This window comes from Dipteris shenzhenensis, chromosome 24, assembly GCF_047967505.1.
Source record: "Dipteris shenzhenensis isolate YYH24624 ecotype China chromosome 24, Dip_SZ_1.0, whole genome shotgun sequence".
In the NCBI taxonomy this organism is placed as follows: domain Eukaryota; kingdom Viridiplantae; phylum Streptophyta; class Polypodiopsida; order Gleicheniales; family Dipteridaceae; genus Dipteris; species Dipteris shenzhenensis.
This window is the reverse complement of record NC_141619.1, coordinates 32,734,460-32,806,548: the sequence shown is the minus strand read 5'-3', so window position 1 is coordinate 32,806,548 and position 72,089 is coordinate 32,734,460. Positions and strand designations below refer to the sequence as shown.

General features: G+C 41.7%; 1 protein-coding gene and 1 pseudogene across 5 annotated transcripts; one reads left to right on the top strand and one right to left on the bottom strand.

Annotated features, from left to right (window-relative positions):
• The first annotated feature begins 12,075 nt into the window (after positions 1-12,075).
• Positions 12,076-13,708, top strand: LOC147886506 (uncharacterized; annotated as a pseudogene).
• Positions 13,709-36,001: 22,293 nt separating this feature from the next.
• Positions 36,002-46,804, bottom strand: SUT2 (sucrose transporter 2). Of its 5 annotated transcripts, XM_087395100.1 has the most exons (14): positions 46,396-46,651; positions 45,813-45,878; positions 45,539-45,637; positions 45,338-45,402; positions 45,158-45,242; positions 44,937-44,970; positions 44,747-44,846; positions 44,490-44,565; positions 44,037-44,369; positions 41,523-41,666; positions 41,204-41,437; positions 40,997-41,060; positions 36,595-36,638; positions 36,002-36,493 (listed from the first exon to the last, which is right to left on the bottom strand). In XM_087395100.1, the coding sequence occupies exons 3-14, from the start codon at positions 45,566-45,568 to the stop codon at positions 36,320-36,322; spliced, it is 1,383 nt and encodes a 460-aa protein (XP_087251226.1). In that variant the 5' UTR covers positions 45,569-45,637; positions 45,813-45,878; positions 46,396-46,651; the 3' UTR covers positions 36,002-36,319. The 5 variants fall into 5 exon arrangements, with proteins under 5 accessions (XP_087251226.1, XP_087251227.1, XP_087251229.1 ...); XM_087395101.1 differs by lacking the exon at positions 46,396-46,651 and having other exon boundaries at positions 45,539-45,683; XM_087395103.1 differs by lacking the exon at positions 46,396-46,651 and having other exon boundaries at positions 45,338-45,377; positions 45,539-45,683.
• Positions 46,805-72,089: the final 25,285 nt, after the last annotated feature.

Genomic DNA, 72,089 nt, shown 5'->3' with positions numbered 1-72,089 from the left:
ATAAAGCTTGGCTAGAAAGAGCACGGAGGATGCTTCACTGGTTTTCAATATCTATTTCAGATGCCATGGTTATGCAAATTATGAACTGCAAGTCTCCCAAGAATGCATGGGATATCTTGACACGATATTATGGCACAACTACAAGTGCCAGGAAAATTCAGCTGACGAAAAAGTTCAACAATATGTCAAGGCGAGGTAGAACAATACAAGAGTACGTGACTGAAATCAAAACCATAACCGATCAATTAGCTTCTATTGATGCTTCTATGGATGATGATGACATGGTTGCAGTCACTTTGAATGGACTTGGTCTTGAATATAAGTCTTCTGACACTTCCATTTTGATAAGGCCAGATATGCCAAATTTCAATGAACTGGTTGCTCTTTTAATACATGAAGAAGTGAAGCTTGGGCTGAATATTGGTGCTAGTAGCTCCAAAAATAGAGATGTTTTTTACTCTAATCAGAGAGGTAGAGGTGGTAGAGGCAAGAGTGCCTCTCATGGTAGAGGTGATGTCAGATATAAATCACAAGCTCAAGCCCATAATTGGAGCAATCAAAATCAGCCTCATAGAGGAGGAGGATCTCTTCGAGGCAAGGGGAGATCTAGATCACGAGGTAGAGGGGCTTAGCAGCCACCTCACCATGTGGATCAACCCAATAAGGATAAGGTATGCCGTTACTTTGGGAAGATTGGCCATATTGCCAAGGGTTGCTTCAAGAAGCAAGCGAATCAGAGAGGAAAGATAAATCAACAAGGTCATTTCGTTTCTTCAAGTCATACACATGACACACCCGCAAACCAATTGTTTGCTATGACGTATGTACAAGATCATAAGCCTACTGATGGTGGCTTTGAGGATGTATGGTACATAGATTCAGGAGCATCTAACCATATGACACCACATGGTGAGTGGTTTGAACAGATGACTCCTGGATTGCATGGATCTATTTGCACTGGTGATGATACTCAGCATGACATTACTCATACGAGTGTTGTACCTTTGGCTATGCATGATGGTCAGACTAAGAAATTGATTGATGTGTTACATGTGCCTTCTATCACGAAGAATTTGTTATCTGTTGGACAAATGGCTGAGCAAAACTTACAGGTGCGGTTTAATAAGCATGGTTGTTTTATTGAAGAATTTGATAATGGCTGTAAACTTATTGCAAAAGGGAAAAGACAAGGAAGAATGTTCATTTTAAATGCAGGCATACTGGAATTGAAGGCTGCCTTGTTCACCCATGGTACGGGTGTTGTTCAAGACTTGAAGATTTGACACAAACGCATTGGTCATATTAATATTCAGAAGCTGAAAAATATGCAGCATAAAGAAATTGTTGTTGGCCTACCAAAGTTTAAGTATAATGCTTTGAAGCATGTATGTCCTGCATGCCAATTTGGAAAGCAATCCAGGTTGCCATTTACTAGGCATATGCGAGAAAGTAATAGACTCTTGCAATTGATTCACACTGATGTCTGGGATCGATGGGAGGTTCATCATATTATGTCACATTTATTGATGATTTCAACCGGTATACATGGTTGTATTTTTTAAAATATAAGGATGAGGTCCTGCTTGCCTTCAAGCATTTCAAGCAACATGTTGAAAAGGAGTTTGGGTCATATCACATGCTTAAGATCAGATAATGGAGGTGAATATCTGTCAAATGAATTTGATGACTTCTTGACCTATCATGGGATTAGATGGGAGCTTACATGACCATATACACCACAATAAAATGGACTGACTGAACATAAGAATGGGATGATTGGTTCGTTTGGTAGAGCCATGTTAAATGAAGAGAACTTACCTGATTATTATTGAGCAGAAGCACTTGCAATTGTAGTGTGTGCTGAATCGCACTCCTACTGCTGGCATTCATATGCACACCATATGAGAAATTGTATCGACAGAAGCCTGATGTCAGTCATTTAAAAGTGTTTGGCAGCTTGGCATATGTGCATATACCGGATGAGAAGAGGAGAAAATTAGATTCAAAGGCTGAAAAATGTGTGTTTATAGGCTATGCTCAAGACCAGAAAGGTTATAAGTGTTACAATCCCTCTACTAGGAAGATTTTTATCAACCGTGATGTTATTTTTTACGAGATGGAATCTTGGTATGACAAACCTGATAAAGTGATTCCACATCAAGCCTCGGATGCTCAATTAAATAATAAAAATCAGCCACATACTACTTCTATGTCAGGACCTGCAGCCAATGGTGATTCCACTATGAGTCCTTGGTCAGACAGGTTACGTTCTTCCACCACTGAAACCTCTATGTCAGTGAGGGGGAGAGATAAAGGGAAGAACAAGGTGAATGAGATTGTTTCAGTGCCAAAGATTGAGGTTGATCTATGCCCCCTGGACCATCTAATTCAGGGTATGATTCTTCTGGTGACGACAATTTAGATAGTGAATTGGGCATTCCTTCTATTTCCACACCAGGTTCAACCCAAGGTCGATTTGTTTAGTGGGTGAGTCTTAGAATGTGTTTATGTGTCTAAGAGTTTTTGTGTGTGTGTGTGTGGTGATCATCAAATTGACCTAAGGTCGATTTAAAAGCTTGGCCATTGTGTTCAACATCCTATGCTATCACTTCTCAAATCGACCCAAGGTCCATTTGATGAGTGTGTGGGTGAGTATTAAAATGTGTTTATGTGTGTGTGTAATGTCTAAGAGATTGTGTGTGTGTGTGTGTGTGTGTGTGTGTGTGTGTGTGTGTGTGTGTGTGTGTGTGACTGTGATCATCAAATTGACCTAAGGTCGATTTAAAAGCTTGGTCATTGTGTTCAACATCCTATGCTACCACTCCTCAAATCTACCCAAGGTCGATTTGATGAGTGTGTGGGTGATTCTTAGAATGTGTTTATGTGTCTAAGAGTTTGTGTGTGTGTGTGTGTGTGTGTGTGTGTGTGTGTGTGCGCGCGCGTGCATGTGCACGTGTGTGTGTGTGTGTGTGTGTGTGTGTGTGTGTGTGTGTGTGTGTGTGTGTCTGTGTGTGTGTGTGTGATCATCAAATTGACCTAAGGTCAATTTAAAAGCTTGGCCATTGTGTTCAACATCCTATGCTATCACTTCTCAAATCGACCCAAGGTCGATTTGATGAGTGGGTGGGTGAGTCTTAGAATGTGTTTATGTGTGTGTGTAATGTCTAAGAGTTTTTGTGTGTATGTGTGTGTGTGACTGTGATCATCAAATTGACCTAAGGTCGATTTAAAAGCTTGGCCATTGTGTTCAACATCCTATCATATCACTTCTCAAATCAACCCAAGGTCGATTTGATGTGTGTGGGTGAGTCTCAGAATGTGTTTATGTGTGTATATAATGTCTAAGAGTTTTTGTGTGTGTGTGTGTGTGTGTGTGTGTGTGAGAGAGAGAGAGAGAGAGAGAGAGAGAGAGAGAGAGAGAGAGACTGATTCATCACCAACATCCATGAAGTGTAAATCGACCTAACATCAATTTGAAAACTCAAAACATAATATGATTCTGTTTGTGTGTGTGAGTGATTAGCAAATACTAAGCATGGCCTTTGTGTTCAATAGCCAATGCTACCACTTCTCAAATCGACCCAAGGTCGATTTGAAGTGTCTGTGGGTGTGCTTTAGAACCTATTGGGGTGTGTGTGTGTGTGTGTGGGTAGGTGTGGGTGTGCCTTAGAACTTGTTGGTATAGGTGTGTGTGTGTGGGTAGGTGTGTGTGTGTATGTGTGATCGTAAATACAAGAAGTACAAATTAACCTAAGGTCAATTTGAAAACTCAAAACATAACATGAATCTATTTTTGTTTGTGTGAGTGATCATCAAATCGATTTTCAAGCTTGGCCAACACACAGAGAGAGAGAGAGAGAGAGAGAGAGAGAGAGAGAGAGAGAGAGAGAGAGAGAGAGAGAGAGAGAGAGAGATGCTGAAGTAAAAATCGACCTAAGTTCAATTTGCAAATTGACCTTGCGACAATTTCAAAAGTATGAACACGTGATCTTCATATATCAAACACATATATTAGTCAAATTCACTTGCTATGAACTATAAATCGACCCAAGGTCGATTTGAAACCTCAACTAGAGAGTATTGAGGGGACCCCTTCTGCTCTAAATATGGAGCACACACACACACAGAGGGGAGGGGGGGGCATGGGGGGGGGTAGATAGAGAGATTTAAAAATTAAATTGTCAATTATAGGCATGGCAAAATATGAGCCAGAATGCAAAGTTGTTCTACTAAGGACAGATTGAAGGTAGCAGAGAGGACAATTATTCAGTTGATCCAAATGGTTCTTGCCACTTTCAACCATTGGGGAATGGGGTGAGCAGTATCAGTTTCTATTGATGTTTGTTACACGGATGTTGATATTAAGCTTCCGTACCCTAACATGGGTGCATCCAATGACACTTGTTGGTAATAATGTGCAATGGCACTCAAATGCAATGCAACCCTTATCAGAGGCAACCTTAGGCACTGGTATACATATGCTAGATGTTGTACTTGAGAAACTCACACAACCTTTAGGTTCGTGACCATGTACGTACTCTCATTAGGATTTGATTATGTACATACTGTGTCTTGTCATAATTGGCTAGCTTCAATGGCTGATTTTTTTAAATCTTTCTTGTTTAAGAAACTATGCAAGGAGAGGAAGAGAATATGAAAAGTAGAGATGATTGGATGGAGAGAAAAGTATTCTTATGGTCACAACATTTGGAAACAAAGTTGGGGGAGGGTCACATACTTCTTGTGCATCCATATGAAGCAATCGATTCTAAAGAGTAAGGGGGTGATCACCTAGGGATAGCCACTTCTCAAGCATCTATGCTAGATGGAACCAATAATCAGTCTTTTGTAGAGGATGGTCTTCCGGTGAAGTTGCTAAAATGGCCAATTGAACGACTTACATTCAAGGATGGGAGTAAGTTGTTACTAAGAGATGTGACTAAAAATGAGGACAATGGAGGGGTTAATGTACAAGAATTTTTCAAAGTCAATGTTTAGCCGGTTATGGAACACAATATTCAAACAATTTAGTCTATAAAAAACAAGTACATTCTCCAAGTGTGACATTTTGCTCTACACTTAAGATGCTACTACTCTAGAGACGAGCACATAGTTTGCAACAAAAGTCTTGCAGAAGCCTATATTATGCATGGAGGTTGTATTTGGGGTTGGACCCAAAGCATAATCTTTGCATCATTCATGATAAGATGGATCAAATGAAGACTTGCATTTCAAGGCTACAATCTATACCAAAATCATTGAATCGTATAATGCAACTTCTTGTAGCCTTAACAGGGATGCTCACTCATGGGCATGGGTAATTGGCATATGGAAACTTCTCTTTGCAGTATTGGAAGAATGACCCTAATTTCACTATTGGTTCATTGTCATTATGTTTGAAAAACCTTGAGAGGCTAGACAAGCAAATGTATGGTGATATTTCTAATAAGCATGGTACTAGAAGGCAAGATTTATTCTCTGCATTGATGTCAAGGGATGCATTAGATTACCACATTTGGGAAGGTGGACTTTCAAAAGGAGAACAGAATAAATATGACATTGAGGCCACAACAAGTTCATGGGGGACTTCTTCGAGTAGAGAGTATAAGAAACTTCCTCGAGTATTGCTCTTACAGGTAGGCAACTGTGGTTTTGAGAATAAAAATAGATACTTGTTTGCATTCTTATCGTTACTTGTTGCACATGGAGTCTTTCAAACGATCCAACTAGGGTTCTTGATGGTGGGACACACACATGAGGATATCGATGAATTGTTTAGTAGATTCTCAGAGAAACTAAGAACCACTTGTACTTTCATATTTCCTCATTTGATGTGCTCCTTTAATGAATTTCAAAACTCTCGTCCATCTCCGTTTATAATTCAAGAGGTTCCTAATTTCAAAAGATTTATAAAGGGATGCTTGTGCGAAGGAAAATAATAATTAGTGGGTCATTCAAAACCATTGCAATTTGGTTCTTTCATGCATGATGGTGATCCAATGTTCCAGTATATGATGCATCCAAAATCAGGTCAATGGAAGCCACTAGAAGGTATTCAATTATGGAAACGTGATGCAACAGGTAGAGCAATGTTATCATAAGGAATTCCTAATGTTGTTCCTCTAAGCATATACTTGAATGATAAAGATGTCATAATTTTGGGATTCAAGAAGCATGTGGAGTATTGGAGGTCTCATCTTGGTAACAACATAGGTGGGGATTCATACTCAAGGTGGATAGCACCTGTAATTCAATATTGGGAGACATTGATTTCTAGCATGGAGAAGCCCACTCTATAGCATGAGGAACTTAGTCATGACTTCTGACCAAAGAGCCAATGAAAAGATAGCATGGATGATGATGGAGAGGATATAGAAGATGCTGAGACTACTATGGGTTTGGAAAACCTAGAGGACCATTACTATGGACCTACATGTAAGAATCCAAGAGAAGAGAGATCTAGTAATTGTATGAAGGTGTTTGTGCAGTTCTGGAGTCCAATCCATAGAGGAAGATGCGATGCAGTACGATATGCAAATTGCTGGAAAAAAAAATGGGGGATGAGGACCATTGGGAGCATGTGGATTCAATAGTATGGACTTGGAGCACTGTAAAAGTACCAAATAAAAGAAGTAAGGTCAAAATACCATGGAATGCCATCTTGAAACCACAAGAGAATCTTCAAATGGCAGAGAACAAGAGTAGGAAGTATGGTATGAGTATTGATGATTTCTTGGATGATTTGTGAAAGATAAATTCTATTTGAGCAAAAGGCTAAAGACAATTTGTAATGATTGGATGATCTATACTTTCATTAATATTCAAATTAATCAATCCACTTTCATGAACGTTTGTTAGACTTAACCTTTGCATTCTACTTTTTTGTACTTATTCATTAGAACTTGGTCTCGTTTTGAGAGAAAATTTTCTACTGATATTATGTTTAAAAAAATAATGATTAATTAGCTTAATTGAAAAAATTATCTTAATTAATAATAATTATTTTAATTATCTTGATTTTAAAAATTAATATACAATAAACTTTCTAATCAACTACATCAATGAAAATGCCTAGAGCAATATACACATTGTGTATGTAGCACATCATGAACATGGAAACTAATCATAAGAGGTTTCAAAAAAGTTAGTAGCATCGAAACCAAATCGACCTCAGCTCATTTGAATGCACACAAATGCCTTCAGCCCAATTCGGTTGTAAACATTCCAAAATCATGAGAAAACATGCAAAAAGCCACTAACATAAAAGAAAACATATGAGGCAATCTCCAATGAACAAAGAATATCTAAAAGTACACATTTTCTTGCCCTTAACCAATTTGGAGAGTTCCATTTTCATGAGATTTTCCCACTTTTTCCTAATATGGTCTTTATTAGGGATAAGGTTTGGTTTTAGTCATGTGGGGAAAAAGTTCTCCATGAGACGTCTGCTGGGTGTAAGTGCCACGTACAAAACATCGGCTCTAAAAGAAAAAAAAAACCATATTAGGGTTAGGGTTCAATTTTAGCCCTATCCATCATATTAGTGCATAATATTGACAAAATTGCACATATTACACAATGTTGCCATCACATATCCTCTATACCTTTCGCTTAACATTAAATTCATGAAGTTGGTATCTTCCCTTGATATATGTCTACATCAAATCTTAAATAGGTACTAATCATTATATCACCAGACCCCCTTAATGGGAACGTAGTTCCTTTCTATCAAACTAAAATCTAACATTTTCTCTACAATCACAATTTTGCAATGTAATGTATCCAATTTGCAATACTTCCCCAATGAAATACTCTCTAATATTAATGTGCTTGGTTTTGGAATGGTATACTAGATTCTTTGCCAAATCCTATGCTGATTGGTTGTCACAAATAGTGTTGTTAGCTCTACATCATCAAAAAAATACTGTCTTTTGATAACATAGATACTCTTGACATAAGGGCTTTATATTCTATTCTGGTTGAAGGAAAAAAAATTGGTTGTTTATTGGGATAGCTAGAGATATTGCTCTTTTGGTAAGGAAAATCGCATAATTTTATGTGAATGTTGTACTATCATACTCTCCTACATAATTATTATCACAATATCCACAACATTGTGTATCATTGCCTCTATATTCTATTCCAAAAGGCTTTGTTTGTTTGAGTTTTGTTTGATGTATGATGTATCCAAGGATTATTTTGTTGATTCCTAGTGTACCTACTTGGGATTTGACACGTATTGTGCTAGTGTACAATAGCATATTAATATATGACCTAGGAACTATTAGATATCTAATTGAATTAATGAGTTATCTGTAATAACTTCCGTTGAATGTCGGCTTGTTACTTGGCCAACACTAGAGCGTTTTATGAAACTCTAAAATCTTACAAACCATGTGGCACATTTTAAGCCGTTTGAAAACTAGCCTATTATTGGCTACTTACAATAACCTATATACTTAATAGGGGGCCCATATACTTAGCAGTTGACCAAGCATTTTAGTTCTCTTTATTTGTGAGCTCCAAAATTCTATTCCAATGGTTTTAATGGTAATCTCCTATGCTTGAACTATGGTAGAGCATAAGGGGAGATTTAGACTAAAAAGAGTCCTCATAAGGAATGAATTAGGAAAATGGATCATGCTTAAAGGGGGCACCATCAACCCTTAAAAAAGAGCACCCCTAGCCTTTGGAGGTCCCCACACTTTGCCAACAAAATGTGTTCCCACTCTTCTATGAGGGTCCCCAATCCCCAAAAACTATCCTGCCTATAGCTACAAAAAATCCAAAATTCTCAAAAGTGCTCAAATAAGCAATAACCCATTTCAAATCGGCCCCCAAACCATTCGTATGAACTTACACCATTTCGAATCCCAAAACCATACATTTTGCATATCCAAATCCCCAAATCATTATTTTTCTATATCCATAATGATCCTTTACTCCATCTTATCATGTCGTCATGCAAAATATGGACGTGCATTCTCCACATATGAAAGGTTAGATCTTGGACAAGGGCGACGTAAAAATGTATGAGAGGGAGGAGCAAACCATGGTAGTCTAAAAAGTGCTAGCTTTTGGTGCTATGAACAGAGAAGTGCCTTCTACAAGCTAGATTCTTGTTGGTGTAAATGTTTGGATTGTGATATTATAATCAAATCCAAAATTTCCATTTTCCATGGATTACTACATGGAATAAGTTGTACGCCAATTCATATGGATTGTCAGAATTGGGATTAGTTGATGCAATGTTAGAGATGAGGTAATTCTAGAAGTAGGATAATTTGGCATTCGCATTTGGAGTACCATGCACCCTATCCATGGAATTATGTCGCTCATATGGATTGCAATTGAAGCAAGGTTTTAGAAGAGGGTACTTCTAGAGGTATGATAATTTTCCATTATCATTGGAGTATCATGCACCCTATCCAATATGGAACGTGCTAATTCTTTCCAAGCAATACAATTAGTTGCTCATTGGAGAACTTGGTTTGTTGAAAGAGGCCTTAAGAAGATAACAAAAGGAAAACAACCTTATGGAATCTTAGCAAGAGGTTAGTTGTTAAGCGATTCAAAATCATTTGCATGTAAGGAGTAGACACTTTTTTGGTTGCACATGAAAAAAAATCCCATACTTGCACTTCAATAGAGTTATATTTATGAGTTAGATTACCACCTAAGGTCCCAAATTTTGAGAAAGTTGTAGTCTATGGAAGAAAATCATGGATGGAACTTAGCTTGCTCAGTAATGGACTTTAACAAAGTTGGCTTAGAGACGTCTCTCTTTTGTTTGGTTTTGGATGGAAGCTTACTAGCTTGCAATAGTTTGTTTATGTTGTTTGCTCATTACTACTTCTAGTAGATTGGTGACTATGGGCTCAACAAGAGCATAGTCATTTTGGTGAATAGGCTCCTAGTTAGCTTCACTCATGTTATTGAGATTGGATGGGTTTCTTGGTGAAGAGACTTTTGGACATTTAGATACTCATATTATTAAGATTTTATGGGATCAACAAGAGACACATTGTGATATGATGTGTATACCCTTGAAGGAAGAAGTGTCTTGTTCCTACTATGCCTGATGGAGTTTATGGTTATCAATCTTGTGAGTAACTGCCATGAGATGGAAGCTGCCCTGTGTGTTGTGACTAAAGAGGACAAATTTAGGAATGTTCTTGGATACATCTAGATAGATCTTCCTGTCGTATTAGCAGACATACAAATTTCACCCCATGAAAGTTTCCTCCATGTTGCGGCTCACAAATATTGTGATAAATTCAGACCTCATAAAATTGTAACTCTTAAGCCTTAAGGGATTTTAAAATTTTTGGAAGCCTAAATGGCTGCTTATGTTGGGATGCTAATTTTTTTCTTGATTGTTGTCTCTTAGAAACTCCTTTCTTCCCTTGTCTCTTTTTCTCTCTCACAATGAACTTTCAAACATAACGTGAACACTCACTCTCTCACAATCTTCCTTTGTGGTCCACCTTATCCTAGCATACTAGGTACAAGAGCTATGGAGTACAATCTTGCCAAAAGAAACCAATTCATTAGGAAAAAAGGGAACTCATTTTGGGGCCCTGTAAGAAATCCGTAGTTTCTTATTTTTCTTTGCTCTAAAATCTATAAAAATGAACTGGCATTAAATGCTCCTATCATATTCTCTCTTTAAAGTGGCTTCCGTGTCATCCTGACTCATGCCAGCAGTAGATTTTCATGTCAGAATCCCATAATTAACGATTAAGAATCTTTGTTGTTCAAAAATTTCAACCTTCGCATGACAAGATAAACATGGACTTATTGCACTAAATATGGACTTATCATTGTTGACTTATGTAGGCTGCAAGATTTCATGGTCAAAAACTCATAACTAACCTTTAAGAACCTTTGTTTTTTAAAATTTTAAACATCCCCGCCGTGAAAGATTAACATGGATTTATCATGGCAAGTCCATTGCTAACACTTTGCTTTATAAAAGTTGACAAGGGTGTGAAGCAACGAGACAACGTTGCTCAAAAAAATGGCAACATGCGACCACGCCACTAAAGAACAATCCAGCAAGAAGAGACTTCACCACATCCACATTGATTTAGAAGAAGAGTATGCACCTATGCAAAAACGATGGAAGGGTCCACAAGTAGGTGCAATGCAAAGAGAGAACATGAGGATAGAAGGCTTACAGCATATGGTGTGATGGAATCTTCCAATCCCCGACAATACTACTGAAGTTTACGGGTGCTGGCAATAAGGGCCTACTTGGATATGTCAAAGCTCAATCTGCGGCCATGGAAGTGTACAAAGGCTTTTACCAAGAAGAGATGGGAATGAAATTGTAACAGGTAGCAGACAGCTCTAAATTGAAAGAGCAGCTACAGAAAGAAACTGAAGAACACATGATGACAAAGAAAATGTTGAGGAAAGCTAGAAGAAAAGCCACACCCATAGGAGATAGACTTAGAAATAGAAAAAATCGGAACCTTGTGAATTTAAAAGCTGGCGGCAAAGGATGTAAGCGTAGAGTTCAGGAAGCAAGGTAAGTCTTCTTTTGCTTTTGCAATTTTGAATGCAGCACAAAGACAATGATTACTCTATGATAATAGCAATTGAGCTTGAAAAAACTCTTTTGTTTGTCCTTGTTGTAGGAAAAATCTTGAGCCTCATAAATAAAATGTTGATCCTAATGCCCCTCCAATAAAACAAATGAAAGGTTTACTGTCAACTACAATTGCGAAAAGTATGCTAGAGGAGAACAAATTTAAAATAATCAAACACAATGTTGTGCAATAGTTTGTAGATACAAACAAAGTTGATGTGCACATAATCCAAGGGGCACTTGATGAGAGCGGGGTGAGCAGGAAAGGTTACACTTTCATTTTCAATACAGTATCAACAACCTTGCAAGATCAGAGGATAAAACATATGCTGTTACCGAAGCTTGCAAAAGTGTGGAAGTTAAAAGGCCTACTCAACCAACAAGTAGATGATTATATCGAAAATTGTATGCATATTGAAGGAGTGTACAAAAGTGACAAGGGGACCATTGTATATACCTCTTTTAACAACATTTTTGTCGATCTTCAACACATGCAAAGGAGAATGGTTGAGTTTTATGATATGACATTTGAAGAGTGCCAGGGGCTCCTGAAATTTGTTATAAAGCTAGAAAAATGTGAAATTATCAAGGAGATAAAGATTGAACGAGTGACCATCACTATAATGAATAGAGATCTTGATCCCTTGATTACAATAGCAGACTCAAAACACTTCAGTGTGCAATCAGAAAAGCACATTTGGTGGCTAGGCACATTTGAGGTAAGCACACACTTGGATTGAAAGTGGTTTTCTTAGAAGTTTAATGTATTTATTAATGTATGATTCTTTAATTGTATTTTCATTGGGCAGGTTCAGACAGAGGACCACAAAACTCTTGATTGGGTATTCCAACACACAGAAATACCAGCAATTATTAAAGATCAAGTTCAAGGAGGGTATCAGCATGTTGGCAACAAAGGTGATTTCCAGGTTGATTGGCATATGGCAGGTGACCTCAAGACCCTCAAGTGTATGTTCAACATAAGCAAAGGAGATAATTCAAAATCTCCATGCCTTTACTGTAGGGAGCCAGCATATGTTATGGATCCAAAATGATGGAGGAAGGCACCTAACAGAGATAAGGTTGATCCCAATTTCAAAGCCATTCTTGATATCCCTTTGTGTAATGTACATATATGCACATTACATGCTTTATGTCGAATCATCGAGAAGCTGGTATTTTTGTATATTGGTTTTGCCTGGAAGCTTCATCCTAAAAAGTGTAGGAAGGATGCATTTCAAGCAATCGAGAAAGTATTGTCGGACATTGGCCTCCATGGAGGAGATGTTCATATCACAACAGATCTAAAAAAATCAAAAAATGGAACGGAAGTTCCCATCAAGCCATCTATTGGTGGAGTGAAGGCTAGAAGATTTTTATCATAGCCACAGGGCAAGAGAAAACCAAGCAAACAATCATGCTATGTTTCAAGAGTACAATATGGCATTTGGAGGCACGTACACAATGCAATTAAAGATCATGAAGCAGATAGAATTACACGAGCTGTTAAAACAAAAGTATGGAAATCCTTAGACAAGCTTTTCATACTTTACGACAAACAAACTTGGACCAAGAATGATCACCATGCATTGGAGGAGGAGCTGAAGACTTTTAGAAAGTCAAAGAAAGAAGCTTGGACAACTTGCAACATAACACATTAAATGGTAATAAATTTTCATTCTTTTCTTACTTGCATTTTCTTATGTTATCTCTTAACAACAGAATGTGACTTCTTGTTTATTGTAGATGCAGCATATAATCTACAACCATCTTCCATATTTTATAAAAAAATATGGATGCCCTGCAATTTGGTCAACTCAAGGAATGGAGAAGTCTCTTTACACAGCACGAAATGCATTTTTTTGACATACACAACATTTTAGAGGAGCAGAGAAGGCAAATATCCTCAAAGAAGTTTTCTAGTGGTTCTATCGATGTATGCTACAAAGGTTGCAATGTAAGGAAAAAGTGGCGACATCAAAAATCAAACTAGCATTCAAGATGGACCAAAAAGAAAGAAGGCAAATCTTGGATAACTCAACTGCTGCACAGAGACACGCAGAATGGAGACAATCAAAGACTTTTGTGAACCATAGGTGGATAGATAGAGCTTAGGAACTTTGTAAATTTTACAATGTACAGCTCAGTAGAGCAAAGTAGTGACTATATTATGTAAAATTTGCAAACTCAATACGTGTACACTTAAGTTCCTAGAGTAAATCAGTGGCTATATGAAATTCAAAACAAATACTGTCAAAAGCAAAGATATAATATGATTCTAAATCAGTTGCTACACTTTGCAAGAGTTTGAAACCTTACTAACAAAACTAACTTTCTCTAGCTAAGACTGAAGGCCCTCTTTCCAACTTTAATTGCTAGCATCGTTTGAAATCTCATCAACAGGATTGTCTTGCACCTTTGCCTTTTCATATTCTGCCTACTGCCTCTCTTGCTGTTCAATTGGATTGCTTCTTCAGATTGAATGGCTTTATGCACTAAAGCTGGCTCTCTAAACCTGAGAAGATGGTGTTTTCCATGAACATCTAAGTTCCGAGGGCTTGTAATTCCATGTGCAAGGGCATGGGCAGTGTAAGCAAGATAATATCCTGCCCTAGAGTAGTTTTTGCTAGGATAGTAACCAAAAATATTGTAAGTAGAGATTTTTTCCAAAAGAATGATCTTGTCCTTCTGCTGGTTGATTTGATCACCTCCCAAGAACTCTGATAAAGACTTGAAGAACCAAACAATTGTCTCACCATCATTTCTTAAATGCCAGTGATATTAACAATTTTGCAGAAGAGAGCCTCTTAATATATTGAGAGACGCCGGCAAGCTGGCCAAGACATCTCTCCCTAGTTCCACTAGACCTCACAAGGAAGGAATCATCTTCAACATAAAACTGCATAAACCATTAAAGGTAACATGAGAACAGAAATATCAAAAGACAAGATCACTCAAATGAAAATGAGAGTAGAGCTACCAAAAAACAAGATTACTCACCTTCATACTCTCATCTGCCTCTAGATCCTTGTCCTTCCAAAGGAAGATGCTTCTCTCAATGATATCTTCTGGTACTTTGTTTTGCTCCTCCCTTTTTCCAATCTTGTCAAAGTTAAAATCTCTTTGAATCTTCATGAATGTCTCATCATTGATGTCATAGTCTCCCATATATTTCTGAGCTTCCTCAAAGCACGTGGATAGACATTCCTATGAGTTGAAGTTGTCTTCCATGCTATGGAAAGGGTCACCCTCCTCAACGATCTTAGAATCCAAATGGCAGGATTGAGAAATCAATGCCAAAAGTTCATAGATTATTTTATCTTGACAATGATCTCATTATACACTCTTAATCTCCTCTATCCACCCTATTGCCATAGAGTCGTAATAAATGATAAACACCAAGTATAGGACTGACATGCAAATGCCAAGATATCGTATTCGATATATAACTCCCTTATTAAATTACAAAGACATTACCTCAAAGGGAAATGAATTTATAATGCTCCAAGGCATGAGTGCAAAAATTCTCAATGAGAGTTATAGTTGGCTCCTCGTAAAAGTTTTGATACAAATTTTACTATCCACCATCAACATAATGCCATGCTTGTAGTGCTAGTCCATTATAAGCACCACGAATCATAGAAGTTTCCTCACTTTCCTTGATAAGTAATTCTTATTAGGAGGAAGCAGTAGACCATGATTATCTAAGTGAGTATAGCTTGAATAACTCTCAAGCTCAATGGTGGGTAAAGATAGTATACAAATCAAATTGCTTGAATGTCATGAAGATGAATATACTCCATATCTCCAATTTGGAAAGTGGGAAGCAATGGCACGGCAAGCCACAACTTTTGATGTCAAGGTACTCAATACTTACCGGCCCATTAAGTGTGTCTATCCTTAGTGCCACAAGGTTGAGCGTAGTAGCTTCATCTCTCTCCTTGACAAGGTCTATCACCTCCTCTTCATCCTCGTTCTCTGATACTTCCACCTCCTCTTGGAGTTACTCTTGATCCCAAGGCCTCTCATCTGCTTCCTCATCCTCTTGTGTCTCCAAGCCCACCTTAAGGTCAACATGATGGTAGCTTAGGTGCAATACAAACCCCAAACATTCCTCCAGAAGTTTGCACTTTCTATTGTGCATGTTGCACTATGCCTTAACATGCTTTTTCAAAATCTCATATCTCTTATGAGTGGAAGTCCTGAACTTATTATCTATCAACAAATCCTTGATGTGGATGTCATACTTATTTCCAATACAAATCCTGCCCTCCCTTGTGAGCTTTTGAAAAATGTGCGTTGTTCATCCAAAAATTTAATGTGTTGGTTAACCAAATGTGAATAATCTAGCTCCTTGTTAAACATTTCATAGAAAATATGGAAATCATGCTGGGCATTGCACTTATGAAGGAAATAAAAAAGAAGTTCATCACATGATTTTGTTTCTTCTCTTGCCTTGGAACCTTTCGGGGCATGTGATGATGTCCTTTCCTTGGGGGTACTTGATACTCTTAAGCCCCTTTTCCTTTTTGCTGCATCATTTAAAACTCTTAATCAATATCTACTTGTGTCTAGACATCAATAAAAAGAAAATCAAATTACATAAAATGAGAGTCTACCAGGTTTAGGATCCTCCATGAGGATAACATCAGAACTAAAGTTCACAGTTCTCTTAGAGGAAATCCTGATCTTATCTTGTGATTCTAATAAAGCAAAAATATTTTAAAAGAGGGAAAACTTACATGATGAGTTGAAGACAAATAGAAATTCAACTTGATATGAGACATTATTTTGAGCAAATTTTTTGAAGTGATGCTTCAGATTATGCTCAACATGTGCTCAAGAAAGTGATTTGGCCTATTGGGGGCTTGCTCAATAGTAGTAAATCACATTGTTAAGCTCATTTCTTAATAATTTTGTCAAGTGATATTTTAAAATCTTGAGCAAATTCTAGAGGATCAATCAACAAGTTGGGTTTTAAAAAAAGTATACCTAGAATAGGTTGGTTCATGACCCCAAAATCAAAACTTGTTACCTTCATCTCCTTCTGGAAGCTCTTACCCTTGTCTATAAGATCACAAAGGAAAAGTATTTCAATGGCATGAATAACCAAAAAAGGAGAGGAACATGACTACTTATGTCCTTGAAACATAAACTGGCACAATGTAATAGCAGAGAGAGTTCTTATGAGGGCAAAAATGTATGTAGCTCAAACCAATGCAAACATATGCTTACAAAAGACCATATTCAAGATGTGTGTCCAAGAAAGCGATTTTGACTATTGGACAGTGCTCCAACAATCAAAATCACTTTCTTAAGCATATTTCAACATTTCTTTGTATCCACATTTCATAGAGGCCCCACACTTCTTAAGGACACATGACATTGAACGACACACATTGAATGATGAACATACCAAGTCTAGGTTGGTCCTTCACCACAACCCCAGCAGTCAACTCCATTGTATTTTCTTGTTTCCCTTTACCCTTATCTTTTTGATCTGGCAAGAAAATATATTCAAAAGCATAGTATCTACATTGCTTTACAATACATAGTATCTACATTCAGTCAAAATTAAACCACCAAAGCAACATGACTTTTGACAAAAAGAGTGATGATTCTACCTGGTATAGGATTTTGGTTGGACACAATTTGGGAGGTGAAATCTAGCCTCCTTTTTTGGGATACTCTTCCTGGATCCCTTTGATCTAAAAGGAAATATTTTTAATTTTAGACTATTGAGCCTAAGAAATTATTCAACCCAAGGGTACTCAAGCACTTTGTCAGGATTGTGCTTAAGAAAGAGATTTGAGGGAGTGGAGGCTTGGCCAACAGGTCAAATCGCTTTCTTAAGCACAATTTCAAGATTGTGCTTTGAGAAAGTGATTTGGCCTGTTGGCCAGGCCTCCACTCCCTCAAATTTCTTTCTTAGGCACAATCCCATGATTGTGCTTACAAAATGATTTGGCCTATTGCCAGGCATTAAAAAAATAAATTTGTATAAGATGGTATTGGAGTTAATGTACTCATGTTGGTCTATTAGTCGTGTTACCTACTGTGCAAATCTCTATCTTAGGCACACTTGTGCACAAAGTTTTTTTTGGGGATATTCTTTGGAGTCTTTAAGTGTATTTGGAAATTGCAACACGTTGGGAAAATCTGGAGACATAGCTCTAGTGTGCTCAACAAAGCAATTTGGGAACTTGGGCATCCCCCCAACACTCAAAATCACTCTCTTGGGCACATGTATGAAGTTTGCTCCAAGGGTAGTTTGTTTTGAAGTAGGCTTAGGGAGATAAGGAAGACACAAAAGGCCATGGGATATGCAATACCAAAGGCTTGTGAGGGAGATCTGTAGTGACAATCAGTTAGGTTATAGACGGCATAGGTCTGCATTGTTGGCCCTCCAAGAGGCAACTGAAGATTGGATGTTATAAATCTTCTAGGATTGCATGATTGTTGATGCACATAGCCATAGGGTCACCTTGATGGTGAAGGATGTTGAGACACTTAAGAGAGTTTGTTATAGATACGACAAACTCGTTCGTCCTTGCGATTGGGTGGACCTCAAAATGAGGGATATTGAAACCAAAGGATGTTGGTATGAATATAGTGGAGGTAACACACAACAAGGATACAAGGGGCAAGGCTGCTTATGAGGAGGTCATGATAGAGCAGACGGATGCTACCAATAAGCAATTCATCCAAGAGATTGCCCTAAGGGACATTAAAAATAATGAAAGGATAATGCAGTTGGGATCAAATATTATCCTCAAGTTTCAAGATGCCACTTATGTGAGACATATAACACTAACCCAAGACTATTTGGGAGCTTTAATGTCATGGGGCGAATGGGTGAGGTGACAGATACAATTCTTTTTTTGGTTCTCAAATAATTGATCTGCATGCTTAGGTGATGAATATGGTTGAGTTTCTTGATTAATTAATGATATGGACTCAGTTGCTTATACAATGCACTGATAATAATATTTTTACTAGCATCATGTACAGAGGAGGGTTAAAAGAGCGGCAACAACTTGAGGTTCATGTACTTGATCCTTGCATATCTCCCTTACTAAGAAATCCAAAGGTTCCTACGACTGATCTTGTTAAGTGGTTCAAACACTGTGACTTCACCTTGATCACTCTCATCTTATTACCACCCTCCTCAGTAAGTGAATAATACATTTCACTTCATTTCTTCTATCATTTTTTATTGTAATGTTGATTGATGTATCTATCTTTTTTTTACAACAACCATTGGAGCCTAGTGTGTATTGATCTTCAACAAAAACAAGCCTTTCATATGAATTCTCTCTATGAAACACATAAGGACCTTGATCTGTATGTTTCCTTTATTTAATATAGCCCTATATAAATAAAGCTCTAAGTCGTTACTTCACCATTTCTAACAATAGGATTTTATCTTGCATAGGCATAAAAAGGTTATTGGATGTCTTGCATCATTATCCTCCAAATGTGGACCTACTTGATAGTGTTGAGATTTTTGACTAAAAGGTAAGGACATTTGTGGACGTTCAATGATGTTTTTGGCCTCCTCAACTATATAAACCATATCCTAATGTTGCTAAGTTTGTGCAGGCACCACAACAGGATGATCCCCATTCATGTGGGTGGAGGACAATGATCCATGCCAAGTATTTATTAGATACTTACTTTGCAGATCCGCCACCAGATAGGGTAAGTATATAAATCTATATATTCATAATGACTCTTGTACAAATGTCATCATGAAACAATTATAATCTAATCTTTTTTATTATTTTTCTTGATTGTAGGTTTCAAAGGATAGCTTTACATCATTCAATGTCGATGGATATAGATCCATGGTCATAGAAAAGCTATCAACTTATGCTCATAAAGTATCCCAAGGGAGATGTAGAGTGAGATCTAGGGCTAGTGCTTCCGAAAGCAAGGAGCCTATTGTTGTTGAAGGGAAGGAGCAGTGGGCTGAGGACAATCCCAAAGTGGAAGAGAAGCTTTCTAGTGAGGATCCAGTGACAGCCTGATGAGTAGCCTCAGCCTTCACAATAGCTTGATGAGAAGCCTTAGCCTTCGTAGCAGCTTGATGAGCAACCTCATCCTTCATAGTAGCCTAATGACCAGCTGCCATAGCCTGATCATCAGCTTGATGAGTAGCCTCATCCTGATCAGCAGCCTCCTTCTCAGCAACCTTCGTTTTTTATCATTCTTCATTTCTTTATGTAGTTCTCTTGATTTTTTTGACTCTAATTTATGATGTGCTTTTTAGGTGTATTATCTTTTACCCCCTCCCTTCTCTAAGTTTCTTGACCTAGCATATTTCTCCTTGTGATAAATTTAATAGTGTTCTATGTCCACTCTTTGGTAAGTTTAAAACACTCGTTAAGCTCTTTGCTATTTGACCCCTGAGTTGGTATCTAACCCTGTTTTTTAATCCTCTATAATTGATTTTCTAATTTAGCTCCCTTTTGTCATTTTACTAATGACAAGGGTTACCCTAAAACATGCCAAAAAGACCCCTAACGTTATGTGACTATGTACCTCTAAACCAAACCCCCCCTCCCTCTTCCTTATCCCCAAGACACACACTCATAATTATTAGCCTTTGCACATGCCCTTGCTCACCGCTCATGCTTGACTATCTAACCTACCACCTCTTCTTGGCCACCGCCCCACTTTCGCTCGTCATTTGCTTGGCACCAAGCGCACTTTCTTCCTTATCTTTTGCCCCTCTACTTCTTCTCCCTCATCGATCTCACAACAGCTCCACTCTCACCTCTCCTCCATTGCTGCACTTAACCCCTTTTCCTTCTGCATCAACTTTTTGCTCGGGTGTTCCTCCTCAACTACACTTAGCTCTTGCCCTTCCTCATTATCCCTTTGCTCTAGCTCGTTTCTCTCTAGCTCCAACTATGCCAAGCTTTATCACTCCCCTTGGGTTGCTGCTGCTCTATTCTGTTTTACCTACTTAGATTGTGTGTGCCCTCATCCTTGATAGATTTGAATAGCACCCTTGCAAAAACTCGAGTCATTGGCAACTTCAAGCACTCAGGTTGATAGACTTCCCGCTTTGTGTAGATACTAGAACTCGTACTTATGCTATTGAGGGCCTATGACCTTCTCCCAAGCCATCACCTTCTTGTTGTTCTTGTTGCTTATCAGATTTTCACTGCAAGCATTTCCCTTACCTAAGAGTATAGTCCCGCACGTAACCGGATTTGTTTTAAAAACTTCACATGTTTTGCTACGAAGATACATTACATTAATAGCATTGGCTAGCAAGCAGCCTAACTGTTTTTTCTTCATTGCAACCCCGCTGGCTATCCTGACTACTTATCTCTTCTCTAGGCCTGGTCTTTACCACATTGTTTCACCTTATTGTGCTCTAAAAGTAGTTTTTGTCTGTCTGATGCACAGACTCGATACCTCTCTTAACTGTTCTTTCTCCTTATGTGCTCGCTCCTTAGCCTGTTAGGCTTGCTCTTTGGTTTTAGATCGAGGTCGCAGCGACTTCTCTTACACTTTACGGGGCATCATCACGGCGGCTGCATGCTTTTTTACATGCTTGTTGGTCTTGTCAACCTTTTGGTTGACTTTTTTAATTTAATAATTCATTTATAAAAGTTTTCATTTATGATTTTACATGTAGTTATTTCTTTTAGATCTCTCTACGTTTTCACACTCACTCATCCCGTTCAATCCTTTTCCTATATTTTATATAGACTTCTAATTGTAGTTTTTTCCTCTTCGATATATTTAGGGCTTGTAGTTTTTTTGTACTTCATTTATTTATTTATTTTGGTCCTTGTTTACATAAGGTTATATACATAATTTAATCCTATTTATTTACTTGCTTAATTCTTTTTAATTTGGTTGTCCCCTTGTAAGCTAGTTATGGTAACCTCTTAATTTCTTCTTTACTTTAAAGTGCAATATATAATGTTACATAAATTGTCCTCTTTTATTTATACTTTAGGTTTCATCTTTGTCTCATTCATACATTTATTTATATATATAATTATTCTGATTTCACACCTAGCTCTCTCTCGCTCTCTCTCTCTCTCTCTCTCTCTCTCTCTCTCTCTCTCTCTCTCTCTCTCCCCCTCTCCCTCTCCCTCTCCCTCCCTCCCTCTCTCTCTCTCTCTCTCTCTCTCTCTATCTATCTATCTATCTATCTATCTATATATATATATATATATTATATATCTTTTCCCCCCCCCTCTCTATCTCTCTTTATCTCTCTCTTTGCCCCCCTCTCTCTCTCTCTCTCACTTTTACTTATATACATTTTCTTATAACTTAAGTACTTTTAATTCTTTATTTTATTTTCTCCTTTAGTAAAGCAAGTGTGTTTTCCTTTATTAATTCAATTGCTTTATTTAATTATTTCTTCCTTGTTATCTAATATTTACTTTAAGTAATTCATTAAATTTTCTCACATACATGGATTTATACACACACACACACACACACACACAAAGATATATATATATATATATATATCAATATAAATATGTTGGTTCTATATAGTGCTATATCTTTATTTTCTAATATATGATTGTTGAAAGGCCTCTTAGATATAGAGTTATATGTATATTTTTTAAGTTTAAATGTGCATTATCCTAATATATAATTGTTGCAAGGTTCTCTTATATATAGAAAGTTATATGTGTATCTTTTAAGGAAAAATGGGCTCTTATTCAGTGACTTTATTAGAAGCGTTTATAGGTATGTAGATTTGATAAGATTTTGATTAACTATGGTGCATTTATTTAATATTCAAGAGGTAAGTTAGATTAAATTCTATGATAATTTATTAATTGGGTTCTCCTTTATTTGGCAGATAGCCCTAATAGGAATTGTTGTGCACTTCCTGTGAAATCCTATAATGACACACTTTTTTATCTCACTAGTAAAACTCTTTAGGGTATCACAATAACTACATGCTTCCAACTGTTCCATTATCCTTCACTCTTTGATGAGTTACTAATGTTTTTATAATAACATTAAACTATGATTGCTTAAGGGATCCTAATATGTGTAAGAAAATAATAAAATGTCTGTGCTCAATAGAAAACAGGATCTCGTACGCAAGAGAGAAAACAAGATAGTATGGAGAATCAAAAATTTGATTACTGTAGAACTAATACAATAGATGGTGCTGCCTCCCAACCGTGCGCTCCTGTGAAACAAGCTTCGATGGCGTGCTGGAAATAGTATAAGACGGAGGCTGAATGCTAAGGAATCAAGGTTGCTATAGCCAGTGATAAAATAGGCTTCATGGGCTTGTTCTTATATAGCCACCAGTCGTAGTCAGTTAGGCTCAATTGGGTGGCCGACCCAATCCGCCCAAAACGGTCGACTGGAGTTTGGTCTCGAAATAGGCCACCGACCATACGATAGAACCGGTGCGCAAAACAGAGCAACTAACCTACGGTTGTCGTTCAGCCCACAGCCATCCGGGATCATCTGAGGCTCCAAACGGGCCTCGCAACCTGAGAGTGGGCTGCCCCGGGAAATGCTCCGTCTACCCTCAGTGCGGTCAGTCAAGGGATGACTTCCCGCACTTGCATGTAGCCTAGTTGGCGGTGTGCCAACTCTATCTGAAGCCGTCCAGCCATCAGGCCACACATGGCCCCCATCTGGTGTCCAAACCAGGACCTACCGGATAACCGAGCTACTCAAATGCCTTCTCCTCATATGGGGGGCTTACAAGTAGAGTTAGCTAGTTCCCGCGTAGTTACATGAGAGTGGAGCATTGATATCTAACACCCCCCCTCAATGTCCACCTGCAAGTGAACTTACTTTTTCGGCCCAATGCCAAGTCAATGAAGATGCCTCTCCAGCAAGTCTCTTCCAAGAGCCTTCGTGAAGCCTGTCCACAGCATTCTCTGTAGTCGAACAGTACAGTCGAACAGTACACTAAGTCGACCTCTCCATCCATGATCAGCTCGCGTACAAAGTGATATTGAATCTCAATATGTTTTGTGCGAGCGTGGAACACCAGGTTCTTTGCAATCGCCATGCAACTCTGATTGTCACATGATAACTGTGTAGGCTTGTTCTGCACTGCACCCATGTCCCCCAAAATCCTCCTCAACCACACTGCTTCGCAAGAAGCAAAGCATGCAGATTTGTACTCGGCCTCGGTAGAAGAAAGAGCAACTGTGGGTTGCTTCTTGCTGACCCATGACACAACTCAAGATCCAAGTGAGAAACAGTACCCTGTCACTGATCTCCTGCTGTCCATGTCTCCTGCCCAATCCGAGTCACAGAATCTGATCAAGATGTTGCCCTTGGTATACGTGATGCCATAATCAAGTGTGCCTTTGATGTATTTCAGCACCCGCATCCCTGCCCTCCAATGGTTCTCCCAGGGCTTATTGGAAAACCTGCTTAGTACACCAGTCGCAAAACTGATGTCCGGCCATGTGTTGCACAGGTAAATCAAGCTGCCCACAAGTCTTATGTACTGCGCTTCATCCACCAGTGGTGATGAATCCTCGTTTGAGAGCTTCCTGTCAACCTCCATAGGGGTACCAACTGTTTTGCACTCAGCCATGCCAAATGCTTTCAGTATCTCTCCAGCATACTTCAGCTGTGAAATGATCTGTTTCGGCTCCTGCCAAACTTCAATCCCCAAACAGAAATGCATCACTGTCATTTCAAACTCTCTTCCTAGCAAATGCTTCGTCTGCGAGATCTTCTCTTCATGGTTCCCTGTTATGACAAGGTCGTCCACATAAAGGACCACGATTATACACCTGCCTCCTTCTCTGAAGATATACAAATTTGCATCAGATGGGCTCCTCCTGAACCTGTTTTGTAGAAAGTAGGCATCAATTCGCTGGTACCATGCTCGTGGGGCCTGTTTCAGCCCGTAAAGTGCCTTGTTCAGTTTGCAGACTTTACCTTCTGAACCGGGGATCTCAAAACCTGGTGGTTGTTCCACGTATACCTCCTCCTTGAGATCTCCATTCAAAAAGGCAGATTTCACATCCATCTGAAACACGGGCCAACTTCCCTGGGCAGCTAAAGCCAAAACACTGCGAATTGTGGTTAGTCGAGCTGTGGGAGCAAAAGTATCTTGATAATCAAAACCATGTACCTATGCAAATCCTTTTGCCACGAGCCGAGCCTTGTACTTATCCAACGTGCCGTCGGACTTGTACTTGATCTTGTACACCCACTTGGTTCCGATTACCTTGCATTTTGGTGGTCGATCCACAAGGTCCCAAGTGTTGTTCTTCATTATGGAGCCATACTCCGACTGCATAGCCTCCATCCACCTATCATCGCCCTGTGCCTCTTCAAGACACTTGGGTTCATTAGCACGGATCCACTTCTGTCATCAAAGCATAGTTGACCAAGTGTTCATGCGCCCTTCTTTGCTCCTCTAATCTCTTGGACCGGCGGTGTTCGGATGGTTCCTCCTCAATGGCTGGAGGTTCTCTGCTGTCCAAAAGCTGCTTTACCCACTTCGGGAATGGCCGTTGCTGTTGTGGTTCTACAGGCTCTTCTTCATCTTCTTTGTCTTGAATTCTCCCAAGCACCGTTGGGGGAGTTCGGTCTGCTATTGGTGGTGGTACTGGATGGATATCCTAGTCCTGGTTGTCTAGGAAGGAAGCATCCTCCTCCAATTGATGCAGCTGTTCTGAGAAGACCACATCGCGACTTACAATTACCTTCTTGGTAACAGGGTTATAGAGACGGTAACCCTTCGCCTCTTCACTGTAGCCCAAGAAAACACACTTCCGGCTCTTCGGTTCCCATTTGGTCCTGGTAGCACCAGGGATATGCACAAAACAGTCACATCCAAAAACTCTGAAATGTGCAACTGAAGGTTTCTTACCAGAAAAGGCTTGCAGTGGAGTCATCCCGTTCACAGCCTTCGTGTAGCTACGATTGAGGATGTAAACTGCAGTGTTACATGCTTCAACCCAAAAAGTCTTTGGCAAATCTTTCCCTTTCATCATACTCCGGCCCATTTCGCAGATGACGCACATCTTGCGTTCTGCTACTCCATTTTGCTGTGATGTATATGGCGGGGGTTTCTACCTCTTGATTCTGTGACTTTTGCAGTAACTTTCGAATTCAGTCGATGTGAACTCTCCACCTCTGTCTGATCTTAGCTTCTTCACCTTCCTCCCCGATTCTTTCTCGACCATTACATGCCATTCCTTGAACCTACTGAAAGCCTCGTCTTTCGTCTCCAGGAAGTATATCCATATCCTTCTACTGTAGTCTTCGATCAACATCATGAAGTAGAAGGAACCACCCAAAGCTTCCGTCTCCATCTTTCCGTAGAGGCCCGTGTGAACGAGCTCTAGAGGAGCCTTTGCCCTGCTGGTCTCTTTAGGAAAGGGCTGCCGATGCTGCTTGCCCATCATGCAAGCTTCACATACATCAGGCAGATCTGAAATTTTTGGTAGGTCTGCAATCATTCCACTTTTATGCATCTCCTTCAAAGAACTAAGGTTTAGATGACCAAACCTCTCATGCCACAGCCTAGTGTTCTTCACATCCGCTCGAGCACTGAAAGCTGAGAGTTTGTAAATGTTGTTGTGCCGTGTACCTTTACCAACGACCTTCCCTTGAAGATCCAAGATCTGTGCACCATTCTTATCGAATTGAACTTTGAGGTCCCGATCCGTGATCGCAGAAACGGACAACAAGTTCCTCTTGATATCTGGCACATAAAGAACATCGGACAACTATTTTACAACTCCATCTGACTTGAGAGCAATCGTACCTTTTCCTTTTGCTGGACATTTTGCATCATTGTCGACTGCTACCATGATGTCATTCCCTACCGGCTGTAGAGAGGTATACCAATCCTTCCGACTAGTCATGTGGCGCGATGCACCACTGTCAATGATCCAAGGTTCATCTGCAGGTACATGAATTGCCTCCATGCAAATCTCCTCAATTGCAATGAACAGCTCTATTGGTACTGTCTGCGCACTGTTGCTGGACTCTTTCTTCACTCCGTTCTTCTCATCTGCAATCTTCTTGCGGCACTCATTCTGCTTGTGCCCTGCCTTGTTGCAATAGAAGCACTTGATCTTCTTCTTTCTCTTTTTATCATCAGAAGAAGATGGGTTACCAGAGTCCTTACTCTCACCTTTCTTTGATCCGGTCCAGAAAGCCGAATCTTCTCTAGTCCTCGTCTTTTGATGCATCTCCTCCTCCAGAAGCATCGCGCTGAAATCCTTAAAGTTGAGGGGCGGATTTCTGTTCTGCGTATTCAGCGCCGTAACAAGACCATCATACTTTGGTGGGAGAATCCGTATGCACCTTCGTGCTAGATTCTCGCTGGTGATGGTGATGCCAATCGCAGTCATGTGATCACGCAGATTCTTCACCCTGGTGATGAACTTCTCTGCCGCTTCAGACTCAGACAACTTCTCATTTGCGAGTTGAGTCTCCAGATTCTGAATCTGGTCTGATTCGTGGTCTCATACTGATTTTTCAAGACCCTCCATGCCTCCTCCGCTGTGGTGACATGTTGAATTAACGCCATGATGGAATCACTAACACTGCAGACAATAGAACACAGTGCATCTGCATTTCTTCTTGTCCACGTGAGAATCTCATCCGCAGTTGGTTCTATCTGTTGTCCTGCATTGGCTGGATCCGGTCTCGGAACCGGTCTCACGTCCACCCCAGTAGCAGTGTCCCAAAGCTCATATGCGCTTAGGATGGTCTTCATCTTGAACTTCCAGAGAGGATAGTTAGAGCCGTCCAACTTTCCACTTTCGCCGAACGGTGGGATTCGCAGTCTTGCGGGCTAGGCCATCTCTCACAATCTGCTCGCAAACAGAAACACACTACCAAATCTTCTTGCTAGAGTCCAAGCTCTGATACCATGTAAGAAAATAATACAACGTCTGTGCTCAACAGAAAACAGGATCTCGTACGCAAGAGAGAAAACAAGATAGTATGGAGAATCAAAAATTTGATTACTGTAGAACTGATACAATAGATGGTGCTGCCTCCCAACCGTGCGCTCCTGTGAAAGAAGCTTCGATGGAGTGCTGGAAACAGTAGAAGACGAAGGTTGAATGCTAAGGAATTAAGGTTGCTATAGCCAGTGATAAAATGGGCTTCACGGGCTTGCTCTTATATAGCCACCAGTCGTAGTCGGTTAGGCTCAATTGGGTGGCCGACCCAGTCCGCCCAAAATGGTCGACTGGGGGTTGGTCCCGAAATAGGCCACCGACCATACGATAGAACCGATGCGCAAAATAGAGCAACTAACCTACGGTCTCTGTTCGGCCCACAGCCATCCAGGAGCATCTGAGGCTCCAAACGGGCCCCGCAACTCGAGAGTGGGCTGCCCCAGGAAATGCTCCGTCTACCCTCAGTGCAGTCAATCAAGGGATGCCTTCCCGCACTTGCATGTAGCCTAGTTGGCAGTGTGCCGACTCTATCTGAAGCCGTCTAGCCATCAGGCCACAAAAGCCCCCATCTGGTGTCCAAACCAGGACCTACCGGATAACCAAGCTACTCAAATGCCTTCTCCTCATATGGGGGGCTTACAAGTAGAGTTAGCTGGTTCCCGCGTAGTTACACGAGAGTGGAGCATTGATATCTAACTATGGGGGTGGATTTCCCTCTCAATAATAGGCTTTCACGAGGATAAAGAATGCAACTTAAACACACCTAGTACTTTATACTTTTGAATCTGGAAGGTGGTAAAAGTGATAACAAGCTGGGTTAAGCAGGTATTACATGTCTACCCATTGGAAGCTATGATGTTCTAACACTTAGTTTCTCTTGGATGGTGGCATGTAAGTTAACCCCGACCTTGGATTTTGGACCTCCAAAAGGATTCAACACTTGGACTTCACATCTATTCTTTACTCATGATGGACAATTCTTCTCTTACTATACATGTGTCGATTTGTTTTAGAGTTTTGCCACTTCAATTACCCTTGCCAGGGTGTCTATGGCTTGGGATAATCTACTTCTATTCAAATTGTTAAGTACTCAAATATTCAAACTCTCAAAAATATTTGTTAGTATTTTGTAGACGTTATCCGATTATTAAATCTATACATGCATGCATGCACGCCCACATGCATACTACACACACGCATGCGTTCCAGGTGATGTTGATTGTTGGAGCGTTGCGATTCACCTAGATCCGCGGAAGGCCTCGCAGGCCTATGGGACAATATACACCTGAATAAATGGAAACTCATACAAGCCTCAAAGGGCTGAAGCAAAGGGCATGCTAGGGCCCTTGGTGAGTGTTGTGCTAAAGTAAGCTATAGCTATAGATCTCAAAACCTCAAAAAAAAAACCCTTGGACAAAACTGGAGGTGAGAGTCTGCTGGCGCTGAATTAGAAAACGAAACCCAGCACCATAATATCTTTCTGGTGGGTTGTGAAGATATCTAGGATTTGCATTTGTCGAGCTGTCTTGCGTTGTGATGGAGGGCGTGTCTCCTCGACCTCTGTATGCGATGGGCTATGTCAATAGTGACTCCTTGTGTCAGGTGATCCCCTCTGAGGAGGGCGAAAATAGATCGGATCTCAATCATAAGTGCCCTACTCACTTTCCATCTCTATGTGCCCCTTGCTTAGTAGTATCCTATCGTCTCTTTCCACTAATCCATAGTGCTCACAAGTTAGCTGACTCCTCCTCCTCTGTCCCAATGTGTCCTGGAGCTCAAAACATTGAAGTCTATGATATGGCACTGTGTTGGTTGTTGTACCTACTAGTTGTTTTCTTATCTATCGTAGTAGCGTATCTCTGTGCCATCGCATCTCAATCAAATAGAGCCCAATGCAAACCTGGCCCTAGAAGTCGATGAGAGTGGACCAAAACTATTCCCGTCTCAAAAGAGGCAATGGTATCTCCCTCGAATCTTGTAGTAGGTTGGGCAGACGCATAAGAAATGCTCCTTTAACTCAATATCCCCCAGTGTGCAAAATCTGTAGATCTACTGCTCTCTAGGTATACCTATAGCTCTACCTGCCTCAATCCCCAACTGATGTGACAAGACTCGCATCTGTCCATCCTCAATGCATGTGAGACTCCTCTGTACTCAAGGTACTTGGGTTTGATAATGATTCCATCCTCCAATACCCTTAAGAAGTGGTCACAATAGAGCTCGGTATTAGTAGGGAGATCCTGGATCCCCCCCTAAGCCCGCCGATGCATGTAACTAGAGGAGGTCTAGCCGTATGATACGGTTAATCTCATCGCAAGAGATCGACTTGGGAGGTGCATCTAGGAAGCCAGTCCATCTAGATACTGTGATCGGCAAACCATGTGGCTACATGTGCGTACCAACAAACCACATCAGCCCCACTCTCTACTAAGCATATGAATGACTCTAGTGCTAGTCTTGGTAGTCTCTAGCGAGGCAAGGCCCACACTCTGCGGACGAGTCATTTTTTGGAAAAGGGCATCAACCTGAGAGGTGTCATGGTGAACTTCTACCTATACACTCTGATTGGGGGCTTACTTCAAATCATCCGAGAACCCATAATCACCTGTGCTGCTCAAGTCTCCTCCACTCTGCTGCTGAAAGGTTGCTCCATCAGAAAGGTGCTGCATACATGATAGTCAATTTCACTATTATGTCAAAAATATAGCCCTTCATCGGTGGATCATAAAAATGTGCTTGAAAACACTACCTCTCAAGTCAGGCCATATCCCCCTATCCACGTGTGAGTCGTGCTTTGGCTATATGGGTCATCCTAAAAACTAGCCCTGAGAAGACTACTCCCATGTATGTGTAGGACTGTACTATCTCCACTGGCTCTCCTTGGTAAGTGAAACCATGCTTATGCAGCACAGTGCATGAGGTGTTGAAGATTATTACCTTGGTCTTCCCAAGGTTGACTCTCAAGTCTCTGTCTATAAAACACCTCTAGGTTCCTTTGGAATCCCTCTGCTAAGGACAATATAAGGACCATTTCATCTACATATAGCAAAATCTGTATCATCAAATCTACCAGTAGTGATCCCTTGCCCCCCAAGCGGTCAATGAAACATGTAATCTCATTGATGTAGAGCTCAGAGAGAGTCAATGATAGGAGGCATCCTTGCTTCACACCGATAGTGGTCTCAACCCAATCTGATATACCTCCTGAGGCACAAACTGTCCCTCTGACAAATTCATATAAGCTCACCACCCCCCAGATCAAGACCTCTGGGATATGCATCTCTTGAAGCCTCCTATTCAGACAAGATCATGGAACCGTGTCGAAGGCCTTTCGAAAGTCTACAAAGCAAGCATATACTCTCTGGTGCCTCAATCTCGCCTCCTCAATGATGGCTCTCAAAGTGAAGATGTAAGGGTGGAGTGCTATTGTCGAAAGCTTGCCTTCCCTAGAGCTTGCTACCCATGTGGCTCTATACGACTGCTAGACTCCCTCTCTAGTATTGGCCCATAGATCTTGGCCAAAGTGTGGCGAATCATGAGAGTACGGTAGTTCCTACTGTCCATGGGGTTCCTTGCTTTGTATATGGGCACAACGGTGGTAGTGCTCCAAGAGGATGGGAAGCCATGACGGATAACGTGATTGAACATTTGGGCTACTTTGTGCACTCATCCTATTGGCCCGATACCATCATAATTCCCCTTCCTCCTCTCCCATATCTACTCTTTCCTAGATAATCACTTTGCCATCCTTGCATGCAACCCACTTTCCTGCCTCTCTTGCTACCATTACTCGTACCATCCCCTCCCTTTTGTGCTCATGTTGTAAGAGAGTGAGGTCATCATTCAAGTATATATTGGTTCTTTTTAGAGTTGCCCTCATACTCATGAGGGTGAACCTATCCATGACAGTCTACACTTTTAGCACCAATGGTTTTGTTGTTGATTCTGCCTTGCCTACCCTCTAGGCTATCTTGCACATAAGGTCCTAGTGAACAATGCTTGTGCATCTACCATTGGGGTATCCCCCACTGTCAAGTCTCTTACTAGGACATTCAAAACCTTGCTGGACCTCCTTTTCTCTTCCTCTAGGCCTAAAAAATGAACTCCTTATTAGGGGTTGCCGACCCTTTTTATGGTAGGCAGCCTATTGGGAATTTCGGGTTTCTTCCCCTCTCCTTGAGCCATGTGTCCTAATATAAGCCTTGGATTTAATTTTGATATGAAGGCCTACAACACTTGATGAAAATCATGCTTTTGGATGAAAAGCTCTTGATGGAAAGCATGAGCGCTTTTGAAGGCCTCTAAATCTATATATTTCGCAAACTTCAACTCTTTGGACCGTCTAGCTGATGTTGGCTCTACCGCCCTCTCTCTCGAACACCGCTCACATCGAGAAACCGCTTCGAGGTAGAGACAAGATTTCCACGACAAATGACGGAAGAAATCATGACAAGAATTTGGTTGATGCTCGAGTTGGAATGCAGATACACTCATTGAGATTTAGGTAATATATCATTCTCTTACATATTCGCGATACTCAATCTTAGCGCTAATATTCTCAGTGATAACAACCTCAGCGCACGGGGAAGGGCTCGTTCCCTCAGATTATAACTATTTGGGGAAGGAAGCACGCCGCCTCCCCGTCCACACTATATGTGGTTATATAAAATACACACACACACACACACACACACACACATATATATACATATACATATATATACATATACATATATATATATATATATATATATATGTTTTCCATTTCATGTTTTCTTTTGCTTTTGCATATTCTAAATTCTTCTTTTTCTATTTGTGTGCAGAGGTGTTCGTCGCAAGAAGGGAACGCTTAAACACATACGCCATTTAGTCGGGCCTGCTATTATCAACTTAGTTTATAGTCATGTATTTTTCAAACACCAACCTTTCATCCTTTCTTCATCGTTAATTTGTAGTATAGATTACTCTCTTCATTCATTCCCCTTAGGCGGCCTACCGCACCCTAGTTTAACCACTGTTGTCTACTCAAGCATCTCTTCTTTTCTTTTTAGTGAGGAGTTGTGTAAACTTAGCATGTTTCCCGTTCATTGTGGCCTACATGCAGCCATCTCTTCCTTGAGAGTTGCATTCTCTCCTCTGATCTCCTCCATGGCTTTGCCCCCCCCCCCCCAATCTGTCTCTCATCTGTTGTAATTCAACCCCCCTTCCAAGTACCTTGTCTTGGAGCTTTATTTTCTCACTTTCCCATCTTGTTTTCTCTTTCTCCCGTTTCTCTTTCTTGGCCTTTTCTTTCCTCCACTCTTCTTGTACCTTTCCTCCTTGGTTCTTGATCCCAACTCTTGTCTTGTCCACGTGCACTTTCTCAGCCAATAGACCCACATTTGTGACCTTTAGACTGTTGATTTTCTCTATGATGCAAGTGAACACCTCAACAGTACCCTTATGAGCTGTCCCATTTGAAAGGGTTGACATCGTTGCTTCTAGAGCTTGCTTTCCCCAAATATCTTCAATGCAATCTTGTGTGGACATTGTACCAATATTCTTGAAATTCACTACTGGTTAAGATTTTGCAGCAATATTTAGAACTTACATTCCCTTCTTGGCTGAAATCTTGAAGTTCTTGGCCTTGTTTCTGACTTTTCAAGTCTAGAAGTTTGTTGTAGTTGTATCTCCTAATGAAACTATGTGTTTGTAGGTCCTCGAGGTTGGGTTGGAGCTGTGGTGACATTAGTAGCAAGGGGGTTGTGTTCGAGGCCCAATGTGGCCCTAATGCAATTTTCTTAGGGCCATATACAGGCCCAAGCTTGGCCAAGCCAAGCTTATGGGCTGCCCAAGGCTGTTGCACAACTAGGCACCTAGCCTATGGCTGCACCATAGCTTGAGGAGGCTAGCGAGGGGTAGGAGGTCACAGGCAGGCGCCTCCAACTAGGAGGTCGTGAGACAAGCAATGTGCAGGGTCGCGGGCAGGGTGTAGGGTACTGCAAGCAAGGCACAGGGTGCCACAAGGGCGGGTTACCAACTATGTCAAAGCTAATCAAAGCTTCTTTGAAAAAATCACGTTAATCTTAAAACTATGTGTAGGCTGCAATGAGTTGTATGCCGATACGCAATTAGAGGTTTCGCACTAAATGAGCCATTAGGGACTGTGAGTTGAAGCAGAGCATAGTTGGCATAAGTCTAGACTATAGCTTAGGTTACAATGATAAGTTGTGCGCCGTCAAAATACGTGCACATAATGTCAACTTTCAAGCATAGAGTTGAAAAACCACTTGAAAAAACCACGTGTGTGTGTAGCAAGTCTGATGAATCATCAAGGCCCGACACTGAGCAAGCACTTTGTTTGCAAATTGCGCGGCTGAATGGCAATGTATGATTCTGTGAAGCTCTCTATTCTCTCTCTCAATCTCAGAGAGATGAATCATGAGAGCTGAGGCTACTTTATCAATACAAAAAGCTCAATCAATATCATCCATGATCCAACTCGCATTCAACAATGCCCCGCAAATTTGCTCTCTTCCTACATGCTCCACCTCTACATCCCTACTCGCCCATTTATTTGCATTGACCTCTATTGCCCGCCGTGTCTTGCAATGTTCTCCTCTTATCCAATGCATCATGCAACCCTATCGCACTAACCACGAGATTGAGAAGGCCTCCCCTATGAGAACATAATTGGAGCTACCTAGGACAAAAATCCCCCACACCTACTTCCAAAGCCCAACCTTGACATGGGACCCTCTAAGAAAGCCTATTCCACCCTAACGCACATCTCCAAATCCACAATCTGCCGCGTGCACTATGTAATGAGAGGTTGGACATCCTCTCGTGGTCAATCCATCGCCTCCCAAAAAATGAAGTTATCAAAGATGCTCCTCTCTTTAACAAAACCTATTTGGGTGTCATGAATGATGTCAATGAGGTATAGACAAAGCCTCAACTTCAAGACCTTGGTTGAGATCTTGTAGATTGTGTTTGAGTCTCAATCCCCTCCCTTCCAAATTCAAGTAAATCCAACCTCATGCTAGCGACTAGGGGAGCATCCTTGAGTTGAAAATCTCCTGAATAGCTAAGCGACGAGATGTATTAAACCACGGTTTGCTGATTAATGCCAAGGCAATGTGACATGGTGCTAGAACAAGATCAAAATAAATAGCATATCCTAGTTGCACGCCCATCTGGCATTTGGAACAAATACTTTGTATATGCATGAAAGTATACAAAGATACATACAAAAATATTAACACCTTGTACAATTATTACAACCAGCATTACCTCCATATATATCTAGAAGAATCCAAGAACTTAAACCTAGATGAATCTAGGAACATTCCCAAACTCATCCTTGAAAAACACAACATAGTGCACTTTCAATCTTGTGTTAGTCACTCATAAGGTTGAAAACCATAAACTCCATCACATAGCAAGGACAGCTACTATGACATCCCCACTAATGTCATTAGTGCCCAACATTGGGTGTAGACCGTAGTACAAAAATATGCACATACAAATCCACACCCACACATACTTAAGCACCCATTTATACAAAGTCCTCATACTGAGTTTCTGTCAGCACTCCAGAGGTGAAGGGCAAGCTCAACCATGACGAAGGCTAGCACTAAAGGAGAAGGCTAATCAAAAAGTAGTCCAAAAACTCTTCATTTGCTTGTTAAGCCTAAACGATTTCATTTTAGTCTCTCCCAAACGAGCATCTAAATCTAGATGATAGCGCAACACACCATTTAAGATTGAAAGAATTAACGCAATACCAACAGGCCACAACATGGGCGAAAACTTCACAAGGTGAAATTTGCATGTTCGCTAATACGGCAAAAGCATATACCTAGATGAATCCAAGAACATTCCCAAACTCATCCTCTAAAAACACAACCGAGTGCAGTTTTAATCTCGTGATAGTCACTCATAACGTTGAAAACCATAAACTCCACCACGCATAGCAAGGACTAGCTACTATGACATCCCCACTAACGTCATGAGCGCCCAATAGTGGGTGTAGACCATAGTATAAAAATATGCTCTCACATACAAATCCACACCCCCACACATACTTGAGCAACCATACTTGAGCAACCATTTATACAAAGTCTTAGTATTGAGTTTCTGTCGGTACTCAAGAGGTGACGGTCAAACTTAGCCATGATGAAGGCTAGCACCAAAGGAGAAGGCTAATCAAAAAGTAGTCCAAAATCTCTTCATTCAAGCTACAACTGCTTGTGAAGTCTAAACAATTAGTCTCTCCCAAATGAGCATCTAAATCTAGCTGATAGGGCAACGCACAATTTAATCCAAGAACTTGCCCAAGCTTATCCTCTAAACACACACCACATAGTGCAGTTTCAATCTCATGCCATATATCGTATTGCAAGTTTGTCTTATTATTGGTTTAAAGCAAGAGACTTACAAACAAAAAAAGAAAAACAACAATCAAAGGGCATATTTTTGCATAGTTTCAACACAATGCAAAGTGCCAACAATGAAGCTCTCTTTACCCTGGCAGACATCACAGAAGAAGATTCACAGGATAGATTCTCTAGTTTCGATAATAAAAATGAAACTAACAAGAATTTCCCAATTCGAATTACAGCACCTTTTTTAAATGACCTTAATCACTATGGAGAAACCTTCCATTAACTGGCTCAATCCCAAATCTACAAAATTGATGTGATATGGATTTTAGATACAAAGCAGTGTAGAAGGCTCTACCCACAAATAATCTTCGTGCTTTGAACCTCCTATAAAGAATGAAGTAAAAGAATGAAGCCGAGGCAGGTAATCTGGACAAATTAAGTGCAGGCAGTCCAAGTCAACCAAAGCCATGACCAACTGCAGGTCTATAACCTCCTCTTGTAAGTTGTGGCAATCGGATCACAGCAACAACCCCGGCTGCAAGAGCGAAAATTGCAGCAAAGGCAAAGGCCGGCTCATTGCCCCCTCCAAAGATGGCATCCCAAGGACCTGCTCCTAGGGCAACAACTATCTGCAATAACAAGCAGCTAAGGTTAGGTACACATCTTCTGGTCCTCATCATGTGACCAACCAAACATGAAAGTAATTAGCTGAGGAATGGAGAGTCAAGACCTGGGGTGCTACCACTGCAAGGTTCAAAATGCCCATAGCCAATCCTGAAAGACAATAATAATGATCACAATGCTATGTTTAAGCTTTACAACTGGACTCGCATGACATCAAGAAATTGTGCTTTGCTAGTATGTTGTATTGCTTTGAGTTTGGGATTAAGGCTGGACTTTTCAGATATGCAAACAACTTGAATCTTAAGGGAGGATATGTCCCAGGTGCTTGACTGTATATTGCATATGATAAGAAGAAAAAGGGGGTAAGACACTGAGAAACCACGGCAATATTGAAGAATACTTCAGCCAAGGAGCAGGAGATGTCAGTGCAAGTGCCAATTCAAACCCGATGGTAATAATGATAGAGGGGAAAGACCCAGGTGGCTGGAGGAGATAAATTGGCAGCGGATATTATGTGAGAATGGGCACATGCATGGGCAAACATCTACTTACATAGTGTAGCTGTGCAAATTTACGAGATGCAATCGATATAATAAATACATGAGAGAACCCCCCCCCCAAAAACAAAAAAAGAAGAAGAGAGGAACCTTCTATTAATGCTTGAAAGAAAAATAACAATCTATGATCTATCTGTGTGGCGCTGATCGTGGAAGAAAATAAAAAGAGTGCTGGCTGTTGTCCAGCTTGCTTCTAAAGGACCCAGCTCACTCCCTAGGGAATCTCAGAAACAGGGGCCAAGAACCAAGGTGTGGGACCATACAACCAACGGATGCCTCGATCTGTGAATGAGTAGAATACCCCTACAAGCCAAGGCTTGCAGAAATTTGCATGCCTTTCAGCAGTCATATGAGAACCCATCGTTCCTTGCTTACATGTGGCACACAAGGTATACACAATATTATGCCAAATAGTAACAATGGTGGTGGAGGTACCCGCTAGCCTCCCATCACAAACTGCAATAGGCGACCCAGGTGTGCCAAGCAGTAATGCTGGATACTATCTCCCAAAGACTGACGGGATGGAGAAATTGAGTCCAAGACCTTGATCCAGAAGACCTCTGTCCAACAATCCTGTATGCTGGTGAGACCATCTCGATCAAATAGACCCGTTGAGGTCCAATTGAAGTCCCGCTGCACCTCGGTGTCCAAGCCACAATCTGGAGGCCCCTTGCCAAATCCTCTATGCTGCAGGGCAGCTTCACAAACAATGCGGTATCATCTCACGTGGGAAGGACCTTTTGACCAAGTTTGAGGGTCTCTCTCTGCACAGCGGTGGCACCTCCCATCCGCTCGCATCTGCTCTAACCACAGGCCAATGGCCGATCCCCCATGGGCAACCATCCAAAAAAAATCTGTAATCTTCTGATGACAAAGGCTTGTCTATAGGCAGGACTAGAATCTAGTAATGACCTCTTGAGGCACTCTACCCAATGCCACTCTCTCTAAAGTGTCCACATGGCCGCATCTAGCTATAGACACCCACCTAGAAGGGCACCTTTGTAATCCTCTACGATTGCCTCGCCATGGACGGCCAAGATCACTCAGCCCGGGTTGTACCACTCGTAGGGGATAGCCCTCCCACAACCAAAGCCGCCTCCGAGATGTGTCCTACCCCAAGGTGATTTGTACTAGGTCAATGGTCCATCCTCTACCAAGACAACCCACGCCCTTGATCCGTTGCCAGTAGAGAAAATCCAAGGCCCCATCCAACCAAGGTTTTCCTTTGCCTCTGGCTGAAGTAGGCCCCTTGGCCCCACTTTGTGGTGCATGGGGCAGGAAGTGCCAAGCCTTGATGCATGAAGAGGATCCTCAAAGGCACCCCTTTCCTAGAGAAAGGCCCATACCAATTTGGGGGATCTGAGGCTCTATGCAAACCATCCCTCTAGGACTTGGAGATGGTGGCCTCTATCTCCAATGTCCTAGTACTCGCCCCTCTAAGGTGCAAGAGGGCTCTTGCACATGCCTCGGTCTCTCAAAAAAGCTGGCTCCATGCTCCAAAGGATCTAGCCGGGCCGCTGTCCTACTATGTCCACCCTATGTGTGTACATTACCCCAACATGAATCCCTTCATATCTCGGACCACCGGATGCTAGAGTAGGGGCTAGTGCTCAAACTCTTCTTGACACCATGGGCTGGCTTGGATGTGTTCACCAAGCAAACGTTGCCACACCCTATGTAAGCTCCTCATCAATGGTGACCCCTTCCCTATGACAGAAGATTCAACGGTGAGACTACTGCCACCGTCCTCCCGTGTGGGGAGTCTTCTTGAGAAGCCCTCGCCAAAACAGGAGCTTTCGGGGCTCCGAACCTAGGGTGAGGCCGCACAATATAAGATTGTCAAGCAAGGCTCTGCTCTACATCTGTAGATCAATGAGGCCAAGTCCTCCCTCCAACTCGGGAAAAATGATCGTTTGCCAAGGGGTCGTGGTTCTAGTATCCTCTGATCCTACCCACAAGAAGTTGTGTATCAAGCACCTAAGTCGTCCCATGCATCCCCTATGAGAGCACCAAAAAGAGGCTATGTACCAAGCCACGGCCAAGAGGACCTGGTTGGCCAAGAGAGCCCGCCCCACTAAAAAGAGTTTGATCGAGCACCAATATAGAAGCTTGCACCGTACACTCTCTAAGCACCAAGAAATCTGTAGCTTTGCTGAAATAACATTGCCTACCTGACTACAAACTAACTAATGTGTTCCAATTGATCCTAGCCCCAGACGCCCAGTACAACCGAGGACATACCAAACCCTCTTTAAGCTCTCAACAGTGCACTCCACAAAATGGGCCGTATCATCTACAAACTCCTCACCAACAAGAGGCTATGTACCAAGCCATGACCAAGAGGCACTTGGTTGGCCAAGAGAGCCCGCCCCGCTAAAAGGAGTTTGATTGAGCACCAATAAAGAAGCTTGCACCGTACGCTCTCTAGCACCAAGCAATCGGTTGCTTTGCTGAAATAACGTTGCCTACCTGACTACAAACTAACTAATATGTTCCAATTGATCCTAGCCCCAGACGCCCAGTACAGCCGAGGACATACCAAACCCTCTTTAAGCTCTCAACAGTGCACTCCACAAACAGGGCCATATCATCTACAAACTCAAAGTAACTCCTACGAGCTCCACCGAACGAAGAAAATAGCCTAAAGCCTCTGCCACGAAAAGAAAAACAAGGCTAGGGGGCAACCTTAGCGCACTAAGTGGGAAAGAAAGGCCTTCTTGTATGACCTCCTAAAAGCATCTGACAAAAACTCCGTGCATATAGAGCATAGACCCGCCAAATCCACTGGTTCAAGAAACCCATCCTCCGCATGGTAGGTCCAATCCACCTTGTTATATGTCTTCTCAAAGGACTTTGATGGGGTAAGACTCCTTGTGGACCCAGTCAACTACCTCCCAGAAAGTGAAGATGTTATCTAGGACGTTGTGTTCCTGAGCAAAACTTGTTTGCATGTCATAGATAATGTCATGGAGGTGGGGTCAAAACCACAAACTCAAGGTCTTGGCTAAGATCTTGTAGGTGGTGTCCAAGAGGGTGATCGAGCACCACTGTTGGATATCTGTATGATCTCCCCCTTTCCAACAAACAAATCCAGCCCCAACTGAGTGATTGGGGGAGCAATCTTGAGTCGACGATCTCCTGGAAGGCCAACTGCACGAGAGCATGAATGACCTCCCAAAAACACCTTAAGAAAAACGGTGTCAGCCTATTCTCACTTGGGCACTTCGATGGCAAGAGGGCCCCCAGGGCCTTGTCTATGAAAGGAGCCTCCACTTGGCTCCTGATGCATGGGGTGACCACTGAGGGGATGTGAGCCAACCTACCTCTCAAGATGCAAGACCTAGGGGGACTCCTCCGTCCGAAAAAGCTAGCAGTAGAACGAGGTGGAGGTCCGAGTGAATCTAGACTCTCTAATCTCATAACCGCTCTAGTTGAGTCCTTGCCGAGCACGGGTCCAGAAGAACTCAAGACCTCTGCCCTACAAATCTTTGTGACCTAGAGATCAGGCCGCATGCTCGTGTCTGTCCGCAAGCCACTGTGAGGTAGGGTCCTACTCCCAAGTCTCCCTATGGAGACCACGTCTGTTGAAAAATGGAAGGAAGTTGCTTGCTAAAGGCCAACTCCCGCACAATGGAAGATTCACCCCGAGATCACAAGATACTTAAAGGAACACAACTCAAATACATGTGCTTACTTAAATTTTAAGAGGGAAACTCAGATCTGAAAGAGGACTTAGATGTAAAGCCAAGACAGAATAGAAATATAGAGGAAAACCATGTACAAAAACTTGCCAACACATGTATACGATGACGTAGATGTAGATGTAATGTAAATGTACATGTACATTTACGATGTAGATGTAGATGTAGAAGCAAATGTACGATGATGTACCTTTACATGTACATGTATATGTATATGTAAAACAAAAGACATTTGACTCAGAATGCACACCTTGTCCTCCTCCAGAATCTGCAGCCAACTCTGCCGTGATGGAGTAAGGTACACTATATGTAATCTGCAAAATTACATGAATGTGAACCTTCTTGAGATAGAAGTAACATCGACACCCTCCGACTTTTGTATTAGCAGGTACATAAATGAGGAAATGCTACTGTAATGAAACTTTAAATGCTCATCTTGGCAATGAAAGAGACGTACGGCCAATGGTAGACCAAGCAGGGCAAAAAGCACAATTGCTGCAATTCGTGCCCAATCAGCATACGTATACATGTGCTGGCCCCCAGACGACTCCTTCCGGACTGCCAGTGCAGTTATAAGAGCCGTGCTAGCCATGCAAATACATATCATGAAATTGCTTATAGCCCAAAGATACTTGGAACCTATCCAGCGGCACAAAGGATCGATCAGGAAAGAACCAATTGCAAGCACCACCTGCACAGAAAACCATTTTGCAGTATCATGAATGAAACAAGCACAAAGGATTGCTTGCATGTACAATCTATAAAGTGTTCCTTACAGAGTTCAATAATAAGCCAAACGCTCCTTTTTGGACTCCATTTTGGTACGCAACAGCTTTTTCTGCATCCCCCAATGGATCCCCCTGGAAAACCTCCCGTCCCATCCAGTCGGTATCAAAGAGAAAGAAGGGAAACCATGACAACTGCCACAACATTAAAACCAAAGTAAGTTCAAATTGTAAATACATGTACTTTAACGACTACAACATATAGCATGTGATTCTCTGGTTTAAAACAAACAATTACCTGCAGAATTCCATAAAAGAGAGTATGCACATGTAGGCGGGTAGGAGAAAGGTAGGCGCATTCAGAGAACCTTTGACCCGCAAAACCTAGGAGCAGAGAGCATTGAGCCTTAAAAAACGAAGTCTCCGATCTAGACAAACTATGGAGTTTCTAAAAGCTGTGAATCAATGACCCACAGCTTACACAACCACCAACCATTCCAATCGGAGAGGGTCTAATTCCACAAACTTATAAGGATGGTAGAGATTAGCCCTCGCAAGTGAAGTATGAGAACTGCAACTCAAAATGTAAGCCAATAAAAATGGGCACAACCTCTGAAGAGTAAGAGCAAGCCAAGTGGGAATAATATTGGAACTACGAGCTAGGGCCCAGACTCTCTGCCCCTTGCTACTAGCAGAGACATGCTACAACACAATTGCAAGAGGAGCTTGAACCAATGCATATAATTCCTTCAAATAAAATTGCTACGTAAAGCACTAGAGGCAATCTAGCACCAAGGCTGGTACAGGCAAAAAATGAATGGATGGATTTTCAAGAGATAGATGCATCAGACCACCATACAAACTGCCATTGGAGAGCTTGACACTAAAATTTATAGATGAAATATGGCACAACCCAAACAACCCAAAGAGAATATGGCATTGTACAAAAAGGGAATTAATCAAATAAGCTCGTGTGAGCCTGAGGTGAAGATGGGAAGATCGAAGAACCTATCGAAAAAGGACACAAATGGACACAAAAACACATGATATGTTAATCATACTTATTTGTAGAGCTCCAACTTTTGTGAGAACACCAGTCCCATAGATCCTGAAGGGTCTCAAGCAGACTTTAATACAACCATATCATCTCTCTCTCTCTCTCTCTATTGGAGGGGAACGCCATAGTCGAGGTGTCACTCTACTTAGAGGGGAACGCCATAGTCAAGGTGTCACTCTCGATATGGCTCATCGTATACAGAGATCACCGCGACCATGTCCTGAGCGCAGTGTGAGACGATCGGACAAAGGAGGATACACAATATCTTCGCATCCCACCAAAGAGCTACCATGGCACCAGGATCATAGAGGAAACTTGATCCCTACACTTGATCCCATTTTTTGGCACCTCAGGATTCTGAGTTTTGGTGTTTTTAGTACTAGTTTTGAGTTTTGAGTTTATTAGTATAGTACTCAACAAGGGCTTTAGCGAGCCCTTTGCTTCAGCACACAGTGGGTTGTATGGGTTACTTTTCATGGTTGTGCCTTGTCTCATATGCCTGCGAGGCCTCCCAAGACATTAATACATCCTCTCTCTCTCTCTCTCTCTCTCTCTCTCTCTCTGTGTCACACACACACACACAGAGAGGATCGGAGGAGTTGGAATGCTAAAAAGCAGATGGTTTGCAAGCTTGGACTATAGATGGACAGATTGCCACCATTTCAGTTAGTCTTGAGGCTCCATCCATTCCACTCACCTGTTAGGATGTGGACCAGGTCATCAGAGAGGACCTCCCGCAGCTCCACACATATGGGACCTGGTTAGCACCTACTGAGCTTTCGGTTAAACTCAGCTGCTACAGAGATCAATGCTTACGAATCTCAGAGGAGGGGTTTACCCAACCGCCAGGCTACAAACAGATTCATCTCCCACATGCATTTAGAATCTTGATAGGTCAGTTCAAGGTACTACACATAAGCTACGGGTTGAGACAGGGCGGACAGACAGCATTCCGCAAGAAAGAAGGATGTGCACTTTATGTGATATGCTTTCATAGAGCACATGCACAAACTGTGTGATCGAATTCTAAAAGTTGGCTTGACAATGTGACGACTAGACTTAAAAAAATTAGAGACAGCAACATACTCAATGAAAGACTAAATACATAACCTCCCACATATGCCTGCTTTAGCAAAAAGTCCTTTTAAGATCCCCAATCTGCCTGATGTTTTCTGACTTATGCATTGTGTTTCTTTGTTCCTTTCATTCCAAATTTCTTGTGCATGCCCATCCACAAACACCCTGTAATTTTCCTTGTTTTATACAAACATGAGCATGTGTTAATATGATTTAAAAAAAGAGTGCAGCCCTAAAACAAGGCTTACATATTAACTAAATTAAATAATTAAACGAAAGCTTTTTCACAAAAGTATATGGAGCAGAGAGGAGGGGAGGAGGTAGAAGGGGGGGAAGGGGGAGATTTGGGGGGGGGAAGAGAGAGAGAGAGAGAGAGAGAGAGAGAGAGAGAGAGAGAAGACTTGCATCTCAATGAGAAGAGGGAAACATACCCAGCAAAGAGCCATCACTACAAGGACACTTTTCATCTCAGGGGGGAGCTGTCTGGCACTAGTAAGAAGATTGACTAAAATGGCCCCAGGTCCTGTGCCTGTATTTTCAGCCTCTTCAAATTCTGTTCCAAATGAAAATGCAGCATTTTCATCAATATCACCATCTTTGTCATGAACCACCTCATTTGATATGCTCATGCCTTGCAACTCAACAGACTTCTCTAGCTGCACAGAGAGCAAAGGAGCAGCATCCCCAGATTGTATTTTTTTGGGCATCAAAGGAGTCTCCCGTGCAAAAAATATGGTGACCGCTGTACAAAACCCTAAAAAGACCTGTTATGGCAAATAGTTTGCAAGGAACTATTAGAGACATGTAGTATGTACAGCTTGCCATAGCCATTTTGCATATGAAGGAACCGCATACTTGAAAACAGAATCCCTGGCAACACTCACCACGGCAACGAGAAAGGCTGCTTTGAGATTTCCACAAGCTTCACAACAGGCACGGCTTAAAACGAAAGGAAACAATCTGCATATTAAAAGATTCCAATACATAATACGAAACAACAAAGATAAAAATGAGATAGCCCAGTGAATTTCTCTAATGGCACGCAATACAGAGAACTTGCCATTGCAAAAGACAAATAGATAGTCCAAATGCCATCAGATTAAGTATCATGTACATTTATCTTGAAAACCTAAGCCCTTACTTGTGCCATTCATCAAATGCTCCAGCTGAAAATCCCAGGACATTTCCAACGGCCATCCACAGACAAAATATGGCATTCGCAGTGTCACGCTGTTCTGGACCTGTACATAAAGCAGAAAATGTTTCATATCATCAATCCCCCAAAAAAATCAGAAGATAGACTCCAAATGCTAGTCACACACAAAACCCACCAGCTAGATCTGCAAGTAGTGCACGTGCAGGACCCTGGAAAACAAAAACCTGACATCAGAAAGGCCTACAAGCCACTAGCACTCTAATACTACCACACATAAGGCAAACATTTAAAGATAATTTTTATATACATAAATAACAAGCCCAAGCTTATTCCCAAACTTGAACAAAATACAAACACAACATTCCCATAAGATTTAACGTCAAATTATGTAATCACCTGAACTGTGTTGTTAGCAAGGTCCAATAGCCAGAAACCCATAATAAAAACCCCAGCAGCCCAGGGCCGTACAACTTTGTTACTCCTGCAGATTTACACCAATAATTAGTGCCAATACAAAGATGTTTGTCGCCATTCCAAACAATCCACATGCCAGCTTCAAACAATATCAGCACTCACATGCAGTCTTTGTGACTGTCCCCAAGCAGATATCCGATATCTGCAGCAAATCCTATGATTGTCACCTGATTGGAACATTGAGAGTTGTGCATAATTAAATAAAACCATACTGGCATATTTCCACGTAATAATGTAGTGGTAAAAATGGACCGCGTCTTTCCCAGCATTGAAATTTAAAAGGTTGAAAAAAAGTTCACTTACTGCCACACAGATCAAGAGTGCTCCACCCATAATAAAGGGGCGCCGGCGCCCCAACTTTAACTTGCACTTGTCACTCCAAATACCAACACAAGGTTGTACCTCCATTCGAGCATCCAAATTGATCTCTCAGTATAATCATGCCACACTGGAATACTTATTTGCAAAACGCCTCAGCATTAAACCCCAACGTACCACTATGAGAATAGAACATTAATTGTGAACTTAGGAATATAGAGAATTTCAAGAATGAAGAAAAGAATGGGGAGGTCTTTACCACAAGGCCTGTGATTGGGCCACAAAGCCAGATGAAAGATGTAAAAGCATGCTCTATTCCCAACGTCTGTCACCCACCCATCAAGAACAGGGCATGTCAAAGAAGAGTTGAAAGCACAGATTTTATGCAAAGTTGTCCTCTAATGCGCTGGAGGTAGATCTTAGCCTTCAGCAGACATTTAGTCTCGGTCATAAAAGAGATAAGCTCCTTGTATCGTGAAATTCAAGAAATGGCATTCCAAAAATAACATGTGTTAGCAGGCATCCAAACCAACTTAGTGTCAGAGCAGAGATTTTTGTCTTATAACTTTACTAAACGTGGTTGCGAATTAGCAACAACCATTGTTTTCATAGTTGTCGGACTTCAATTGAAGAAGCGCAAATTACAGTGTGAGCTTTCAAAATAGAAACCTCGAGATCCTGCGGATCTAGATTTTCGGAAACAGCTTTGGACGAACATAATGCGCATATCCGAGAATTGTCCAGTCGATTTTTAGTACGTAAAACCGAAAGGAAGGATGCCCACACGACACCGAAATTCGGCAGATCTTGATACAAAACATGCAGATCAGAGACAACATTACCTGAATATAGGGAGTGAGAAGCGACAGCTGCAGGGCCCAACCGAACTGGACGCCAGCGGCCACGAAGGAGGAGAGTCCGAGGGTGACGACGGAGAGGCCAGCGGAGCGGGGGGAAGGGCTGGCGTGGCCATTAGAGTCACGTCTGTCGGGGGGGAAGTCGATGGAGGAGGTGCGATCAGCAAGGGAGGAATGATCGGGAGGGGGTGTGGGTTCTGAGAAGGGGAGATCGGGGCGGGAGGGACGGAGGCGGGGGGCGAGGTGGAGGCTCTTGGGCGCCATGGGAGAGGGCAGGAAGGGCAAGGGGGAGCATAAGCGAAGCTGTCTGGCTATGGAGGTCCAGAGCTCCAATGGCTATGGCTATGGAGTCCACAAGCTCTACCGGAAAATTTCACACACTTCTGACGAAGAAGACGGTCACCTGTCGCCATATAAGCGGCTGATCACCCGCGTCCTTCAATACATGTCACCTAAGCACGAAAGAGGGGCGGCACAGACGAGAGAGAGAGAGAGAGAGAGAGAGAGAGAGAGAGGTCAGGCACATGTCTCTCTTCTGATAGCATTCCGTCAAGAAGATTTCTACCGGCGGTAATCGGAATCATGGACACATGTCAACCTGAAGCTCATCTATCGAAGTCACGGGCACATGTTAAGATCGATATCCGATAGGTGAGAGAAGCATCCCTATTGGATATTGGGTTGTGGCCACCTGCCACTTACCCTAAATCATGCCTTCATAAAGCTGGGTTATAAAGCTGGGTTAAACAAGGTTTTGTGGTCATGAATATAAGATTCTTACATCAAGCGTATTTCATTTTCCTCTTTGAAAAATATGAAATGGTAGTTAGAGCCCTCCAACAGGGGCTCTAGACGCTCAAAAATCAACCTTTGTATTTGGAGAGCTGGTCTCCTAACTTCAGTCTTGATAATCCAAGATCTACAACCCTCCCCGCTTGGGTTGAGCTATTGGATCTTCCATTTTCCCTTTGTAATCAAGTTGCTTCTCTTTGTAGTAGCTTAGGGGAAGTAGTTAGTATTGAAAGAGAGGATTTTATGAATCCTAGAGGCAACCCTCAAGTCTCTATTTAGCTTTAAAGACCTTTTGATAAAGACTTGATGACATGTTTTTTCTCCTAAATAAAAGACGAGATATTTAGGGAGCAGCCCTCATACATAAAATTCTTCTCAAATTGTACTTCCTGTGTGGTATTTCCATCCACACAATCAAGGGCTGCACTTTAAAAAAAGTAAGACCAAAGTAGCTCTTGCTACCCCCCCTTAGACTCCCAAAGAGGAGTGGGTTTCTAAACCTGCTAGCCCTCCTCTTACTCTCCCAACTGCGACACCTATTAACCCTCCTAACCCCAACCCAGTGAAGGTGGAACCTAGAGATGATAAGGGATAACCCTCCCTTACTACAAAAAATCCTTGTGAAGTTCTGGCTAGTCAAGAGATAGATGAGGTTGTGCAAGATAGACCTAAGGAAGAGGTCAAAATTGGTTGGTATCAAGAATTCAAAGATGAGGTAATCAAGAAGGATGACATGTTAATAGAGGAGAATGAAGTAGAGTCAAAGGAAGGCTTCCCCAAGTAGAGAAAGATATAACCGTTCAAGGGAAGGCCTTAGCAGTTATTCAAAACAAGGGAAGACTTTCTTAGGTAAAGGATGATTTTGCTCATGCCAAGAGCCCCAACCCTAAGGCTAAAAAGGGACAAAATAAGCATGGTAAGTAAATCTATATCCTTCCTCACACTTAATCGTGTGTAGACTTATAGACCCCTCAAGGGGATGGATTCTTGCAAGCTGGCTGAGAGAGAATTTTCTTTCACCAAGTTTTTTGGCTTTATAGGAGGTCAAGGTTGAGAGCTATAGATAGAAGCAGGATCTGGTTTTACACTCACCATGATGTAGGCAAAGGAGGTACTACAATTGGGATATATTGTTTCATTTTAAACAATACACATGTATTCTCCTCTCTTGCTTTGTCAAATCACAAACCACTGAGATGATGGTTTGTTATTTTGGGCTAGGGAGAAAAGGGCCCCATCTTGGTTCAAGGATGACCCTGTTTTGTTTCACTTCAAAATAATGTAGAAACAAATATTAGAGCCTTGGTCCTTTGCAAAGGATGCTGAGGAAAGTGCTGCTGATTATTGGTAAAGAGCTATCAGAGCTACCCAAATTGTCTTAAGAACAGCTAGAAAGACACCATAAAAAATAGAGCCAAGAGAATGGATAAGACAACAAAAATTATGGAAAACCCTACAATCTTGAAAGCCTCCTGGGAAAATGGATAGACCTACAAAGGAGGCTTTCAAGTTTATCAAACGGAAGAGACTAAAATGAGGAGGAAAATCAAACTTTATTATGCAGCATTTTAGGAACCTTTTTTCCTCCTCAATACAAGTCAACGAGGATGTGATTCATGCAAGAAGGATGTGTCAGCTAGCTAGAAAGAAATTTGTGTAGAAGATTGATGCTTTATTTCTAGAGACACCTCTATCTCTGTAGGAACTCAAAGATGTTGTTTTTGTAATGAGGATGGAAATATGCCAAGCTAAGATGGCTTGCCAATAGAGTACTACACGATGTTTTGGGAGGTGGTGGGACCCAAGTTGCTAGATGTTTGGCAAGAGAGTCTGCAAAAATAGCAACCTCCTACACATATCAATGGTGGGGTTATAAAACTCATTCCCAAAGAGGGCAGCAAGGATGTAATAAAAAATTGGAGACCCTAAACTATGTTGAGATGTAGCTACAAAATATTTGCCAAGGCACTTGCCTTTAGAATTTATAAAAGCATGGATTCGTGGATTCTACAGGAACCCAAAAGCTTCATAAAAGGAAGGCACTTGTTGGAAGCCATTATTGACTTGTGGGAAGGATGTGATTATGCAAGGGACACCAAGTAGGATACCTGTTTCAACAAGGTTGATTTTGATAAAGCTTATGATATGCTAGAATGGGATATCTTGGTGCAAGCTTCACAAGATATGGGTTTAGCTCCCAACTTCATCACTTGCATTAATCTCTTATTGACAAATGCCTCAGCTAAGGTCTATGTCAATGGAGAAATGATAGAATCCTTTTTGTTAAAGAGATCCATAAGATAGAACTGCCTTATCTCCCCTTTGTTATTTGCCATAGCTTAGGAATCTTTTAGTTGGTTGCTGCTCCTATATAGAACCCATCAAGGCAAACTCAAGGGTATTGCTCTTCCCTTAGGAATTGTATGGTCAACCAACAGTTTGCTGATGATACCAACTTAACCCCAAGGAATTCATCGTAGGATGTCACTATGGTTTTAGAATGCCTTGACCACTTTTACAAAGCCTCTAGGTCTCATATTTACAATTTTGAATTGTTTCTTTTCCATGCACTTGATTGCTATATGACTCATAAGCATGCCAAAGGTCGTTGCATTTCATAATACATAGCATCAAACTTGATAGTGTGCCCTTTGGCCTATTTCTGTTTTGAAGCATTTTAGGCCACATTGCACTTGTTTGGATAACCAATGCTGCTAACGTGTATCGTCAGAGGGGGGAAAACCGGCAACTAAAACATTTGCTACTCCCGCACATTTCAAATTTTCACACTTCTCGCCCATCATATCTTGGAAGATTAAGTACCTGCAACTTGCCCTCGCCTTGCAAACGCCCTGCAATCTGGATGCACCTCGACATGACCTTGCACAGACTTTGGTTTGGCATTGTCTTCTTTTGGGTAAAATGTCTTCTATTCTTTGCTTGCCTCACCAGCTAGCTTCTCTGGGTATCGTGGCCATGGCGTCAATGGCAACATTGCAAGAGAAGTAGAGAGAGGCTACGAGACATGAAAGCTGAAAAGCCTAGTCAAGGCACAAGGAACAGATTGTAGGTCAAGGAAAGCGATGGCACGGTATCAAAATAGTAAACGGAAGACACTTTTGCGACATCTGTGAAGGGAGAAACAACAAGAACAAAGAAGAATCCTTCTAGAGTAGCAGTAGGAAGTGGTTGTAATAAATGCACGCATTCGATCATTGCCATCGGAGCGAAGAACACGAGCTACAGTGTCACGATTGGTGGGAGCATTTGAGGCAACAACATTAGGCCATTGAGGTGATTACCAGTCTCGAGTCTTCACAAGCTTTAGCCTGCACCCTAAAGTTCATAGAGTAACAACCCTACCAACACTTCGGGAGATGCACTCCCATGAGGTGATGCTCTCTAGCCAGAGAAATGGCGTATTAAAAGTGAAATGGGTGCATATCTTAGATCAACTAGCTGCAAAGAGGGTGACATTAGTTATATTGGTGTCCCTTGAAACAAAGGAGAAACGGCTTGGACACACAATTGCAAGGATGTTGTCAATCAGAAGCACCAACATGGCTCCAACGGTTGAATGTAGGGTAGAAGTAATGCACGATCATCCCGATCCAAGAAGTCAGTGGGCTTCAACAAAACACAAGAAAAGGAGAGATAGTGCGGAAGTCGTTGTTACAGTGCGGAAGTCGTTGCTATAGTGACGAGGTTCTGGCATGAAAATACGAGAGTTTCTCCAAATAGAAAGGACATATGTAAAACGTGGACGGGATGTAAGGTGTTTGAGGAGCACATCATACACATGCTTGATACAACGCATATCAAGGGTGCCTAAACCAGCCCGGAGATTGTTTGTGATTGTGCTTTGGGATAGTTTACTTGTTTCATTTCTTAAACCAAGCTTGGACAAAATGTGAGTGTCCTAAACCAGCCCGGTGGTTGGAACATCATGCAATCGTAGGCTAGTTCAGCTCAATTGCCAATTATGTGATTGTCCTAAACCAGCGTGGTTGAACAAACATTAGTTGTTATCCGACTCAATGGCATGGTTAAGCAGAAATTAACAACAATATATTGTTATTTTACTAAACTAGTCCGGTGTTTGGAACATCATGCAACCGTGTCTACTTCAATTCAATCACTAGTTATGTGATTGTCTTGAACCAGCGTGGTTGAATAGACATTAGTTGTTGACCAGCCTGGTGGTTGAAATTATTGTGTTTCTTAGTACTTAAATACATTAAATTTAATTTCTTGCTATTCGGGTCATATACCACCATTTCTAGACTGGGATGGCTTGGACTTAATGTGATTATCCTAAACTAGCCCAGTGGTGCTGGTTCAAGACAAACAGCAGTTACTGACTGAAATTGTGAAATTCATAAATGAAAATCAATATATTGTTACTTTCTAATTGTGAAATATATTTTCTAATCGTGAAACTCAAAAATGGAAAGCAATATACTTGTCATTGTCCTAATATGTGAAGTTGAGACCGTCAGGCTAAACTAGCCGTCGACGGTTGAAATTGTGATGAGAGTGTCCTAAACCATCCCAGTGGTTGGAATTGTGACTGTCCTAAATGTGTCCTAAACCAGCCTAGTGGTTGACTATCCTAAATGTGTCCTAAACCAACCCGGTGATTGAAATTGTGACTGTCCTAAACTAGCCCGGTAGTTGAAATTGTGACTGTCCTAAACCAACACAGTGAAACTGAAAATTGTTTTGCTCCATTATATACTTTAATCAGACTGTGTTTTGTCTCGTTTTAGTAGTGCAAAAAGGGGGCTCAGTGTACTATTGTTCCATTTAAAAGAGGGCTCACTGTTTTGTTGTTCCCGCATGTTGGGTCAGCTGACGGACTTGTATCTCAAGTTTATGGATTAGAATCTGGACATTTCAATTGGGTAGAAGAGCTTTGAGCATTGTAAGCCCTGGTACGTCTTAAAGACGGGAATGTTTGTTGTTTCAAAACACACATAGACTTTGACCTGGCCCAGCAAGATATGAATAACTCAAGATCTGGTTGTGTTGGAGCATTGCTCCATGGGGATCGATGCCCATGTCTCCCCAATGAATGTGCAGTCTATAGGTCACTTGGATCCTCATCATGTTTTGCAAGGGAGAGCAAGTTTTGTAGCCTAAGATCTCTGTGGGAGCCAGTGGTTTGTCCAAAGGGAGACCATGAGTGGCACCGCATTGAATGCATTTATGGCACATGCAATCATCGCAGTCTGAAGTTGAAGAAGAAGACATTTGTGGCACATGCAAGCATTGCAGTCTGAAGATGAAGAAGAAGACATTTCATGTCTGTCCAAATGAAATGAGGGAAGACAACCATGTTGCTCTAAAATGGAGGAGATTTGAAAATGTCAATGTTGAAGGATCCGATAAAAAGAGATGGCTACTGTCGTATAAGAGCACTCAGCCAAGGGAGCTTATAGGTCACATGGTTCAATCCATCCCAAAATATGTGCTTCATAATTTCATGCCAGTTGGCAGGATAAGCAGTTCAGGATGTGCCTTGCCAATTTCCCCCATGACACTATTGTCTCTCTCATAGATTTTGCTGAAACTTATTCATTTCGAGAACAAGATGAGATACAAAGCGCTCACTGGTACAACAAGCAGATAACAATTCTTGTGCATATCACATACAAGCATTTGCTTGATTCTTCTATACCTAATGCCAATCTACTTGTTGCTGACTCATAGAAATTCAGGTCAGTGCAACGCACATACCATTTCTACATTTTAGATGATAGGGAACATGTCACCTTATTTGTGCAGCATGCTTTACTACTGCATTGGGAATGGCTGAAAAAGAAAAATCCCCATGCAGAAAATATATAAAAAAATTGGGTGTGGTCAGATGGTGCTGCTTCTCAATTTAAATCAGCCCATGGATTCTACTTTGTTTGAAGGTTCAAATCCCTAACCGGCGGTCTAGACATGATGTGGAATTTCTTTGGGTCTAGCCATGGCAAGGGTGAACATGATGGATGTGGTGTTATTAAGCAAGCTCTGTTTAAACACCAATTAACATGCCTTGAAGAAAAACTCAATGAAGCCCATGATGTTGTAATATGACTTACAACCAACCTCTCCACAGGTGCGCATTCAACGTACAATAAACAAAGCCTTAAGAATACTATAGCACATAGAGTGTTCCATGAAGTGAAAGTGGATGAACTGCAAAGGAGAAGCTGGCATGATTGCGAGAAAATTAAAGGAGTTCATGGTCTGCACAACATATGGAGCTTTTCAAACAATCAACTGATTAAAACAAGAAAACTTTATTGTTTCCATAGTGCGTGCATCATAGGGGATCATGACAATTGTGAAAACATTGCAACTGCAGTTGTCGCTGCCTCTGGGGAAAATGAGGAAGATGACCCATACTTTTTGTTATAGTGCACAAAACCTAAGCACAAGGTTAAGCTAGCATTTAAGGATAATTGGGGAACAACCTATGAGAAGTGGGATGTAGTAGTCGGAGCTTTTTGGTACAAAAAACATCCAAGAGAGACCTGCTACATAAGAGTCCACAAAAATTTGTGTACTCTCATCCTAGTAAGACCTATTAAGTTCCAGATGCAACCTGTTCCACAACAAAAGAAGGTCAAGAGTGTCTTCAAATTGGATTTAGATGCGCATGAGAACATCTTGGGGTGTCTTGGAGTGATGGACGAGGATGACTGAGATAGTACTAAGAAAATGTAGTCTCATTGCAAGGAAACAATATTCCACTTATCCTAGAAAATGAAAAATGTATCTGAGACTACGCTTCTTTTAGTAAATCCCAAACTAACCACCGCACTTGTTTTGTAAATCCCAAATGATAAATCCCATGCTTGTTTTTAGTATATTCCAAACAATCACCACGCTGGTTTTATTAAATTATTTTTGTAAATCCCAAACGATAAATCCCATGCTTGTTTTTTATACAAACAACCACCGTGCTAGTTTTATTAAATCCCATAACTTGTTTTTAGTATATCCCAAACAACCATCGTGCTAGTTTTATTAAATTGTTTTTTACGAGAAATCCCATGCTTGTTTTGAGTATATCTCAAAAAACCACCGCACTGGCTTTATTAAATCCCATAACAAATCCACACATCCATAAATCCATTCATCTTTAAGAATAGATGCAAACCACCGCACTGGTAGCTTTTAATATCCTAGTGCAACCAACCACCGCACTGGTGACCACTTATCCTACACTACCGCCGTGCTATCCTAAAATTCATTGCACAATGCTAAACTAAAATAGTCCCCTTTAGACTGGTTAGCTTTAATTGTTAGGTTTCAACCACTCGGCTACTTAAAACATTTAAGTACTAACATGGAAGTAGATCGACACAAAATCAGGTATTACGAGCACCATAGATCATGGATAATGGTAGTCTGAGAAAGTCCACAAGTCCAAGAAAGGCTGCAAGATTTTTATTTTTTCAAAAATACAATGATATTTTGCAGCTCAAGGAAATTCCAAACTCCCAACTATCTTATCAACCTCTCTATAGCAAGCATCTCCCAGCTCTTTAGGCCAATCTGATGAACTATGTGACTGCCTGCTACAACTATCTACGACGAGAAAGTAGATTCTATAGCTCAATTTGCCATTTGGGCAAAAAATGCAAAAGTCAAGAAGCTCAAATTGAAGAAGGTGAGCGTGACTGCGAGGAAAAGGAGCCTGAAGGGAGGAACCAGTTCCCTTCAAGAAAGGAGCAAGAAGGGCCGAGCCTGCAACCAGGAAGCTCAAATCAAGGTAAGAGGAAGCGACATGAAGGGAGGGGCCAAGCCCCTGAAGGAAGGAACCAGGCCCCTTTAGGAAAGGAGCAAGGAGGGCCGAGCCTATAATCAGGGTGCTCAAAAAGGCGACCTACTTAAACCAATGTGGAACCAGCCCCCTGAAGGAAAGGAGTCCTTGAGATGTAATCTGAAGGAAAGGAGTCTTTGAGATGTAATCTATGTAATCTGTGTGTAATCTATTGAATTATTAATCTTCTCCAAAGTTTACTTGGGCAATGTTTTCTCAGCTATGTGACTATCTGATAGTGTCCTTTGACAGGCCAAGGACCATAATGTGAGATGAAAGATTTTGATTAAACAATTGATGTGAGATGAAAGATTTTGATTAGGCAACTAATGTGAGATGAAAGATTTTGATTAGATAACTAATGTGAGATGAAAGATTTTGATTAGAGAACTAATGTGAGACTGAAAGATTTTGATTACTATGTACACTGATCCACCTACTTCAAATCTATGGCATATGCTCATGTTCTATCTAAGAAAAATGTTGGATGACCTCCTTGCAGAAACAGACTCGAAGAAGAGGGAGGAAAATAGCTATAAGGAGGACAATCTTCGCAATTGGATGTATGATTTGGAGTCGGCAAAGATGGTGAATATTAATTTCCTTGGCTATCATTTTTCCTGCTACTTTAAGGTACCTGTCAAGCGCATGATGTAGGTTTCTTTTGGTAGGACGGTGCAAAGTTGTATAGAGAGCAAATACTAGGATGAAGAGGACCCCGAGCGAAAGGAGGAGTTACTATGGGCATACAAGTCGACAGAGGTAAGCAAGCAGTTGGTGGTCCAAGTGTGTAATGAGGTCTGCGGATCTATCCATGACCTAGGCAATGGCAAATGGCATTCTCTACATAGCGATCTTGCATGCACAAAAACCCCAAACGTCCACAAGGTGATAGCACGCAAGCCATCGGATTATGCAGTCATCTATGATGGGGGTATGGCAGACCATGCATTTCGAACCCTGCTACGTAGGATAGGCATCCGATTTAATTGTTGCATTTGTCAATACCATAGTCTTGCTCTGTACATGATGAAGTTGCTCCTTGATTCCTTCCTCCCTCATCCTAAGGCTACGGATGTTCTCCTTCATCTCCTCCACTCTTTGCTCACTCTGTGAAACAACTTCATATAAATCCCTCATCATCTATTGAAGCTACTTAAATTGCTCAAAAACATCAACATGGGCCATTTCCAAGACTTCCACTCTAGTTTGGAAATCTCTCACAATGACGGATTGCTTTTCAAAACTGTCAAAAGCCATGACAAGCTCATGCAAAACCCTATTGTAATCTTGTTGCAGGGTCTTGTAGCTTACTCTTTGAACTTCTAATAGTGTTTCGAGAAAACAACCCCCACCATGGTTGCTACAACTTGCTCCACCGTGGCTGCTCTCTACATCCTTCCTGGGGCCAGTAGAGCTGCCTCTTTGTCTTCTCCACCCCGGCTGCTCTCTGCCCCATCCTTCCTAGCCTTGAATCTCTCTCGCAGCTTCTGCATCACCGCTCTGGTTTCTGCATCCTCCCTTTTCAGCTCCTCCATCATCTGGTCCTTTTCAATGTTCAATGCATTCTGCATGTTGTAGGAGCAATTTGTAAAGACCCTCCTTTTCGGCTTTCTAATCTTCAAGCTCCTTTTGCATCATTTCTAGCTCCTTGTCTGCGATGTCCCCATCACTTCTAACTTCTTCAAGCCTATCTCGGAGCTCCTTGATGTGCTTCTTTACTTCTTCTCTTCTATGCCTTTCCATGTCAACCATTTTTGCAGTAGCCTTAACTTGCTCTTGTGCCTCCTCTACCTTGGCTTCTGCACCCTTCCTCAAAATTTTCTCAAGTTGCACTGCCTTTGCTGCATCGGTGGCTTTCTCTTGTAGAAAAGTCACCTTCTGAGACATCTTCATATTGTATTGCTCAAGAATCCCTTTGAGGGTAGATGTCATGGGCTTGAGCCACCACGGTGGCTCGAAATTTATAATACATAAGATATGTGGCATTTGGCATTTTACTACGTTGCTCTAATCTGCCCCTACTCTACTACTTTTCTCCACACACCCTCCTCCAGCTCTTTTTTGCCCCTGCTATATTTTGCTCCACGCTCCCTTCTCCAACTCTCGTCACTCATCTGCTCCCCTTCTCATCTGCTACTCACCCACTCATCTTCACCATGCCTACTACCCCCCCCCCCCTCGATGCAATGTGATCTCAATGTTATCTGCCTTCTCATATAAGGTGGTTGCGTTGCACTCACCTGGAGCAGAAATGCTGGGTGATGTATGGGTTCCCCCTAGACGTCGATAAAGGCCTCAGGATTTTCATAGAAGAGTACTCCGACTTGTTGGCGGGGCCGTAATCTGAGTCCTAGCAATGTGCATCGGTCTCTCTATCGTCTCCTCCATTGGCTCCCTAAAAATTTTTAATGCAACAAGTTGGGCTGGTGGCAATACTAAGTTGTACACATTTCCTCTTGCTCAACAAGGCTCATAACCACTTAGCAATGGTTGGATGTAATATTTTGGCCTCTTAGGCTCTTGGCTCACTGGATGTAATGTTTTGGTCTCTAAGGCTCTCAACAATTGCTGCGTTTTTATTACATTTATGTAATCTCTTTTTGTTCAATTTGTATGCATTTTTGTTAACTTATGGTTATGGTCGCTAGATGTAATCTTTTGGCCTTTAAGGCTCTCAACAATTGCTGAGTTTTTATAAATGTAAGATGCTATGTTCAAACTTTGCTCAGTATAAGTTGTTAATTTTTATACAACCTATTATTGGATGTAGATGTACATTGTAATCTCTTTTACTCAATTTTCACTCGATGAATTGTAGTTGATTATCTGGATGGCACCTATGGACCTCCAAGTCACCGCGGTGACTCGGAATACTTTTTCCCTCATTTATATTTACTACAACAAGGACTAAAATACCAGTAAAGTAAGACTATAATTTCCTTGGTTTAGGACCAAAATAGCGTTAAAGTAGCTCCAACGACACAACGTTGTGGTTGCATGGAGATACATCTATAAAAATATAATTAAACTTTCAAAAAATGCAATTGATGATATGGCCCTTGAGGGATCCCCTCTAGGGGCACGAACCATATTGTTGATATGGTCCGTGCCCCTAAAGAGGACCCCTCAAGGGCCATATCGTCAATTGCATTTTGCTTGGTTGCATAAGGAAATGCGTTTTCCTTCGTACAAAAATATATAACTCCAAGAACTAGCGTGGTGGCTATCATAGATCTCCTTCTATTTTCCAGTATGGTGGTCATCATAGAACTCCTCCTGTAATATGTAAAAATAGGTAACAGAGCTATAACTCTGCAGTGGTCGCTCCTAGAAAACCTTGAATTCTGGGCGATGATAGGTCATCAGCTGATGTGATGTTTAGAATGATAGATTGCGTCTCATTATTATGCCAAAAACTAGCGCGGTAGTCTCTCCAAGCCAACCTATGATTTGCATGGGCGCGTTGCCCAGTGGCAAGTGGCAAAGCTTCGATAAAAGACTGCGTGATGATAGGTGGTTAGGCTAGAGACTACATTGCGACGGTGTTTAGAATGATAGATTGTTTCTCATTATTCTGCCAAGAACTAGCGCGGTAGTCTCTCCAAGCCAATCTTGAATTTTAATGATATGCATGGGCGCGCTGCCCAGTGACAGGTGACAAAGCTATGGCAAAAGTTTGTGCAATGATAGGTTGTCAGGCCAGAGACTACGATGGATGAAGTAGTGCATAGCTACCATGTGTTGAGCTTTGCGGTGCTCAAAATAAATGGATTGCATCTCATTACAACTAAGAGCCCATTACAAAATCTAGCCCCAAAACTATGTACACTGATCCACCTACTGCGAATCTATGGCATACCCAAAAGACTTTGGAATGCTTTTGTTCTATCTGAAAACGATGTTGGATGGCGTCCTCGCAGAAATGGACCCGGAGAAGAAGGAGGAAAATAGCTGCAAGGAGGACATGATTCGATGGTGGGTGTATTACTTGGAGTCGGCACAGATGGTGAATATTAATTTCCCTGGCTATTGTTTTTCCTGCTCCTTTAAGGTACTTGTGAAGCTCGTGATGTAGGTTTCTTTTGGCAAGACATGATAGAGGTGCGAAGATGTATAGAGCGCAAAGACCAGGATGAAGAGGACCCCCAACAAAAGGAGGAGTTACTATGGGCGTAAAAGTCGGCAGAGTCAAGCAAGTAGTGTGTAATCCGAGTGTGTGAAGAGATCTGCCATTGTGCAGTAGACTGGCCTCAAGATCTGGGAGATGGTTGCTATAGAGGCTGATAAGATAGTTGGGAGTCTAGAATTTCCTTGAAAAGGCAAAATGTCATTGTGTTTTGAAATAATAAAAATCTTGCAGACATTTCTTGAACTTATGGAAATTCTCATGGTGCTCCTAATACCTGATTTTGTATCGACCTACTTTCATGTTAGTACTTAAATGTTTTAAGTAGCCCGGTGGTTGAAATTTGATGGTTAATCATAACGAGTCTAAAGGGCACTAGCACTGTGCAACAAATTTTAGGATAGCACGGTAGTAGTGTAGGGATAGCACGGTAGTAGTGCAGGATAAGTTATCGCCAGCATGGTGGTTGGTTGCACTAGGATATGAATAGCCACCAGCGCGGTGGTTTGCTTCTATCATTACAAGATGAATGGATTCATTATGGAAAACCAACGCGGTGGTTGTTGGGATATACTAAAATCAAGCATGGGCTGGAATCAGATGGTGAACGAAACGATAAACAGTCTAAAGGGCACTATTTTAGTATAGCACTGTGCAACAAATTTTAGGATATCACAGCAGTAGTGTAGGGATAGCACGGTAGTAGTGCAGGATAAGTTATCGCAAGCACAGTGGTTGGTTTGCACTAGGATATTAACAGCCACCAGCACGGTGGTTTGCTTCTATTATTACAAGATGAATGGACTTGCACGATGTGTGGATCCGTTATGGGAAACCAACGCGGTGGTTGTTGGGATATACTAAAAACAAGCATGGGTTTTATAGTTTGGGATTTACAAAAACAATTTAATAAAACCAGCATGGTGGTTGTTTGGGATATACTAAAAAGAAGCAGTCTCAATACAAATTCAATTTTGTAGGACAAGTGGACATATTGTTTCCCTGCAATGAGATTACATACATTTTCTTAGTACTATCGCTGTCATCCTCGTCCACCACTCCAAGACACCCCAAGATGTGCTCATGCGTGTCTGAATCCAATTTGAAGACACTCTTGCCCTTCTTTTGTTGTGACACAGGTTGCATCTGGGACTTAATAGCTCTTACTAGATGAGAGTACACACATGTTTGTGGACTCTTATGTAGCCATTCGTAATTGTGGCCTCTCTTGGATGTTTTTTTGTACCAAAAAGCTCCAAACACTACATCCCACTTCTCATAGGTTGTTCCCCAATTATCCTTAAATGTTTCCTCAACCTTGTGCTTAGGTTTTGTGCACTGCAGTAGACAATGCAGTAGAAAAGCATGCTGCACAAATAGGGTGTTATGTTCCCTATCATCTCAAATGTAGAAATGGTAAGTGTGTTGCACTGACCTAGACTCCTATGAGTCAGCAAGCAGATTGGCATTAGGCATGGAAGAATCAAGCAAATGACTATATGTGATATGCACACTGCTTGCTGTACCAGTGAGCACTTTGTATCTCATCTTGTTCTTGAAAAGAATAATTTTTTGTAAAATCTATGATAGATACAATAGTGTCACGGGGAATATTGGCAAGGCACGTCTTGAACTGCTTATCGTGGCAGCTGGCCATGAAATTGTGAAGCACATATTTTGGGATGGATTGAACCACATGACCTACAAGCTCCCTTGGCTGGTGGGTGCTCTTATATGATAGTAGCCATCTCTTTTTATCGAATCCTTCAACATTGACATTTTCAAATCTCCTCCATTTTAGAGCAACGTGGTTGTCTTCCCTCATTTCATTTGGACAGACATTGAATGTCTTCTTCTTCAGCTTCAAACTGCAATGCTTGCATGTGCTGCGAATGCATTCAATCCTGTGCCACTCTCGGTCTCCCTTTGGACAAACCACTGGCTCCCACAGAGTCCTTAGGCTACAAAACCTACCCTCCCTTCAACACATGATGAGGATTTAGGTGGCCTACACACTGCACATTCATTAGGAAGACATAGGCATTGATCCCCATGGAGCAATGCTCCAACACGACCAGATCTCAAGTCATTCATAGCTTGCCGCAAAGTCTATGTGTGTTTTGCAAAAACAAACATTCTTGTCTTTGAGTTTCTTGACGTACCAGGGCTTAAAATGCTCAAAGCTCCTCTGCCTAATTGAAATGTCCGGATTCTGATCCACAAACTTGAGATACAACTCCGTCTACTGACCCAACATACGAGAATAACAGAACAATGAGCCCCCTTTTTGCTACTACTAAAAGAATACAAAACATAGTCTAATTAAAGTATATAATGAAGCAAAACAAATTTCAACCACCGCGCTGGTTTAGGACAGTCACAATTTCAATCACCGGGCTAGTTTAGGACACATTTAGGACAGTCACAATTTCAACCACCAGGATGGTTTAGGACACTGTCATAGTTTCAACCCCCGGGATGGTTTAGCTTGACAGTCGCAACTTCACATATTAGACAAGAACAAGTATATTGCTTTTCATTTTTGAATTTGACCATTAGAAAATAACAATATATTTCTTTTTATTTCTGAATTCCACAATTTAACAGTGGTATATGACCCGAATAGTAGGAAATTAAATTTAACGAATTTAAGTACTAAGAAATACAATAATTTCAACCACTAGGCTGGTCAATAACTAATGTCTGTTCAACCACGTTGGTTCAGGATAATCACATGATTGGTGATTGAGCTGAAGTAGCCATGGTTGCATGACGTTCCAACCACCAGGCTGGTTTAGTAAAATAACAATATATTGCAAAATATATTGCTGTTAATTTTTGCTCAACCATGCCACTGAGTTGGACAACAACTAATGTTTGTTCAAACATGCTAGTTCAGGACAATCACATAACTGGTGATTGAGTTGAACCAGCCTACGGTTGCATGATGTTCCAACCACCCGGTTGGTTTAGGACAATCACATTTAGTCCAAGCCTGGTTTAAGAAATGAAACAAGTAAATTATCCCAAAGCTCAATCACAAACAACCATCGGGCTAGTTTAGGCACCACTGACCTGTGTTGTATCTAGCATGTGTATAATGTGCTCCTCAAACACCTTGCGTCCCATCTTCTTCTTACAGATGTCCTTTCTATTTGGAGAAACTCTCGTATTTTTGTGCCAAAACGTCACCACTATAGCAATGACTTTTGCACTTAGGATGTCTCTCCTTTTCTTGCATTCTATTGAAGCCCACAGACTTCTTAGATCGGGATGATCGTGCATTGCTTCTACTCTACGTTTAACCGTTGGAGCCACGTTGGTCCTTTTGATTGACAACATCTTCAACATTGTGCACCCAAGCCGTTTCTCCTTTGTTTCAGGGGACACCAACATAGCAAATGTCACCCTCTTTGTAGCTAGTTGATCTAAGCTATGCACCCCTTTCACTTTCTGTAGGCCATTTCTCAGGTTAGAGAGCATCGCCTCTTGGGTGTGCATCCCTGAGGTGTTGGTAGGGTTGTTACTCTATGAACTTTAGGGTGTAGAAGCTTGTGAAGCCTCAAGAATGGTAATCACCTAAATGGCCTGATGTTGCTGCCTCGAATGCTCCCACTAATCGTGACACCACAGTTCGTGTTCTTCGCTCCGATGGCAATGATCGAATGCCTGCATTTGCAACTGTTTCTCCCTTCGTAGATGTTGCAAAAGTGTCTTTCGTTGCCGATTCAATACTGTGCCAACGCTTTCCTCGACTCACACTCTGTTCCTTGTGCCTTGACTTGGCTTTTCGGCTTTCCTGTCTCGCAGCCTCTGTCTACTTCTCTTGCAAGCCATGGGGAGCTGCATGTTGCCATTGATGCCATGGCCATGATTAGTCCAGAATAGACCTAGAGAAGCTAGTTGGTGAGGCAAGCAAAGAATAGAAGACAACTTACCGAAAAGAAGACAATGGTAAACCAAAGTTTGCGCAAGGTCACATCGACGTGCGTGCGGGTTGCAGGGTGGGGGCAGGTTGCAGGTACTTAATCTTCCAAGATTTGATGTGTAGGAGGTGTAAAAATTTAAAATTCGCGAGAGTAGCAAAATTTCAGCCGCCGGTTTCCCCCCCTTCCCACGATACACGTCAACAGACTTGGATATCCCAAACAAGTGCAATGTGGCCTAAAATGCTTCAAAACACAAATAGGCCAAAGGGCACGCTATCGAGTTTGATGCTATGTATTATTAAATGCAATGACCTTTGGCATGCTTATGAGTTAGTATAGTGAGCAAGTGCATGGAAAAAGAAACAATTCAAAATTATAAATAGTGTTGGATTTATTAAAATATCTTTGGACATGCACAAATTGCACTTTTCCAACTTCTTCCATTTGAGGGTGAATCTAAATACCAATAGCAACAACTATCAATGTTTTAAGACCACCATGTACTAGTACCAATAGTTTGGATTCCAAATTTTCAATCCGTTTTGGTTTTCAACAATAAAAAAAAAGTTATGGAGCGTGCCCTTAAATGGGTACTTTAGCGCAACATTGGAGGCCCATTAAGCTATGCATAATGATCTCATTTAGGTGTGTCCTTGGGTTGATGAGAAGCTCACGTAGTGTACTTTAGAATGATTACTTGGTTGCATGTATGTATAGAACAAAATTTTGATGTTTTTGAATAAATTGCTATATCCTATAGTCTTCAGGACGCATGCTTCACATGCAACAGAGCACTTGTAATGCTTTAATGATCTTGTTCCAAATCCTTCTTATTTTCTCTCATGTTCAAGTTTGGAATGTGTAGTACAACTTGAAGACAAAGTTTGCCAAATTCCATTGAGCAATACATAAGTTATGGGTCATGCAAAATACCCATGTATAGAAAAGTCCCTGAACATCACCAAAAATGGCTACACCCAAGCAAACAATGATCCTTGATTAAGAAATGGATTAAGTCAATTACAAATGAACCACTATGGTAACCCATGGGCTAAGGGCCCCTTAACATTTACTCAACTGACATGGTTTGAAATTGATCAACCTTGACCTTTTGATGGAGATGGGTGGTGGATGGATCAAAGGGCTAGGATGGCTTTGGTGGGCTCCAAGTGGCAAGTTCTAACAAGGGGAGGGAAAGGTTTGACTGTGTGGAGGCCTCATTAAGAGGAAAAAGGCACCTTTTCATGTGCACCCTTGATCTAGATCCAAGATCAATGGCCAAGATGAGCTAGGATGAAGGTGCATTTTGGATGGTGGAGATGAAGATCCAAGACCAAGGGCCCGGATTGAAGTGCCTATTTGGATGACCCAGATTGAAGCGCCATTTTCTCTCACCTCCTCCCTTGGATCTAACCTTGATCTATGGACTAGCTTGAAGCACTTTTTGCACTCATCCCCTCCCTTGGATCCACACCTTGATCTATGGTCCAAATTGGGAGCGCATTTTACTCTTATCTCCTCCCTTGGATCCACCCCTTGATCCATGGACCAGATTGAAGCACATTTCCCCCTCATCCCCTCCCTTGGATCTACCCATTGATCTAATGGCTGGAAGTGCTCTACCATAAATTGAATGTGGCCCTTGGATTGGAGATCAGATCAATGGCTAGGAGTGAGGACCATGGGTCTAAACCACGGGTGAGAGCTCTCCCCAACCATAAATGCTCAACATGTCCTTTTGTACAACACAACATACCAGTGTCCCATGCAAAGAAGCACTCTCATTGGTACACCTCAAATCCCTTTCTAATCCCTTGAAATTAGGAAACACTAATTGGAGGCCCTTTTGAGATCTCATATCTCCCCTAATATGATCATCATGAAGGAGAGGCGACTCTTCATGCATTGTGACCTCACTGTTGTCTCTGTACCAACATGCACTTAGGTAGCACAAAATGTGTGTGCAGAGTAGTAGCAAAGCTCCTCTTGTACTTGCATAAGGCTAGGAATAATCTCTCTTAGGATTCCTCAACATGCATGTTCTACATGCAAGTTATACATACGATTTCTACATGCAGTTTGTACATGCAACTCCTACATGCATGTTCTACATGCAACTTCTACATGCAACTCCTACATGCATCATGCAACTTCTATATGTGCATCCTAGATGCAAGTTCTACATGTAGAGAGAGAATGTCTTACAATTCCTACATGCAGAGAGAGAAGCTCTCCAACTTGTATAAATACCCCATAATGGAATGAAGCCCAGACTCTTTGGGGCATTGTGTTGAGTTCTAGGTATTCCAAGCAATTGTCTCCAAGTATCCATGCTTCCTTGTACTCCACGTCCAAAAGCATGTCTTAACCTTGCAACTCCTCCTCCCCTCTCCTCCAACCTTGCAATCCCTCCTGTCCTTCTCCTCCTCCCTCCTCCTCCCTTATCCTCCTTCTCCTCCTCCCTTCTGCACCCTCTCCTCCTCCCTTCTCCTCCCTCTCCTCATCCCCCCTACTCTTACACCTTCTTCTTCTCCCACTCCTATGATTCCCCTAAAGCCTTAGTCCCTCAACCATTAACCTCCATGATCTACAAGGGACACGAGTTCTCCGCCATGTACTCTACCCTGAACCTTGGATCCTGCTTTTGATGAATCCCGCAGAAATGGTTCAAGTAATCCTGAATGGACTAGGAGAAGGATATGAGAATCTAGTCCATAGTATTGCCATCCAACGGCAAATTCCAACACTGGAAGAACTTCAGTCAGTTCTACTTGGTGAAGAACTCAGGACTCAGGCCATTCAAGCACGTAAAGGTCATTCTAATGATCAGGCATTCACAGCTTCAGACAGAAGCAGAGGCAAAGGCAGAAACAGAGGTAGATTATATCAGAAAAGTGGTCATCATCAACAAAATCAAAGTCAGAATCAGCATCAGCATCAGCATCATCCTCAGCAACATCAGAATCAGGAAAGAGGAAATCATTCCAACCGAGGAAGATTTCAAGGACGAGGGAATGCATCCACCAATGTGTCAAACATTCAATGCAACTATTGTCACAAGTTTGGACACTATGAAAGAGATTGTCGCAAGAAGCAGTATGACCAAGGCGGTCAATCCAGCAGTAATCGAGGGAATTCCTGAGGAAGAGGAAATCATCGTGGTGGACATTCTTGTCACAGTCATTTTGCAAATGAACATGGAAATATGTTTCTTGCAAGTGAGGAATTGCATCAGACTGATACAATGCACCTAGACACTGATTTCAATCCCAAAGAGGATTTCAGTTATCAAGTCGACCAAGTGGAACAGGATCCTTGGTACATCGACAGCGGTGCATCATCTCATATGACAAATCATCAGGAATGGTTCACAGAAATGAAGCCATTAGAAGGACAAAAGAATGTCATCTACACAGCAGACAATACACCGAATCCGGTTCAAGGGACAGGGGTTATCCCTATGAACAATTTCACTGGTACAAAAGGATTAGTCAAAGATGTGCTCTATGTTCCGAAGCTCATCAAGAACCTTTTGTCAGTAGGTCAAATGACGGAACACAACTACAAAGTCATCTTCGACGGTGATGAATGCACTATCAGAGACAAATCCAAAAGAGGTCAGCTAGTAGCAAAATGTGTCAAGGAAGGACGCTTATATAGGATGCTAGCTACAGTACCAGATAAGCATGCCATGTCAGCTCAAATTCAACAGATGCCACTATCTGCAAAATGGCACAAGAGATATGGTCATGTCAACTTCAAGTACTTGTTAGATCTAAGGAATCAGAATATGGCAATTGGGATTCCGAAGCTACAGTTTCTTGGAAAAGTTTGTGAAGCATGCTGCTTCGGCAAACAAAAGCGAACCAACTTTGTCAGAAGTACCTCTCGTGCACGAGGTATTCTTGATTTGATTCATACAGATGTATGGGGTTATGCCCAGACCCGCAGCATCAATGGTTCACTTTATTACTTGACCTTCATCGACGACTACAACAGATATTGTTGGGTCTACTTTCTGAAAGAGAAATCTGAAGTGTTTGCCAGATTTCAAGAATTCAAAGCCATGGTAGAAAACCAAACAGGCAGAAAGATTAAGGTCATGAGATCAGACAGAGGAGGTGAATACATGTCTTCAGCATTCATGAACTTTTGCAAAAATCACAGCATTCGAAGACAATTCACATGTGCAGATACTCCTCAGCAAAATGCAAGAGCTGAAAGGAAGAATGGGACTTTAGCAGACAGTGCTAGAGCAATGCTTAGTGAAAAGCATCTTCCGAATCAGTATTGGGCAGAAGCAATAGCTACAGCTAACTACTTGCTTAATCGGCTTCCTACCAAACCAATACAAGGTATGACTCCTTATGAAGCATTCACTGGACACAAGCCACGCATTGGGCATCTCTGCATATTTGGTTGCATAGCATATGCCCACATACATGATGATCATTGCAGGAAATTGGATGCGAAGTCACGCAAATGCATCATGGTTGGCTACAGTGAAGAAAGCAAAGCATACAAATTGTATGATCCCATCAACCGCAAAGTCATTATCTCCAAAGATGTAATCTTCGATGAGGAATCAGAATGGAAAACCTCACCTACACAGGAGATAGAAGCATCGACTTCACAGTCACCTACAGAACAGGTTGATGAAGAAGAGCAAGAATTGCCAGCAACACCCCAAGCAGTGCCACAGCAGCTCAGACGGTCTACTAGGGAAAGTAGACCACCAGCCATATTGACATATGCTCAGAAAGGCAAAGCAATTCAGGTGGAAACCACCAACTATGCTCTTATGACTACCATCATGGCTACAGAAGAGCCAGTGTACTTCGAAGATGCAGTAGACAAGCCAGAATGGCAAACTGCTATGAATGAAGAAATAGATGCTTTGTATAAAAATAACACTTGGGAATTATGCGACCTTCCACTAGGAAAGAAGGCCATAGCCAACAAATGGGTATACAAAGTGAAGTACAATCCAGATGGTAGTATTCAGAGATACAAAGCCAGATTAGTCGCAAAAGGATTTGCACAACAATATGGCCAAGATTATGATGAGACTTATGCTCCAGTAGCAAAGATGGATTCCATACGGTTCTTGATATCACTAGCAACACTCAGTAAATGGAATGTGTATCAGCTAGATGTCAAAAATGCACTTCTCAATGGTTATCTAGACGAGGAAGTCTACATGCAACAACCAGCTGGTTATGTTGAACCAGGAAAGGAGAACAAGGTTTGCCATCTCAAGAAAAGTCTCTATGGCTTAAAGCAAGCACCCAGAAGTTGGTATAGCAGAATTGACAAGTATTTTGCTGATCTGGGATACATGAAGTCCAATGCAGATCATACTCTCTACTACAAAGTTCAAGGGGAAGATATTACTATTGCACTTTTGTACGTAGATGATCTGATTGTGACAGGAAGCAAGGATAGCTTCATCAGAAAATTAAAACAAGACTTATCTGCAGAGTTCGACATGAAAGATCTTGGACTTATGCACTATTGTCTTGGAATTGAGTTCTGGAGAGATTCAGATAGCACATTCATGAGTCAGCTCAAATATGTTGACAGTCTCCTGAAGAAGTTTCATATGGCAGATTGCAAGATTGCAGCCACTCCCATGGAACAGAGTTTGAAACTTATTAAAGATTCAAAAAAGCCTACAATCAATGACAGATACTACAGGCAACTCATTGGATCTCTTATATATCTGACAATCACATGGCCAGATATTTGTTATGCAGTAAGCTCACTAGCACAGTTTATGGCAAATCCAAAACAGTCTCACTGGAATGCAGCCAAAAGAGTCTTGAGATACATCAGAGGTACAAGACAGTTTGGGATAGAATACAGAGGAAGTCATCCACGGTTGCATGGATACTGTGATAGTGACTATGCTGGAGATCATGAGACTAGGAGATCGACACAGGGATATGCATTTTTCCTTGGTCAAGGTGCTATATCATGGTTGTCAAACAAACAGCCAACTGTTTCTTTGTCTTCGACTGAGGCAAAATATAGAGCACTCACTACAGGTGCATGTGAGGCTATATGGCTCAGAAGACTATTGTCAGAAACAGATTACTTTGATGAGTCAAAGCCAACAACAATATACTGTGATAATCAATCGGCTCAAGCATTGGCCAAAAATCCAGTATATCACTCCAGAACAAAGCACATTGATGTCAGAGAGCACTTCATCAGAGAAAGAGTGTTACTTGGTGACATCACACTGCAGCATTGTGATAGCAAAGAAAATGTTGCAGACATCTTTACCAAACCACTCGGTAAAGAGCTATTCGAGAAACACCGACTAGCTCTTGGTTTGATGCAGAGGAAGGACATTCCCATTAAAGGGGTGTGATGGAATGTAATGCTCAGTCCTTCTTCGATTCCCCAGAATCATCATCTTGAGGGAAGGCCTACTTCATGATGTTGATCTTGAGGGAAGGTGTTGAGAGTTCACGCTCAACATCATGTGATCATGTGTGCATAGCACCATCACGTGATCATATGTGCATAGCACTAACCTTATAGAGTGCTATAAAGGAAAGGGTTAGATCCCCTAACCCTAACCCTAAAAGGGTTTGTATATATTCTATTTTTTCAACTAATTCTAGTGTACAGTTAGTCATTTGTGGTGTGCTCTCTAGCTGTGCCCTCTCTCCTCATCTCCACTCTTCTCCTCTCCCCTCTTCATATTTTGTCACCATTCGCCCTCAACAATCTTGTTAGATTGATAAAGACTTGGAAGAGCATTGTAGGTGACCATCTCCTCCCTTTGAACTTTCGTCAAAGTTTTCCATCCGTCAAGTTTCCACCACCACCTCCCCACCCCCTCCACCCAACCCCCCCTCCCCCCCCCCCTCTCCCCCCTCTCTCACCTCCTTCCGACCCCCCCCCTCTCCTCCTTCCCCCCACCCCATCCCAGCCACCCCATCCACCCAACCAACCGTCGACGATGTAGCCAAGCCGCTCACTAGCGGTGATTGTATAGGCGCCTCCGTGCCCCTCCTTGCGCCTACCTTGTGCCCCTCCATGCCCCTCTTCCCCCCTTTCAATCCCCTCCACCTCCCCTCCTCCCTCGCCTCCCCACCCCTTACACCTCTACCCCACCCGCCGACAGTGACAGAGACCCCTCTTTGTCTCCCACCAGCAGCTGCCACAAACACCTCCTGTTTGGGGAAAAAAATCCAAACCTGACTTCTAACCTAGTGTAGTTAAGCTAGGCTAGTTTAGGTGTTGTTAGGTTAAATTATTAGGGTTAGGATAAACTAACCTTAGTTAGGTTAGTGTTAACTAGGAAAGGTTAGATTTACTAGATTTAGGTTCAATAAATTGTAGTTAAGTTTAGTTAACTGGACTTAGGTCTAGCTAACTACATGTAGGTTAAATTAACCTTGATTTAGTTAGCTAGGTAAACTGTAGTTAAGCTAGGTTAGGTGGACTAACTGTGAGTCAAACTAACTATCTAGTTAGGCTAACTGAACTAACTCAGTTAAATAAACCAATAGTTACATCAACTCTTTAGTTACTCTAGCCCAACAACTACTCTAACTAGTAGTTACATCAACTCATAGTTCAAACTCAAGGTCCATTCACACTAAGACCTAAAGACCAAAGGACCCCTAAATTCCCTCTAACTTTAAAGGTCCATAACTCGCTCACTCAGTGCCCAAATTGAACCCTGTTTGAACCATGGTTCCACACACGGAAACAACACACTACGAGGAATCTCTACAGCCCATTGCACACTATTTTAGCATCCCTAGCACACGTTCATTTGTGCCCCCGTGTGGGCCCTTTTTGCACTTATTCGCTTATAAATTTCCACTGTGACCTTCGATTGACGATCTGTCTGCACCGTCACATTTCCCTACTCACGTGGGATAATCCTAGGCACATTCTTAACAGATGGTCCATACTAAACTAATGATTCTCTACCCCCCCTAACACACCTACATCAACACCCGCACTTATGACAAAAGCACCCCTTCCACCTCTCGCCAGATCTACATGCAACTACGCTCTAACCAATGCCTCCAAAAACCCTCTACCCCAAATTCCCCCCCTAAAATTTAGCCAATCCCTTTGACTCCTCCACAACACGACATGGTAGATCGCCATCACGTTGATGGTGACCTTGAACTGGAAGCAGAAGGGAATAATTTCTTTAACCCTCACAACAATTTTGGCCGCAACAATAACAATCAAGGCAGGCACCCCCTCCCCAAACTCAAACTTCCCAAATACAATGGTAGGGGCGATCCAGCCCAATTCCTTTAGCATTTTGATGCCGCATGTTGAGTTGGTGGGAGATCAATCCAATGAAACCAAGGTGGCCTGGTTCCCCATGGCCTTACCCGATGAAGCCTCAGAAGGTACCTAGACCTCCTAGTGGAAGAAAGAGCCACATGGGAGCTGCTTCAAACTAAATTCAAGAGGTGCTTTCAAACAGAGAGACTACAAGATGATCCTGCTCTCCAACTAAGCAAGCTCGAACAAGGTCGGCGAGAAGATGTACTCACGTACCTGAGCAAGACGAAATGCTTAATTGCCAAATGTGACCCACACCCTAATGATAAGTACCTCACGGCCTGGTTCATTGTAGGCCTAAGGAAGAAAATCTGCAAAGACATGAAAAAGATTAGCAGTTATGAAACATTCAGTGCTGCTCCTGTGGCAGCCATTGACACCAAGGATAGCATAACCGACTTTGACACACTAAAAGTGATGGTGGAAGATCTAGTGCACGCGATAAGCGCTCTAAAAAGGGAAAATCTAAGTCCAATGTAGAAACATCTAATGAAGATTGCCTAGAGGACATGACCATGAAGCTAAGAGAAGAAATGATGCAGGCCATGGAGCAAAAGCTTCACATGTCTCCGCCATCGTTGCCTCTCAGACTTATCCACGGTGAGAAAATGTCTGGTGTCCTCACTGCATGGCCAATCATACAGCAAATGAATGCCCTATCCTAAGAGCCAAGATCAAT

Coding starts and splice junctions, on each gene's coding strand:
- SUT2 (XM_087395101.1), bottom strand. CDS start 45,643: ATGGAGGTACAACCTTGTGTTGGTATTTGGAGTGACAAGTGCAAGTTA. Junction 45,403..45,538: donor CACTCTTGATCTGTGTGGCA/GTAAGTGAACTT, acceptor TGTTCCAATCAG/GTGACAATCATAGGATTTGC. Junction 44,971..45,157: donor TTGCTAACAACACAGTTCAG/GTGATTACATAA, acceptor TTTGTTTTCCAG/GGTCCTGCACGTGCACTACT.